Source organism: Sturnus vulgaris, chromosome 2, assembly GCF_052056855.1.
Source record: "Sturnus vulgaris isolate bStuVul1 chromosome 2, bStuVul1.hap1, whole genome shotgun sequence".
Lineage (NCBI taxonomy): Eukaryota > Metazoa > Chordata > Aves > Passeriformes > Sturnidae > Sturnus > Sturnus vulgaris.
In genome coordinates, this window is record NC_142244.1 from 101335152 (window position 1) to 101396099 (window position 60948).

The 60948-nt window shown below is 39.0% G+C and overlaps 2 protein-coding genes across 6 annotated transcripts; both read left to right on the forward strand.

Moving 5' to 3' along the window:
- The first annotated feature begins 4134 nt into the window (after positions 1 to 4134).
- EGFL6 (EGF like domain multiple 6) lies at positions 4135 to 36867 on the forward strand. Of its 2 annotated transcripts, XM_014875877.2 has the most exons (12): positions 4135 to 4202; positions 8072 to 8181; positions 10346 to 10438; positions 13234 to 13353; positions 14167 to 14286; positions 14970 to 15104; positions 16816 to 16938; positions 23563 to 23889; positions 31656 to 31736; positions 32858 to 32944; positions 34298 to 34563; positions 35769 to 36867. In XM_014875877.2, the coding sequence occupies exons 1-12, from the start codon at positions 4135 to 4137 to the stop codon at positions 35862 to 35864; spliced, it is 1626 nt and encodes a 541-aa protein (XP_014731363.2). In that variant the 3' UTR covers positions 35865 to 36867. The 2 variants fall into 2 exon arrangements, with proteins under 2 accessions (XP_014731363.2, XP_088016327.1); XM_088160201.1 differs by lacking the exons at positions 4135 to 4202; positions 31656 to 31736 and having other exon boundaries at positions 6210 to 8181.
- Positions 36868 to 45912: 9045 nt separating this feature from the next.
- TCEANC (transcription elongation factor A N-terminal and central domain containing) lies at positions 45913 to 58738 on the forward strand. Of its 4 annotated transcripts, none has more exons than XM_014875881.2 (2): positions 45913 to 46030; positions 57424 to 58738. In XM_014875881.2, exons 1-2 carry the CDS (start codon positions 45976 to 45978, stop codon positions 58503 to 58505), a joined length of 1137 nt encoding a protein of 378 aa, XP_014731367.2. In that variant the 5' UTR covers positions 45913 to 45975; the 3' UTR covers positions 58506 to 58738. The 4 variants fall into 4 exon arrangements, with proteins under 4 accessions (XP_014731367.2, XP_014731368.2, XP_014731366.2 ...); XM_014875882.2 differs by having other exon boundaries at positions 45957 to 46282; XM_014875880.2 differs by lacking the exon at positions 45913 to 46030 and adding an exon at positions 48178 to 48294.
- The last annotated feature ends 2210 nt before the right edge of the window (positions 58739 to 60948 follow it).

The following is a 60948-nucleotide window of genomic DNA, read 5'->3' on the forward strand; positions in this document are numbered from 1 at the left end:
ATAGTGTCAGCTAAAAAGTAAGTTGAGGTTACAACTAAATTTTCGTAGTAGCAAAGGTTTGTTAATCCTGGTGCTCTGCCTTTAACAATCTAGTCTGCCAACTTTTCCTCACGTGCATAGTCTCAGTGAAGCAATATTACTTAGTCTCATAAATCTCTGGATATCTGATAGTTTTCCTAAAGCCTCAGATCATAGTTAAATAACTGCAAGCATTTCAACTTTGAACCTGATTTTTTTTTCTCAAGATATCCTGAAGCAATACTCAGCAGACCAAAACAAAAAATAAGCTCAATTGATTTAATAATCATTATTCCGTTCAGGAATTCCAATTCAGAAATCCCATTCATGACTCCTTACTCTTTCAAAATAGTCAAAATAGTTAAAGCTGACAAAATGATTAATGAGAAAAAAAATGAATGTTTTGTTTTTATTTCTCTATTTATTCTGCTCCATGAAAAACCTACAAAATAACTTGATCTGAAACTACTTGGCAGCATAAATGGAACTTTGCAAAAACAAACGGAAAAAAGGGATATAACCATGATTGCTATTATAGCAATATTTCAGTTCTTAATACTCTGAGTTATTTTTTACTCTATCTATGCTTAATGTAAATATTTTAGCTGAAGTATTTGTATTTTAACTTCATCAGTCCTTTGTGATTACTAAATAGATATTGCATAATTCATATTTACAGCATAAGAAAAGTTAGAACTTTACATCAACACCTTCTCCAAATATTAAGACACAGAGAGAACCTGAACCATGACAGCAGAAGTGTAATCTGAGAATTCAGGACCAAACACCTTTGTGATGTGAAACCACGAAGATCCTCCTGTTGATTCCATAAATCAGCAGTGTGTGCTTCCCCACTAGGCTGAGATTCCTGCTTTGTTACTGAGCATGCCAGCACTGAGATGCTCGAGGGGAAAAAACGAGGACTGAACCTGGGATCCAAGTAAAACAGAAAACTACGGCCATTCTCCATACAGTAACCTCTAAAGGCAGCAGCAAATTAGCAAAAGCTGAAAGGTAGGTAACTATGGACTCATAATAAGTGCATGATAGGTCCAGACCCTACCTGGTGGAATCCCCAGTTTTTTCATTTTTTTGTCACCTGCCAACTGTTATATTTTGATAATTCAAATGAAAAGGACAAACTGTCAAAAGCTCCAAAGCACTGAATTACAAGATAGTCAATTAACATTTAACATTTAACATTTATATTTATATTTTTATATTATTTATATTTATATTTTATATTAATATGACAAAATAAAGGTATAGATTGCATGAATTTCATATTATTTTAAACATAGTATGGCTCAACAAACTATAAAATCATTGTGTTTTATTCTGTCAGAAAAAAACAAACCAAAAACTACTAAGAGGCACTATGTTATTGGGCTACCATATGGAAAGTGTTATATATAAGAGGATCACCAGTGACTGAATTATTTTTGTTATAGGCTAATGTAGTCAAGCAATGAAAGATTTGTGTGTTAGTATGTAGAGAAATAATATGAGGGGAAAAAATGTCTAAATCTTTTTGGCAGGAGAGCTGAAACTAAAGAAAATCACATCAAAAGCCAGGAAGCTGTACTTATAAAATTCCTCCCTGAAAACCACACAGTGATCTCCTGTTACATTCATTCATAGAGCTGCTGGAAATGGCAATCCCTGGTGCACACATGGATTGCGTAAGCATCAATTAAGATAGCCAGGTGGGGAAAAAGGGCTCCTATGGGGGGCATTATGTATTAGATATTTGGTGTTGGGTTCTTCACAGGGGACTTGCAGCACTTTTCAGAGTTCAAGGCTTAATTTGAAGATGTAATCCCTTCCTTTCCATGGGGACACTCAAAGCGTGGAAAAGAAAGTGGCAGATCTAGTTCTCTTCCATAGCCTCGTAGACCATCTTCCATTCCACCCTTCCATTCCTCTGAGTATTAGAGCTACTGCCTCAGAGGAAAAAAGCATATTAAATCATGATACAGCCAGAGTTGTGTCAGGGCCTGTACTTTGTGTACCTTCAGAATGCTCTGAATCTCAGAATCTCCTCCTCTGCATGGAAGATCCAGGGCCCATGAGTCTATGGAGCTGTTCCACAGTAACTTTCAGAGAGAAAATAGCAGGTGGCACAATTAGGAAAAACCTAAGCACAGTGTTCCAGGTATGTGCTGACAAGTGATAAATAGAGAGGACCAACTACTTCTTCATCTTTTCTTGCTGGTGATGCTCTTGTTGATGCAATCTGGCATGTCAGGCAAAAGACGAAATGAGGGGGGATGAGGAGGTCTCCCTCTCACATAGAAATTCAGAGCTGTTATGTCCATTCACCCCAAATGGGAAATGTCATTTTCAGTGGGCAAAGCAGTCTTATCATGGGTCTCACTTTGGCCCAGAGATGGCAAACTGATATACTAAGACCCAAAAACCAGGGGCAACATTTCATGAAACAATAACAAGAACTATGTTCAGTCTAGAAATAGGATTAATAATTGTCATCCCACTAATTCCACATTTTGCATTCTAGAGATCAAGAGAATATATGAACAACACCAGCCATGAGGTGTGCTTTGGGATCAGGATTGTATGAAGTACAAAAAGGTTTTCCTAAAAGCTGAGGGACATTCCTCTAAGACATGTTATATATGACCCTAGAAGCCACAGGCCCCTCTTATATCACCCTGGTATGAAAGAGCTCCTGTGAGAGCTCAGAGCAAGATTGGGAGGATAGTCCAGAAACTGCCCATTAGCTTTCACTTGGGAGATAGCCATGACTACAACCTCAATAAACATTTCCCTAATAAATCACAGGGAATGGGGGAGACCCAGGGCCAGTCCCATTCCAGCAGGTAATGTGAAATACTATGTAGGGACCACCAGGGAAGACAGACTTATCCACAAGTCACTCTGTAAAAAAAGAAAAAAAAAAGATTTTCGAGGAAATAATTATAGTTCATAACAGACTAAATGCATCACAGTTCAGAAAAATTTGTCTTGAACACCAATCAGTATTTTAGTGGCAAGCTCAGGCTCAAATGATACATTCATATATATTTGTTGGAATAAATGTTCATAATAAAAACCATGAGTCTTTAAATTCAGTTTTAAGTAATTAGTATGCTTTCTACATGGTGATTTAACTAAAAACAAAAGACTACTCCTCCCATACAGGAAGACAAGTCTAATGAAGGGAGTCGGAGAGTGTCAAGGTACTGCTGCATTGCAGAAAGACAGCAGCACAGCTGCAAACCAACAATGGCTTTTGTGTCCAGCATCCAGGACAAAAAAAGTCTTCACCATCCTGTGCAACACATAAACAGTATTGCATAAGATTGTTTCTTTAAAATATATTGAATTTTAATCAGACGTCCTTTGAATTCTGGGGCTAAATTTGCCATCATTTGGTACCTCTGACTTTGTACTGCTCCTCTCTACAAGGTGACTTAAATGTGCTTTGGAGGAACATCTGTACTTTCAGAAGTCTGAAGAAATCAGCAGTAGATGTCAATACCTTGGCAGACGTTTTATTCTAAAGAAGGTTTTTCCTAACATTCAAGTACTTAGCAGCTTGGAAAAAGTTTGTACGGGGATGGTTCTGCAAGGCAAAGCCCGCAAAGCTTTAGGTGCAAATGCAGTTTCCCGGTGACGGAAACCCATCGCAGCGCTGCCACGGGGGCCAGCGGGTGCCTGCGGCGGGACACGCCGGCTGTGGCTCGGGGTGAGCCACCAGGGCCGGGCTCAGGGTTCGTACCGCCCGCCGGAGCGACACGGCATTCCCGAGGAGAGCATCCCCGGGGCAGCCTGCCCGGCTCCGGCCGGTGTCCCCTGCCCAGCCCGGCTTCCCCTGCCCAGCCCGGTTTCCCCTGCCCAGCCCGGCTTCCCCTGCCCAGCCCGGCTTCCCCTGCCCAGCCCCGGTCTCCCCTGCCGGCCCCGGCTGCAGGCGCGGGGAGCGCGGCTGGAGGCGGCTCCGCCCCGCCCCGTCCCGCCCCGCCCGGTTATACGGTCCCGTCCGCGCCCGCCGCGCTCCGGCGCTGCCGCCGCGGGACGGCCGGAGGGACAGCCCGAGGGACAGCCCGAGGGACAGACACACAGCGCCGGGGCCGCCTGCCCGCCCGTGCCCGGGCGATGGTGCCGGCGCCCGGGATCGCCCTGCTCGCCGCGCTGCTCGCCGCCGGGCCGGCCGCCGCGGGCAGGTGAGCGGGGTCGGGGCGGGGGGCGGCCGGGGCGGCCCGGGCTCCGCAGCCCCGCTGGTGCAGGGCTGGTGCCGCTGCTCCCCGGCGGGCTTGGGGCGCTCCCCGCCGTGCGCGGGGTGAACGCGGGTCCCGCCCGTGCCCGGGGCTCGCCCGTGCCCGGGGCTGTGGTGCTGAACGGCGCCCGCCAGGTTCGTGCGCTCCAGCGGGCGTGTGAGCCCTCCCCTGGGTACTCACACCGGAGCTGCGGACTCGTGCTCTGGGGAAAGCGGCAGCTTGAGTGGCGGTCCCAATGGGGCAACAGCTGCACCGTCTGTGGAAAGGTGTGAGCACCTCCAGATCTGGGTCTGCCAGCATAAACGGCCCTTCACCAGCAGCCAGTCATCACAGATGTTGGGTTCTATGGAGACAGGTATGCTTTGGAAACTGAAGGAGATTTTGAGAGAGGATCAATAAAAGCACTTATTCCAGAGCAAGCCATTCCAGTGTTCCCTCTCCCAGTTCTCCAGAAGCAGAAGTGCTACAGCAAGGCAATAGCTCATAAAGGGAGAATTCGCAGCAAATATTCAAGATGTTTTGTGGTTTATTTCTTTCATTTTAGATCTATGAATGGAAGCATTTTTGTCATCAAGGGTCAGTGTGCTGTTCCAGCACCTGGGAGGCTGTTGAGTGGTCAGTTCCTCAGGAGCTGGAAGTTCATGAACTCCAGACCTGCTCTTATGTCTCAGAGAAAGCAGATTTTTTATTCTGTACCATTTCACACCATGGTCGAGGGCAGGGGAAAAGGACTGTCCTCCAGGAAGAAGGGGTTCAACAAAACATGGTGGAGGGAGCCTGTCCGGTCTATTATTGGGATATTTTCTTGTGAAATGTTTCTCCTACCTTCTGTCATTAGTATTGTTTCTGTTACTGTTCATTTCCTTATCTCATTGCTGTTTCCAGTAAATTGTTCTTACCTCAACCTGCGATCTTTCCCTATTGTGCCTCCAATTCTCATCTCCATCCTGCTGCAAGGCGAGGGGTGAGGGGAAATTAGAGGAGTAAGAGAGGGTGGCATGTAGTTTTGGAGAGTGTTGGTGGGGGCAATGATTTGGGGAATATCGTTCCTAAACCAAAACAGCAAAACAGATTACAGAAGCAGTGAAACTTAGCCCCACTTAGTTTAAAATGGTGCTAATGGGTCATAGCAATCTTGTGACAGCTGATGCAGCCAGCTCTTTATTTCAGCCACCTCAACTCAGGCGGTCCTGGGCTGTTGTGGTTACTATTCATCCTCACTTCTTTGCTAAATGTCACACAGTGCTGTCAGCAATACCACAGCCACATAAAATTAATTGCTCCTCTCCTCCCTGGGCACCCTGGACTGCTAAGTAGCCACTTGTTACCTTTAGCACCAGCGCTGCCTCTCCGAGGACTGAGTTCTTCAGACACCACTGACCTGCACAGTGTGCCTTCTCTTGCCTTTCTTTTTCAGTCAAATATTTGGCTGCAGGTTCTTTAAGGTAGGAATTTTTTACACACTAAGCAGACTGTGGTATGTCCAGCCATCTCACTCAGGTGCTTTAGGTAGTCCTCTGAAATCCTACAGGAATATCAGACAAGGAGGGATCACAAGTGCTCTGTGCCTCCAGTCTGCATTACTTCTGCCCCTGTATCCAAGAGGGTTCATGTGACATTCTCCCAGAAAGGGTCTCCCTGCCTGAAAAAATCTCCCCTTTCTAAATTTCTTTTTAAAAAATGCTGAACTCTTGATAGAAATAGCTAAGCTGATGGGTGTTGATTCTTCATGGGTGAGAGGGACTAACTTGACAAAACTGGTTTAATTCCCAGATTTTGGGATCTAGTTGATCTTTCCCTCTGCCAGAGGTAAGTTTTATCTTGATGCTTGTTGTGGAAGTCAGAACGAGCCTTTTGACCTTGTGCAGGGCAATATCTATAGAGTTCAGCTATGTTAATTTAATTTGCAGCCTTATGGAACATTTCCCAGTTTTAAGGAAAGTTTGTTCTGAAATCATGAGAGATATTGTATACTCTATGATGACATTATTTATTTATTTATTATTTTGAAGTAAATTATTAAATAAAACATTACTGAATCAATTTTTCCTGTGAAAATGAGCACCTTTTGGAAAGGAATGAGATCCTTCTTCCTCCAGGCATTTTAACCTTCCAGAGGAGTCATAGCACTGTCCAGATGCTTTCAAAGGGATTTTCTGGGATGCAAGCAGAATGTACATTTACTATCCAGGTGAATTCATGACCACTTTCTAGTCTGCAAGCAGAACATATGTTCTTTAACTTGTATACTTGCAAGTGATGTAAGCCAGCAGCATGTGGATAACAAAATGGAAAAAGGTTATTTTTTTTACTATAGATGCAGAGGCAGGATGCTGATTTGGATTTGTCACAGACACACACAGAGGAGTTCTAGCTTTCAACACACTTTTTCACCCATCTGAAGATGTTCATGTACAAGTACATCTACTCCTGTAAACTGCAGCACTGGGTTGATGGCAAAGGTTGGGTGGCTTCAGAACAATTTATTCCAGCACTGAAGCTTTTTTACTTGCCAGGTGACATGAAGACCATCTCTGTTTCAAGTATCTCAGATACATGAGCTTATGCATTTCCTCTGAACTCCCTTCTAGTTCCAATGGTGCAGCTACTAAAGCAAACTCTGGAGTAACATCTTGTGTCTTTGAAGTGTATGCATTTATTTGTTCTACTAGTTTGCCTCAGTGGCGTTTGCAGGAACTGTTTTGATGTGAGTGCAACTGTTACAGATCAATGCAGGAGGATACATGCAAAACACTCCTGTAATGTGATAAAATATTACAGGTTTTGTGCCTCAGACTAAAAAATGCAAAAGTTCATGCCTGATGACTTTTTTCCTTTTTTCCACCATTTTTTTTCCCACCATGAGATTTTTTTTGCAGTGTGTTGTCCCCTCTGTACCCCAAATCACTTACTACAAAGCTCTCACTGAAAAGGAATTTTCTGGGTCAAAACCAACACTTAAGACTCTTTGAAGAAAATGCATTTTAAATTATGACTGGGATAAAGCAATGGAGACAGAGGATTTTTGGGTAAAGGAAAGAATTTCATAAAGGGGACAAGCATGTGGTGGTGGACAACTTAAGGAACAGCAAACAGAAGGAGAACTAAAGCCACAGCACTCAGAAGCACAAAGGAGGTCTAGAAGATTTACACAGTTGTGGATTTCCATCAGATGTATAATTTTGGCAACTAATATGGCAGGTTTTCCAATTCTTGCATCTGCACAATGACTTTGAACCCCCTGGGCTTATTGGCAGGTGAAATTAACATTAATTTATATGGTCAGGAGTCTCATGCGACCAGAATGCTTTGGACTGTCTGCTCTTATGCAGTCACTTTGTGTGTATGCAGTGGCTATGATCCTGCAAGTCACTAGCTTTTGTGAGGCTGACTAATGTTCTCAACATGCTTTTCTGTAGAATCAGTCTTTCATCATCTGAGGCTGTCAGTTATGGCATCATATATCCAATCCAGTTGTTCATGTGACACAAACTGAGGCAGCCCTGTTGACTTCACTGATAGTAAGATGAGTCATTCTAGCAAGGGAGCTGGCTGTATTTTTTGCCTTTGCCGTGTTTCTCATTAGAAAGGGTTTACCTTGCACAGTTAATTTATTGCAGGTGAAACATTCCCATCATCCCAGTTTCTCTGATCAAATGCAAGCTTGCATTCCTGTCTAGGAGCACTGCTCTAGGTTTGATGAAATGAAAATGCCTGACAGTGGATAAAACATAGAGAATTGTACCAAGGGGTATGCAGAGGAATGGACTAGAACATTTTCCTGCTGGAGCTGGTGTTTGTCCTTCCTTACACAGCTCGAGAGCTCAGGAGCAGCTGGGGGCTGTGAGCCAGCCTGGGGTGTGTCGCTACGGTTCCAGGTTGGATTGCTGTCCTGGCTGGAGAAAGAACAAGGGCCGCTGTGAAGGTAAAGTGAACTTCCTGTTTGTTTCCTCTCTGTTGCCGCATACTCGCTACTAATAAGGAGGTTTCTCACATGTCTGCCACAAGTTACAGAAGGAAAACTTCTGAGGAGTGAAATTTCCTAACTCTGTGAGAGAGTGGGAAAAAAAATGCTTGAGAGACCATCTCCTCAAAAAAAGCAGAGCTTGGGTAAATAACACCAAACCATAACTTGCACGTTCAGAAATTCTTAGATCCAGAAGGCACCATCTGTTCAAACCTCCTGCACAGTCCTGGTCAGTGGCTATACTGCTACAGCTGTTGAGTATGTGCCATAAATGCAGTGTTTTCTAATGCTATATAAGGACTCCTAACATGATTGTATATCTGTTGGTATTGTTTATCTTCAGATTACACAGCCTCTGAGAACCAGAAAGTTTTCACTTTCAAAAAATATAAATAAAACCCAAGCAATAAGTGCCCCTGACTTGAGCTTGGGTAGCCAGCCAGCTTTCTGGTCTGTGGATTGTTTGCATAATGAAGAGACAATGACTCTTAAGACACTTCTAATTTGTAAGAGATCTACATATCCCAAGCAGAATGCAGTGTAGAATCTCTCTCTCCGATTGCACTTGGGCAAAATGAAACGAAATCATAAAATATATGTTTTAGAAATCTTTTTCAGATGTTGCACCTGTAGAGTTTGGCCTTTTATATCTAATGAATTTGTATAGAGGCTTAAGATTATTCATTGCTAAAAATCCATATACTAAAAGGGAAAGATGCTAAAATGTCTCTGTTGTGTATATGTTATATGCCATTTTAAGAAAGGAAAAAAGGATTATTGTAGTATTTCTTGCATTGCTTAATTGCACTGTAGTTTTGATGCAAATTAATACCTGGAGGGATAACTGGCAAATGTAACTTTTGATCAGCCAGTGGAGTAGGTTGTCTTGTTTTAAACCAATAGGTTTTAATAAAATTTGAAGATTTGTTCTTTGGCAAATCACTTTAAGCCACCTGTAATGTAATTCTGCATTGTAAATCCAGATGTGGTGTTTTCCTCTGCTTCAGTGCTAACACTGCAGGCTGGTCTTTTGCAGTCTTGCATCTCCTCAGTTACGGAAGAGAAATTTGTCCATCCCATGGGAGAACATCCCAAACAGGGATGCTTTGGGTCCCGGGGGAACAAGCTGGTCTTGCAGTGCATTCAGGGCTGGAAGAAGTGTTGAAAAATGCCTCAATCTGCAGAGGTAGTACCTTCAGTGCATCTGAATGTATCTGTTAATGCATGAAAAATACTTGAATTCAGAAAAATTAATTTTAATATTAATTTTACTATATAGAAACTAAACTTTCCTATAGGTTGGAGATCAGCTTAACTACATAAGGAAATTCACATCCTGGTGCACAGTCTCTCACTGTTTCTTCAGAGGTAGTCCTGATATAAATGCATATTTGGTTTGCTCTTCCTGAATAACCCCCATGCTGATAATTAGATTTAAGGAGTCTTAAGCTTTATAAAAGTCAGCATTTGATTTCCGATTGATGATCCAGAGGACTTAGAGTTGCTTTTCAATGTGTCCAGGTTAAATGTAGCCCTCTCAAATCATTGTAAACCTGATGCAATTAGACTCACTGGGATGTGTGGTAAGGACAGTTGCCTAATGACAGATGTGCTCTGGACGTTCCACCATGGGACAGACAAGTTCCTCAGCTGTAAGTGAGGAGATCCAAGACTGTAAACTGCTATAGGATTATGTGTCTCCTTTGGCTCTAGGGAGAGTGCTGTTGCCTCTTTCCTACTCAAACGCCAAGCATAGCCTTTCAAACTGTTGGCCAGCTGCTTCTCACATAGGCTTCCTAAAAAAAGGAAAAAGGCAAGAGCACAAAACTAAATGTAAGTTGTAAGTATTGCAGTTAAAAAAGAAAAAAAAAAAAAAGGAGAGACCTTTTGTCTTTACAAACCTAGAAAAAAATAACAAATTCTTGTAATTCATGTTAATGCCACTATTCTCAAGCCCAAATAAAGTGCTAATCAGTAGTTACTGTGCTCAGACTAGAGGGAGAGGTGTGGAGGATGCTGAATTTGTGCAAAACCTTTTAGGCAACTAAGCAGGGCAAAAGTTCTCAAATAAAAGTTCTAACTTTTTATTTTTCTCTCTCCTTTCTCTGCTTGACTCCACCAGCTACCTGTGGACAGGGTTGCAAGTATGGCGAGTGCATGGGACCAAATAAATGCAAATGTTTCCCTGGGTTTACAGGAAAAACCTGTAATCAAGGTTTGTGCACATCCTCCAGAAAGGAGACTGTTGGTTTTCTGTTTCCTTATCTTGTACTATGGTTTTTTGTCATCTTCCAAAGCAGTAAACCAGGATGTTTTCTTGTTTATGCATAAGAACTTTAGAATTTAAGACTTTTGCAACTCCAGCATCGCAGGCATGCTCTAAGCCTCCTTCAGCAGACAAAAGCTTGAACCTATATTTTATATCTCCTATAGAGTGATGACAAGGGCAAACTGTTATGTTTCTAGTCAGAGGATTAAGGCATGGAGAGATTATATAGGAAGGTATCAGAAGACATGGAAGTCAATTCCAGAATACATGTTATTTTCTTATTAACTAGCAGCCCATGTTTCTTTCTAAACTAACCTTCTAGTCAGAAAGACATGCAATTGTATGGTAGACATGTAATTTATCAATTTGCCTGGGTTGTTTGTATATGCTGATGGTATTTCTAAGAACCACCATTGGGAGTTCTGAGAATTGCATTTTCAGAAACTTTATATGCACCATTTCCCCCCATAAACTTGGAATTCAACATGGAAGTGTTTCAGTTAACACATTGGTAAGAACTCAGCTTTTTTTTTTCTGTGGCAAAATATGAGACCCCTGTCTTGGATCAGATGAAAGGAGCAGGTCGTTGTGCATGGAGAGGCAGATGAGTGAACTGTAGGTGCTATAATGGAAACATGACATAAAGGCCACACAAATTACTGTCTGTCCTTTCTACCTTCCCAAGCTCCTGCAGACTTTGCTTGAAAATATTGCACTGACATGCTAAACACACATTTTTATAGTTAAAACAGCCCAATTATTACACAGTATGTTTCAAACAATATGCCCTAAAGATGTGCTATTAAGTATTTTAGAAAAATCCACCTTTTGCTCTTTCTCACAGGGATAGAAGTTAAATTCTCAGTATCACTAGAGAGGAAAGGGAAACAGCAGCTGTGGTTATATGTAACAGATATATATAAATACCACTTACAACTTCAGCCTCTAAACACACAAGTTTATTCTCAAAAATTATTTGACAGCTTAAATGTTACTAAAAGGCAACAGAGAAGCCCTCAGCTTTTAGGTGTTTTCCATGCAGTAACTCTGTGTGCATCTGACATGCTCTCCATAGACAATCTGACCAGTTCTGTGCACTCAGAGACTGAGGCTTGGAGGAAGCACTGCACAGGTCTGCACATGCACATTCCCTGTTAGCTCCTGGGCTTTTCTACCTTCTGAAGCATGGCCAGGATTTTTTCAGTGAGGTGGTGGCTGGTACAGGCCAGAAGTGTCCAAGAGCTGTTTGTTTTAACAGTATAGGTTTTATAGGTTTGTTTTAGCTGTATAGGTGGTCATGTTCCATCACCCAGGAGTACTAATACCCACTTTTAATTTACTGGCAGATGTAGCCTTGGTCTGTCCTTACAGCAGAATGTCCTGCTGAGCAAGCTCAACATGAGCTAACTAAAATAACAGAGATAAGGGGACTGTATTAGTCTGCCACCGAGTCTGAGCTAAATTAGCCTTATCTCCATAGGTTATTTTTAGAACTATATATGTTATCTGTGCATTGTGAGAGATAGGTGCAGATAAGCACTTTTGAAAATGTATGGTCTAAGTGGAATAACTTTTGTTCTCCAGTTTGCTCTCTAGTTTCTTTGTTAAGAGAGTCTTACTTATTTAGTGGAGTCACAGTAGCACAAAAATCCGGTGTGATTTGCAAGCAGACAGGTTGTCCCTTTCCAAACAGACCCTGTGAGAATGCAACAACCCTCTCTCTTCCCTGGACTGAGCTGTAACAAACGCTTGTGCACTTCCACAAAGTTTATGCTTTGAATGGCTGGAGGTTTTATTCCTGTGGTCTGCAGGGTGTGACACAAGAACAGATGCTTCTCCCATTAGAAGTGTAGTTGCACAAGCTCAGTGTTTGCCTGGAGAGCTGCATCTTTACTGAAATTATATTATTCGTCATATGTGCTGTTAAACATGTGTTAAATGGGCTGCATATGCTGGTGCATTCTATAAATGAGTTCTATTTACTAGTCACTACAAGAGGCAGAAGTGTCAGGTCCTAGAAGTAAAAAGCCCAGATGTTGTCCCCTTGTCATAGGCCAAATATCGTCAGCACTGCTCACCCTATTACCACACAAATAAATGTTCTAGAATTCTCGTTTTCTCCCTGTGAAGGATAGATGTTAGTAATTTGAAATTGATTTAGTTTCCAAAAAGCTTTTAAATCCTGGATCTTGAGAAGGATTTAGGATCTTTTATTCTCAGGATTTTTATATTCTTTTAAAATAGTGTAATTTTTATCATATTTTGTATTTAATTTCTGCTACTGATAACCTTGGTGCCATTGTGTAGCTCAGAAAAATTAAAGTAAAAATCTTTGTTTCACTTTATCTTAAACCATTTTGCTGTTCTTAGTCTCCGTCTTTTTGCTTTTCTAATACAGAGGTCAATTGGAGGGCTAGAACTATAAAAAAATCCATTTAAAAAACTCCCAAAAAAAGATTAGCTCAAATTCTCTCCACCCCTCCACTTCTTCCTAACAAGCTGCCAGATGTGGCCAGAGTTTGCATTAATTTTTCAAGTGTAGAGGTCTGTGTATGTAGGTTTTACTAGCAGTCCTTCAGCCAGATGGTCTGCTAAACTCTCCTCTTGCAAGGGCCTGGCTTATTTTCCATCCAGACGATTTCACTCTGGGGAACTCCACACATTAAGCAACATTATCCACCTATATGCATGAATCTATGTATAAAAGCCCAGCACTCACTCAGTTCCAATGACTTCTGCAGATCTGAATGAATGTGGGCTGAAGCCACGTCCCTGTGAGCACAGATGTATGAACACACATGGCAGCTACAAGTGCTATTGTCTCAACGGGTACATGCTCATGCCAGATGGCACATGTGCAAGTAAGTATGGAACAGGCACACCAAAATCATCTAATCACATTTAATCCCAGCAGATTTTCTTCTTGTAATGAACAGATTTCGCTTATTCAGGGTAGGGTCTTTGCCCCTGCTCCCTGGTACTGTCACTGCTGAAAGAGGCTTCCTATTTGGTAGTTCCTGGGTAAAGTGAACTAGGTCATACTTATATTTTGGTCTTCAGAGGTTTTTTGGTCCTGATAGAAGTAAAAGTCTTTGATAGTGTTGCTTCAGATAGAACAGCTAGTAAAATCTCAGTGTATAGTCCTGCCAGTTCATCTGTTGAATAAGGATGACTGAATGTATTCAAGCAAAGCACCAATACAGATCACTTTTTACTGTGCTGAATTTCATGCCATTATTCCTTGATTTACTTTTCTGTGCTCCACAACTGATTTATTTTATCTGTGTTAATATGCTTTTGACAACTGATGAAAACTGTTCTTGCAAACATTTTCCGTAAGATCTAAGGCTCATCTAAACTTATGAAAATAGGTATTTCTACCTATCTCCTTTGTCTTTAAGTCAGCATGACATGGAAAGCATTCTGCTTCTTTAGCCAATCTGATTTTTTTAGACCTGGGAAAGCTTCTAGTTTTTGGTGACAGAGTTTTGTTTGTAGAAAATATCTCATGGGCTTCTGAAATTTTTATATGTTAATTTATAAACAGCTTTATTTATAATTAATTTACTTTTGTTGTTCTGATTAATTTCTGTGTTCATCCATATATAACTTAAAATTGTGTGATCCCAGCCTAGAATTTTTGGTCTTCTTGTTATTTTAAATACTATTTTCAGGTTCTAGGACATGTGCCATGGTGAATTGCCAATATGGATGTGAAGAAGTCAAAGGGCAGGTGCAGTGTCTCTGTCCATCAGGTGGCCTTCAGCTGGGACCAAATGGAAGGACATGCATTGGTATGGTTAGAGAACTCACTCTCAGCTTCTTTTCTGCAGGATCCCCGAAGCCATAAGATTCTGGGGAAAGGTTAGGAAGTAGTTAACCCTCCTCACTGGCTTAAATAATGTTTCTTGTTACTCTCAGTGTGATGTAAAGTTTTCATACTTTTTTAAAAATAATTTTTATTGAACTATTAGCCATGTAATTCTTTTGATAATTCTCATCCCCAGTTAATAATTCAGTGTTTTGACATTGGGAGTCATCAACAGATTCAGTTTCTCTGTATTGGTATGAGGCCATTAATTACAGTGCTTTGCCTGCAGGAAGCTGCCCTGCTGACATAATGTGTTATAGGATCTGGGCATTTTGTTTGGATAGGGCTTTCTTTTATTTTGATGACCCACAATACAAACCTCTCAGTTTTTTTCCACAAGCCTCAACATTAGCTGTGAGTTTCCTGTAATGAAGAAAGCATTGCTTATAATACTTGGTGCTGTGCTCTTCCATAAAGTTAATTCCCATTTTACTGCTTTACTCATAAGAACACGTGTGAAAGCCATCACCAAATGTGAAATTATAAGACTTTTGTATTAAGTTTATTTGTGATAGCCAAGACAAAATAATTCCCATGCAAATCCCAGTGAGGTTTTCCCATTTTACCTGCTCATGGATCTGACCAGCATCCCTTCTCCTGCTGTAGACATTGATGAATGCTCCACTGGCAGAGCTGTCTGCTCCTACAACCGCAGATGTGTCAACACGTTTGGAAGCTTCTACTGCAAGTGCCAGCTGGGCTATGAACTAAAATACACCAGTGGCCACTACAACTGTGTAGGTAAGAGCTAGCCCAGGGACATTCCTTCTTCATTCTTTTTATTCCCACAGCACATTTCCCTGTTGTTGCCTCCAGCATGTTGCCCTGTCCTGGGGATGCTGTCTCAGAAGTGGTTAAAAGATGTCACACTAAGAATATTCTTGATGGGACTTTGAATTTTCCTCTGTTTTTTTTTCTGTAGCCTTAGGAAAAACTGAATCAGTGGTACTTACCATTTAAATTGCCTCCTTGTGCCAAGTCAAGATGTGCAAGAGTTTGTTGTAAGTTGGCAACTCTTGACTAAAAAAAAAGCTTCCAGTAAAGGTTTAATTAAAGAACCATTTTTTGTTGTCTTGGCTTCAAACTGTGATGAATAAGCAGTCTCACGATATATTTTTTCTTTTTTTCATGTCATTATTGAGGAATGTGAAGTAAGTGCCTTCATGACTGAAAAAACAGTTATTTGGATGGTTTGTACAGAACTTGGGGAAAAAAAAGTATGAAAATAGTAGGTTTCAATTACTTTTCAGGTTTCTGTTGCATGACAAAGTTTCTCCCTAAAAAACAAGTACAGGCAAAAAGTTATCTTGACATGCTCAGGTGTTAAAACAAATGTCAAAAACATGCTTAACTCCTGTTCCAATCCATTAGCTGAATGCTGGAAGAACAGCAAAGTGTAAATTACTGCAGCAGGTGCTGCAGGAATATTGTTGAAGCTGTTGATCACAAAAGGGCCTGGAAGGGTTGGAACAACTACACATTCATGAAAGACAGAATGAATGAGATTTGTTTACATTTAATTTATATTGGAAGTGAGGGGTGGGAGGAAGAGCATAAGATTGGGAGACTTAAGTTTGCATTTCATGTCTGCAAACCTTGAGAGACTTCAAGTTGAAAAAATATTTTATTTTCTCCTACATTATGTGTGCATGGGGGAAAAAACGGAAAGGTCTCAGTAGTCAGGATTTTATTTGCAAACTTAATCTCACTTTCAGACACACCAGACTTTTAAGTCAATCTTCTTGCTACTTGTTTGTTTGCTGACTTACATTATGAGCTGCTAAAAATGATGCAATCTGGATAAAATGTGAGTGGTACAAACATTTGTGTGCCAACATGACCCCCTCATGTGGGATAAATCAGAAACATCTTTGTAACAGAGCAAAATCAAATATTCTTGGTGCCTGTACATTTTGCTGTGAGTTGAATGTAGTATTTTCTACTGAATTTTGCTTATTATACCTTTTTTCATGCAGCATCATATATATGCTGGGATGTGAGAGGTAGCTTAAAGATCTTGACATCTTGGCATGCTCAGGGTTACTTTCCATTGCATTCTTTCTATAGTGAATGAAAGAACGAGAATGTTTTGGTGAGCTCTTTTTCAACTGATGTCACACATTCTCTTGGTGCCCTGTGCATTTTGTTAATGGAAGAGTGTGTACAACCTATAGTTTGAATCCTGTTCTCAATCAGGAAATCCCTGCATGCACCTTGTCTTTACTGGGATGCTCTACGTTTTCCATGGATGCATGCACCAGCATCTGTGCATTTGGAGCTGACACCAAGCAGTCTCTGCTAGTGTGAATTCTGCTGCCTCTGATGGTCACTGCACTGTCTTGGTCTCACATTAGTGCTCACATATCTGGAAAGAGATGGGTGGCACAAACAGGCTGTCAGGAGCCCTGGGTTTCAACACAGTTTTCATTGAAGCGTTTATATCTTCCCCCAGATGTAAATGAATGTGTGACAAATACACACAGGTGCAACCTCCATGCAGAGTGTCTCAACACCCCGGGATCCTTCCAGTGCAAATGTAAACAGGGCTACCGAGGAAGTGGATTTGACTGTGCTGGTGAGTACCACTGGATGTGAGGAATAGTGCTGTATTGTTTTTCTCCAATAATTGATCATTAAAAGTCATGCTGAACAGTGCTGCAATACCAACCAAACAAGATCTCTCCACAAAATAATATATTAACTACTCAATGACTACTGAATATATTAACTACTTAATGACTCATAACATAGTTAATACAAGTATTACTTGTTCAAATTAATTTTGCCTCTAAGTCTCCAAGTCTCATAATATCTCCTGGAATTGCAAGTAAAGCAGAGAAGTGAATTTGAAGAAACAGAAAATAGTTTTAAAAATCTACTGTGATTTCTCCATGATTTCTCAAGGTTAGCCCCTCGGAGGGATGTACAGTCCCTCCCAGAAGAGTTTCAGGCTAACTTAGCAAAAAATGAGAAAAGGGAGGAAAGGTGTGACTTCTGTTAAACTGTTTTCACTTAAAATTTTGCCTTTGTTTGTCTATTGAATATGGAAGACCTCCTATAAAGATGTCATTCCCCACTAGAACTGAATATGACCCTCAAGAAGAAAGAAAGGCTGTTCTTGCCTTTATATTTAAAATGAACCTTTTAATTTATACCTTTATTAGTCCTGGCAGATGTTTCTCCTGCAACATCATTAAAGATGTTTTCCTCAAGAGGACACTTGACTTCTGCTCAAACATTTTAAAAGCTTTTGCCTGTAGCAGATGAAGTCTACATAATATATAAATCTTTCCAAGTAATCCTTGATCAGATATGTCTTATGATTATACTTCATGGTCACAGATGTTCTCTGAGTCCCTATATTATCCATGTTCCTACTCTCATTATGGTAGCAATTGAAAGTTAAAATACACATTTATAAATTAGTATTTCCACAGAATATTTTGAGTTGTAAGGGACCTGCTAGTCCAACTCCTGGCCTTGCACAGGAGAGCACCATTTTGTTAAGTTTCAGCTTCCCGTAAAAAAATGTTGACTTTTAACAAGGCAAAATACACAAAAATCTGACTGTTATTGAAAGGTTTGATATGGACACAGATTACCACAGCAGAGCTGTTTAGAACATTCTTCTGCTCAAATTCAATGTTATGAGCCAGGTTCCTTGCTAGACCACATCTCTTGTAGTATGTCACTGCAGCTCACTGAAATAAAGGATGCATTTGACTGGATATCAAAGCAAACTGACATGACACATCTTGGTATGGTTTTGTTAAAACATAATGTACCACAGGTGAAATGTTAAACAAATACATCTCTGAGAAAAATAGTCTGGTTTGGTTTTGTTTGTTTTGGGTTTTTTTAAATTTATTTGCCTTTTTCTTTTTAATGAGAAGGTAAAAATTTCCAGGGAAATTTTCTTTTTGACTAATTCTGTGTATAAAATATTCTTTCATCAAGCAAAAACAATTAAACAATAATGATTGCTTAAATATAAATAACAAATATTTTCACTTGTAGAGAGAAATTTTTTGATGTCTAGCCCTGTATAAAAATCAGTTCTGAAGTCAGATGATCCCTGTCTTCTCACAGGTGTTTCTTTTACATAGTTTGTCCTCTGCCTACCTCCTCCTGTTGTACTTCCAATTACTGAAGTCCCTTTGTTGTTTAGCAGAGGAAGGATCCATGCCATTCATAAACTTAATAGAGCACACTAAATAGAAAAGAGATTTATTACAAGAGAGGATAGAGGAATAACATAAAGTAATAAGAGCAATCAGAGCTCACAGGCAGGTCAAAAAGTGAGGGTTCAACTGGAAAGATGTAAACAACAACAGAGGGAGATTAAAATACAATCAGTGGTAGGTGAGCCCTGAAATGTAGAGATGCTAAATAAAGACTGGTTTCTCTGGTGGTAATTTGTCCACATATACATTTTCTTTTAAAGGAAAGTGGAAGAGATTCTTTTAGCTCTGAATGTTTCAATAGTTGACTTTTACTGCAATCCTGAAGAACATCTGAGCAGTGTCAGATGGGGACAGGACGTGTCTTGCTCTTGGGGAAGATGTTTTTTTCGAACAGTGACACAAACAATTGGATATACCAGCCAACAGTGCAACACTAAATGTTCTCTGTGTCATATGGCAATTGTGGAAAAGCCTTGCCTTTACCAAGGCCAAAAGAAACTTTGCTATTGGGTTTAATGGGATGAGGACACCAATGGGAATTAATTATTCCCACAGAGCTGGAATCCTGTTTTCACAGGGAAACATTAGTTCTTAATAGCAATTGTTTCTAGTATAAAAAACCCTGGTTACCATGGAAGCAGTATTTACTTTTTTTTTTTTAATGAAAGCTATTTTAATATATACCTTAATTTTTGGAGTATGAAAAGAGAGCAATTAAGCACGTTGTTTACAATGAAATTCCTGTGGCTACATCTCATGCCATCAAATAATAAGTGACAAAATATCTATTTCACCTTTGCAAAGAAGGTGGTGAAAATTCTTTCATTCAATTTGTATGTCAGTACACTAACTTGGAGCAGCTGCTGAAACATCAGGCTGCAAACACTGCTGCTGGTGTGGATATGACCTGTGATTATTAGGGCACCCTTTTGCCATTTAACACTCCTATATGTGTGAAACATTGGAGACCATTTCTGAACTGTCTGTAGCACACGTGTTGTTTGAGAATCCATAGAGATGAATTGATTTGAGTGATCCCTAAAAGGGTCCTAGTCCTTTCCACATCTGGCCTCTATCTTGCTGCAATCTGTTGCTGTTCTCAGGTTCATGTGTTTCCTGATTTCCTATTGTGCATTGAAAACCCACATTTCCCCTGCCACATGCTTCTATGTGTATTTCAGCTTTTATTTTATTTAAGAATAGAATCTTACAAGATTACATAAGCAATTAGGATTCCTAGGGGAAGAAAAAGAACCTATTTTTGATTCACTTTTTTTTTTGGTCCTACAAAATAACGGGAAAAAGGATTCTATCTTTAAGTCTACAGGTATCACACGAAGGAGCTCAACAATGACACTCTTGTTATTGCCCAGCTAGAGGCAGAGGTTATTCTTCTTCATTATGCTTTGCTGGGTATCTAAGTGTCAATAAAAATTCATGCCAGCTCTCTCTCTGCCTCTTGTATTACTCATTCATTTTTTGCTGATAGGGTAACCTTTAGACCTTATATATATTATTTTGCTTCCTTATTAACTTGCCAATCCTGAGAAAGGTTTGGTTTGACATAATAAAAGTTTCAAAGCTTCAAAAATGACTGTGGTCATATCGCTGGTGATATTCTTAAAATTTAATTCAGTATGGACTCAAATACTGCTATCATTCTTCAATGAGTAACACTTGGGCTTTTGTCACCACACATTTCCTACTAGATGCCTTGCTGGCTGGTGTAGTCATGTATTAAGCACAGTCCAGCATGATAAACTAGCCCTGATTTCTCAAAGTGTCCTTCCCTAAATAAAACAGTAAAAATTTTAGAAATTAAATAGGGTAGAAACAAATATTGGTAGATGATGTTCTATGGTGCTTAGAAGAAAATAATAGCCCAGAATCTGTCTTTTAACCTATCTATGAAAGCTTTCAGACTCTTTTAAGAATATCTAAAAGAGGTTGATAACTTTTAGAATGATTTCTGGAAGTATGTCATGCTGATCTAATCTTTACTCACACCTACAGACTCCACCTACACGTGGTAGATTGTTGTCTGTCTCCCACAACACTTCACCAACTCTTGTATAGAGAAGCTATAAAGGGAGCTGCAAAAGGATTTGTAAGCCAATCTCCTAGGCTTGTCTCTCACCAGGTTTTTAAATACTCTGTGAGGTGTGAAGGTGGAAGCAGGGGGGTGCCTGCTGGAGTGCAGAGCAAGCTGTCTCCTACTGCATCCCCTGCATGGTCAGGGCAGCACCAGCTGCAGCACAGGGTGTGTGGAAGGAAAACAGACCCTTGTCTGTCCCTCTCCTGTATCATCCCCTGAGTTATTCCCTTTACACAATGCAGCACAGAGTCCATGGGCTGGCATATGCTTTTTATGTATCTTTTTCAGCTCAGCTTTTACAACTTGGTCATTAGATATCCTACACCAATCTGTTTCTGTGGGTTTAGAATTTTGTATAGCAAATTATGACAGATAAGTTTTACTTTTAGCCCTCAGTCACCATTTGCCTTTGTTTTCCTACTTCTCACCTTAATTCTCTCTAATTCAAAGAAAGAAAATACATTTGAAACTGGGATGTTTTCATATTAGGGCAATAAACAGAAGCTGCATGAGCAGGAGGCATTAATCTGCATGCTTCCTGATCAAAGGTACATAAGGAAGAGCTGGGGTGGAATGCTCTACATTTCTTTGCACTTTCCAAAATTTTCTGCAGTCACATGGATAGATAAGTGCACAAATGTTTGTCACCAACATGTCTGCATTTATCTACATATCTTGAGGCAAAGGGGCCTGAAAAATCACTCTCAGGTGTAGCACCCCAGAGCACCAGAGAAGGTCAGCTGCTCATTCAGGCAAGTCCAAAGGTCATGGATTCAAAAGAACAGACTGAGTTCAAGGTGATGTATCATTACATTGCATTAGTTTTCCTGCACATTATGGCTAGACATAAAAAGCCTTAAATCTACACCTCTGGCTACTCTAAAGATGAATGCAGATTGGAAGGAGACTAATGCTGTGTCCTAAAATATGCTTGGTGTCTAGAATTTCTGTCTCCACAAGCACGGAGATTTTCATAGTGCAGCAGCAAATTGGAGTCTGCAAGCACATGGGAATTTATACCTTTTCATCCCCTTTTGTCACTGCTGTCAGTTGATTTTCCACACTGCTAAATTTTGCCCATACAAGGAAATTGGTTTTCTGACACTACAGAGGTTATTATTTTGAACTGTAAGAATTTTCCATTTCATGAGGAAACTTCAAAGCAGAAACTATAAGCAGATGTAAGGTTTGCTGAGCAGTCAGTCCTGTGGCCTTTAAAATCCCCATAACCTTTCTATTACAAGTGTGAAGTTTCTTGTTACTGATAGTCAAGAGGAAATTTGTATGGAATTAAGCTTTCCTGTTAATTTTTATGCTGAATTCTGAGTTTAGACCCAGGGAACCTTACATCCTTCATGACATCCTCCTCCAGAGGATACTTAGTGGAATATTAGTAAAGAGTTTATTTGCAAGTATTTGACAAGCAGGCGTGTAAGTTTTATCCAAAAGAAAGGAAGAACAAATCCTCAAATTTGACTTTCATTTTATTGGCCTCTCTTTACTCCAACAGCAATCTCAAAAACACCTAAATGCTACAGTGAGTATACCAGAGAGAGTCTGATTCTGTTCCTGACATACTAAATAGCATGTATCTGCATTTGCCATAAAAAAAAGTGACAAATTCACAGTGATAAGACTGTATTTTCCAGAAGTGAATATAAATTCAGGGAACTTTCCTCTTTTCCTACTAGACTGAAGCTCTATTTTATATACTGGTGTTTTTTCTTCTGCTGTGTCTCCATAAAAAGAAGCACAGAGAAAATAGTACTACCCAAGGTTCCAAGACCAATCCATCTGTCTCAAAGTACTACTATAAAATTTTCATTAATACAAAGTGAGGAGCAAAATAGAAATATATTCTTGCCCTGATAATATAATCATTAGACAGCAGAAGCAGAGGGAAATTAAAATAGCTGTCTTCTACCATTATTTTTAATCCTAAAAGACTGTAGATACTGCAGCATCAATACTGATTGAGAATCAAAGACGGGAAGTTGTATATGAGGCTATTCTGATCCACTGATGAAAATAGCCTCACTTTATGAAAGAGTTTTTTTATAGCACACTGGAACTGCTCAGCTTTCATTGTTTCCTAGGTAGTTCACATAAAGGACTCAACAGTAGTTTATGACACGGTTGTGCACAATATTTGATAGTAGTATCCAAAAGGATAATTCCAAAATAATTAAAATAACACCACTTTATCCAAAACTATAAGATACATAATTTAACAATCAAAAGGAATCATAAAATGGTAAATTCTCAGGAAATGTTACATTTATATCTAGTCCATTCTTAGGATTGCAAGATGGTAACAATTTGGCATTCTTGGGTGCTTCTCTGAATTTTGGTGTTTACCCCTTACAATTAAATTAGAGCTAAAAGAAATAAGATGGAGGAGCTTGATGTATGTCTTCTCAGTATATGCTCCATTTCAGTATATCCTTCCATTTCCTGCTATGGAAGGAAAGTTAGACCAGAGAAGTTAACGAAAGATACCCGAAATAAATACTCATTATTATTAGGCTGCAGTTGTTGTGGAGGGGATCCCAGCTCCATGGACAATTTTAGTCCAAAAATTGAAGAAGGATTTTTGGCATTTTGCCTGAGCTCCAGTGTAAAAATAATTTAAGTAGGGGGCTGTATGGCATTTGTTACTCCTGTGTTACACAGGAGTCCAAAGAGATCATTAGAGAGGATTGCTTTGGTCTTTTCACTGTTAGACAGAGCTGAGCACAAAGCACTGAACATGTGCATGTGTGCTCGGTTCTGTGCAGAACTGAACTTAGATCTTGTAGTAGAGAATTCAATTCTATGTGTCTCTAGACCTTGTAAAGGACACCGTGGTCTCATTTAAAAAACATTGTCATTGCTGGATGATTCCTTAGATGAATATTTTCTGTTTTCTTCTTGGTTCTAGTTATCCCTGAAAAGTCAGTGAAGGAAATTGCAAGAAGCCCTGGAACAGCTAAGGACACAATTAAAAAGCTTCTTGCACATAAAAGCAGTGTGAAAAAGCACAAAACAATCAAGAATGCAATCCCAGAAGCAGCTGTGACACCACCTTCTAAAACCCACTTGCAGCTGCTGGACAATGAAGGTGGAATTGATCTTGGTGGGAGCTACAGTGAAGAAGAGGAAGGAACTGCAGCTGCTGCAGAAGAGGAGGCAGAAGAGTCAGATGAAGAGGAGAAGGAAGATTTTGAAAATCAAATTGATGAGCGAAGCCTTAGAGGAGATGTCTTTTGTAAGTTTCTTTGTTTTTTAAAATGTCTGGCTTCAATGTAAATATGTATAAACACGAAAAATCATCACAAAACATTCCAGACACTTTATCAGAATTTACTTGTAGAAAATGAATCATAGAATCATAAGATGGTTAGGTTCTATTTAATGCTTTTGAAAATACATTTGAAGATTTTGAAAACACAGCAAGAAGTTGAACAGCATATTAGAACTTGATCATCTTTAAGGTCCCTTCCAACCCAAGTGATTCTATTATTATAACTGGCTTTTAGTACAATTGTCTCGGTCAAACATTCTTCAAAGTAGTTTCAAAAATAATTACCATGAAAAACAGACACTCTCAATTGTTCATTCATTATATTTTCTCTTTACAAAGTATAGAAAAATAATAAATACTATCCCACAGCAATTAAAAATATAATAATAGTGAAAAAAATGAAGTTAACATTCAGTTTATTGCTATTTAACCTGGAAAGAGAGTTAAGTATATATTTTTAAAGGAAAGATAATTTTAAAGTCCTCTGGAAAAAATGGTCTGTAAAATTGTAATTCTGTAAGGCAGTCAAGAAAAAATATAATTATTCACTTAATACATTGGAGGATACAAGCTTCTGGGTCGAAGGCATGCTCCTAAAGTTGCTCCTTTTTTTGTTTTCAGTGGTAATCGGCCTGTTTCAGTTTAAGTTAAGGATGTAGACTAATATTGCTTCCTCAAATTATGCTAGGGAGCTGATAAACAGAACAAAGTCAGGTCTTTGCTCACCAGTCTCCTCCCTTCCTGCAAATATTAACGGGGAGTGCTAATGGCATGTTTCAATTTTGCTGACAATACCAAAATGGGGAGAATGACCCATTCATTGCTGTTAAAGGGCTCTGGCCAGGCTGTGGAAGTAGACTGACTGGAGCAATATGAAGTTTAAAAAAAAACATGGAAAGGGAGAGAAAAGCCTTGTACTACATTATAGATTTGGGATGACTGCTTAGGAAGATGCTTTGCAATAGAAGGCAAGTTTTGCACTTCCCATTACAAAACAAGTGGGAATTGGACATACTGACATGAATCTAGCAGTGCTCTGCCAGGGAGAACATGTGGAGAGGCTGAGATACCTTTTTTCAGCTTTGGAACAGGAGGGCTAAGAAGAGATCTTATCAATGTCTTCAGCTATTTAATGGGATGTTACAGGGAAGGAATGGACAGGCTTTTCTTGAAAATATACAGCAATAGGACAGGAAGTGATGAATACAAGTTGGAACAAAAAAAATTCTCATTAGATACAATGAAAAGACTGTTTCACCATGAAGGTGGACAAAATTTGGGACGGGTATGCAGAGAGTTTGTGAAGTGCCTATCCTTGCAGATATTCATTATATGACTGAACTGGGCATTGAGGAATACCCTGATCAGGAAGTCAGACGAGGTAACCTAAAAAAGGCTCTTACAACCTACATGATTCTGTGATTCATTCTGTGTTTTCAAACAAGCATTTCAAAGTAGTTTAGAAAACAATGAGTGTAGACCAGCATCCTGGAAGATGCTTGGATTTCTCTCTGGTACTATAAGCACATAAAGTCACAATTCAGGAATCAGTAATTTTTCTAAAAAACCAAAACATCTGCTACCTAGCTGCATGCAAAAAGAGACTTCTGTTTGTCAGCTTTTAACCAGATAAAATGGTGACAAATTTCTGACTAATGGTGCCATGCCTCCCGAGTGGAGGATTCTGTACTCAGGATATCATTCTCCCTCTGGCCAGCCACACCTAAGCCCCAGACTATGTCTTTACTCAGCCTTTCAATCCTGACTAGCACATGCAACTTCCTCTAAAGAAGTGTCCTTTCCATCTTCTGAGGATCCCTTCATAAATTACTTACCTAAGAGAGGTAGCAGGTGCAGGAGCTGATGCTGAATTGGGGTAGAAGTTTTCCCTATATGGCAAACTACCCTTGGGGTTCAGCCTTGCCAGGCTGGTACTGCCAAATACATTTGAGACTCTCAGAGCAAAGGATTAAGTGACTTGCCTCTGTTCTCACAAGAAGCAATAAAACAGAGGTCTTCTGGTGGCCCTACTTTTACATCTAGAGAACTGTGTTTCCCACACGTTTCTGCCAAAATACTACCCTGAAGAAGGACATAACTCTTCTCAGTCATGCTAATTTACAGAAACTGGAGAAAGTGAGCAGAACATGGTTGCAATATTTATGTTGATGTTTGTTAAGATTGGGTTCTCAGGTACTCAGGCTTCTTCATGAAGGTAAGCTAATGGGGAGCTTGTGTGTGCCAAGAGGGTGGTGTGAATTGACCAGATATGTTGGGCTGAATGTGATAACATTGGGAAAGACTCAAAAAGATTCACTAATTACCAGCAAAATGCTTGTGGAACCTGAAGGGAGCTTGACCCTTGGCAAGAGTGTGTTCCCCTGCAGTTGCAATTTCTGTTGGGTTAAAAGCTTCTATTTCTTAACAGAATTGAGAGAATATTGCTGATCTATCTCTTTTAGGAGCATAGTGCTGATAGGTTCCATTATTATTTATGGTAACTAATAAATTAAATATTTATAAATAATACTCTTATTAGTTATAGATATATTTATTCCAAAATTTGTGCCATAAAGGACTATGGCCTTTTTTGATTCCTCAATTTTGAGGCAAGGCAGCCTGTTAAAAAAAAAAACAAAACAACAACAACAACAACAAAAAAAACCCTCCAAAAAACCAAAACCCGAGTCAGTCCTTCTATACCTTCTGCTTTTCTGGGATGGATGGATGCATGGATGCATGGATGCATGGATGGAACTCAGACATCTCAACAGGTGTCTTTTTCAGCCTGCTTGGATAGGTCAGGAAGGATTGCCAGGAATACTGCCCCTAGGTAGGGCCACCCTGTGTTTTGGATAAAAGGGCAAAGGGCTCTGCTCTCCCTGCTGGGTGAGACAAAGGGAACTTGGTCTCCTGTGCTGGGCTGCATGACCTGATGGAATTGTGAAGGGGGGACAATGCAACCTTCCAGTTGAGAACTCAGTGCTACACTACTTGGAATGCACTAATTTTCCAGATTTCAATTTGAGTGAGGGCACACAGGGAAAATCCTTTGTCCATAGGAAAATCCAAATAATATACTGTTGTTATGATGATTGGTGAGATTCTTTTTCAAGTACCTTCCCTACCAAACCAGGGCATTTGAACACCATATACCTGAGTTAGAGAGGCAGAGCTAGTTGTTTCTACAAGAATTACCACTACAGATGACAGCAGTAACAATGAATATTACTTGAAAATATTAAAGCATTGTGGTTCATCTGTATTTTGCCTATACTCCCTTTGTTCCAGTGACATCTGGCCAGAATTTTCCCTTATAGAGCTAAGAAATTAATATGCTGAATTTGTTAGAGAGATTTTATTTTGCTAGGGATTCTTGCAGAAAGTTGGTGTGCTGCTTCATGCAGAGATAGCAGCTTGCCCAAGATGTAGTTTCATTAAGTTTGTGAACTCTGTATTATCTGTGGCTTTCTTGTTTGATATCAGCTGTGATTCAAGGACTTGAAGCATTGTGCCATTTTCATTTTCATTTCAGGATACATTGCTTAACTGTGTTCTTTTTCCTTTTAAATTTCCATGTGCTGCACTTGATCCTTGTTATCATAAAACTTCAGTCATGATTCAGACACTTAATTGCTTGAACATTTGGCTTTAAAAACACTTTCAATTTTAATGATATTGAGTGATCCTTCAGAGAACATCATTAGTTCAAATATACAGCTCATAAATTTGTACATTTTTTCCTTTTTTTGCTCATGTCTATTCAGCAGATTCCTTTACTACAACTATTAAATTCCTCCATATAATCCCCTGAAGTATTCACATAGCATCTGCCTTTGGTGTTATTAATATTGGTATTGTTTGTCTTCTGGGAAGAGTAGTTAATTAGAAAAAATAGAAAAGTCTCTTTAAATTGATATGTTATTTAAATTGATGTATTATTTATCATAGCAGTTTTACTACATAATAAATACATAGGGACTCATAGAAAAATATTGTAGGAAAAAAGGGAAAAATTATATAAAGATGAAAATTATTAAAATAGGCCCAACTACCAAAATACTGGACCTTCATGAGAATTACTATTTACCAATTTTTTTTAAAACAACCACACAATGGTTAAAGACAGCAAAGTGAAGCCCACAACATACAAGAAATGTCAAAATTAAGGTAATCAATGAAAATGTTTTTTTCTTATATTTTTGTATCTTATGACACAGTCTGAAATTACTTCAAATTACTATTTTCCGTGGGATTTTTGCCTTGTCCAATGTGAAGAAAAGACCTGTCCTTTTGTGAAAGGTGCAGTTTAATAAATAGGAATATTAATTTATTTATTAATAGACTATTGATATGGTTATTCATCATTAATTATACATTCATTATTATTAAATATTTTCATAAAAATGAGAGTAAGCCATACTATTGGAAAGCTCTTTATTACATGAGAAGTGCCCTTTCTGTATATGGGAGAAGACACAGAGCTAGACCAAAGTACTTGTAGAGATGCTACATTCAAGCTCCACTGAAATAATGAAGCACAACCTTAATTCTGACAGTTTCTAACATTTTAGTAGTTTTTGGCTACCACTGGTAGTTCAGAATGGTATTGATAACTGCACCTAAATTTTATATTCTATACTTCATCAGTTTATGAAATTCACATCGTGCTTAAAACTCCTGTAGTATAATGTAGCCAGCCACGTTATTACACAGAGACACTTTCTCTGGTAGCATCAAGGATGATAAAGAGGGATTAGCATTTGGCAATACTAAAAGTGGACTGTTCCCCTTATGGCTTCGGAGCTCTGGATGCTGAACAAGAGAACTCCCTCAGTTTATCAAGGTACTTGCTCTCAATCTTACTATTTTCTGATAATTACACCACTCTGAGCTATTAAGGCTCAGATCACAGCTCAGTTCATAGCTATACATGTCAGACTTCTGGCAAATGTAATTCTTTCAAAGCAAGATGTGGTACCAGAGAAATGGGATATTCCTGTGAGTCCAACCTAGCTGTATACCATATATATGGGAAGCTTGTCCTAGAATTTACTACATCTTATATTCTGCTTGACTTTTTACAGTTTTACAGAAAGACCCACTCTGTTTTTCTGTTTTTGTTTTTTTTTTTTAATGGGCTTGATGACATCAGTGGTTAAGAATGTGTGGCACCATGACATGAAGGGGTTTGTATGTAGAGATTCCATATTAGCTGTTGCTGCAGATAAGTAGATGGGAGGGCATCTGCAGTACAGAGAGAAGGATGGACTCTGCTGTGCCTAGAGTGTGATTTTGTTGGTGAGAGTTTTTTCTTAGGGAACATGAGATGAGACCTGCCTTTCTACAAGACTACTTGACAGCAGAAGAGCTAAAAAGAATAATTCTGACTCCTGCCTATTACTTATGAAGGAGTAAACTTTGGATCATGGCTATGTGTGAGGATGGTCTGATGTAAAATATAGGCACTTTTTAAGCAGTAAGAGTTCTTCAAATCCTTTCTGTAAGCTGAAGCTTGCAGTTTCTTATAATATGCAGCTGATATCTTTCAATGAGTGCAAAACCTGATTGTAATGCCTGACTGAAAACAAAAATAGATTTGGAAAACAAACTGGACTCTTTTTCTGTCCATGACAGTTCTTTGCGTGATAGCACATGGCTACACCTGCACGTATCTCTCTCAAGTGAATTCAAGCGTAATTCAATAACTTAACAAATAAATCATTCTGGCAGCTGTTGTTTTCTGTTAAATCACTTCACTCTTTCCAGAACTGATCATATTTTAATAGCTGTCTTCATTTTGGCAAGGGTTTTCACAGCCTGAGCCTCTTGCACCAAGTACAAGGCCAAGTTTATGGCTTGAGAGTAAACTTAACACCTAATCTGGATGTGACTATTCCTAAATGTATATATGTAAACAAAAATTAATTTGGAGAAATATGTATATTAATCCTTGCCTTAAGTGTGAATATTATCCAGGTGATCTAAGCAATGCTCTGGGTTAGGGGAAAGCTACAAGGAGAACAAGAGAGGACATGCTCCTGGCAATTCATCAGAAAGCTCATAAGATTCCATGAGTCTTCTTAATTCAGCACTTGTGGAAGTGCCTCCAAGGCCTCTTTGTTAGTGTGTGTTTCCACTGGTGTACACAGAGCAATTTTTGATGGTTTTGATGGAGAAGAAAGGTTAAGTGGATGGCAGAACTAGGAGGCTCTAGATTACAGTGGCTTCTAGGTATAGTCTTAAAACTGAGTATATGAGCATGTTGGAGTATTTAAATGGAAAGCCCTAGCTCAGTCAAACTCATGGGAAAAAACCTCCCCTCTGAACAAATGTGCATCCATGTGAAAGTAATGACTTTTAAAATATTTGGCATTTGCATGTATGATACAATGCTGAGTAGGGAAAATTAATTTCCATAGCTCCTATCATCTGGCATTTTTGAGGAAGTCTGAGCTTTTCTTAGCACAGCTGCCCTTGGGGTGTGGCTAAAAAGTGAACTTCAGTTGTTTCAGGCTTTCCACTAATACATTCTCTAAGCAGTGATCCAAAGGCTTCTCCCTCACTCCTCTAAAATGGCACTTCTAAGCTCCTCCTGTTTTCAAAGGTGGTCATGAATATATCACAGGTATCATCTGCTTATGTGTTTGCAAAGGGTGTGAAAGTGAAAGCAGATCTTTCCCTTATCTCATGTGTGATTAGTTACTTACACAGGGTATGCATAAAGAAGTTGAGACTTATTATTATTTTTTTAGTGAGTGCACTTATCTGTTAATCACTTAAAATAATACAAAACAAACTTAATCATAGAATTTTAAAAGACTTATAGTAATTTAAAGATTACTTAGTATAAACAAGAATATGTAATCTTCTATCTCACCAGACAGAAGAGGATTTCTCTTGGTCTCTGAGAAATAATGCTTCTATTAATCTTTAATAATAAAGAGCAACCACCTCTTTCAGGCCAGTATCTCAGAGAACGCCCCCAGCATCCATTGGTGCTGCTTTACCAACTCTTCCAGTTCGGCACAAGACACATCAACCAATTTTTACAAAATAACTTGCTCAGGGTGGTTATCAAGACATCAGTGTGTGCTTACCAGCTGTAACAGGGAGGGTGAGGAAGGAGAAGGGCAGTTGCTGGAGCCTTTCTTCCCAGCAGATATCAGAGGTGATCAGGAATGCAGGAAAACGTGCACCCTAGCTGAGAGTGTGACTTCAGAAAAATAAGTGTGACTTCCTGGGCTTCTGTTACAGCAGCACCAGCTATCACTGCCCTGAATACAGACCTGGGGGCCCTTGATGCCCTAATGTTTATGGCTTTTACAAAGTCTCTGACATTATCCATTTTTTGAGGCTACTATTGGCAAACTGCTGCCAAGTCTCTGTCTCTGCTGTCTGGTAGAGTTCAGTTTAATTTTATCATTATAGCAAGAAAGCAGATCAGCCCACTGAAGAAAGAACAACATTTTATGACCTTTTGAGTCTGTAATTCAATGGAGCTGTAGCTCCAGTGCTTATAGGTTAGAAGGCTCAGTGCTGTGGAAAACAGCAGTTTAAGCAAATTTTTAAAATTCAGAGTATCTAACTCCAGTTAGGAATATGAGTTTGGTGGTGGAGTGGAAAATACATATATTGACTTACTTAAATTATGTCAATTGGTATAAAGGAATAAAGTTCCATTTTCTGTTCCTGTGATGACTCAGTACTTGACAAGCTGTTTTCCCTAGTTCCCAAGGTAAAAGAAGCAGCTGCCTTTGGCCCTCACCTGGCACAGAGGAAAATTCCAGTGTCGAGACCAGAACAAGAAGGTGGCTTATTTTTATCATACAGTATTTGTTTTCCTGTGTATTGTATCTTTTTGTAACAACCTGTGTTAGCCAAGTCAGAACCAGTTTAAAAGCCTTTAGCATAAACCAAAGATTTTGTGAACACCTTAGAGACAGTATCTGGCCAAACTATGCTACCAGTTCCAATGTGTCCTTTTCCAAGCATACTTTTACTGTTTATAACCCATGCATAGAAAGTTTCCCCGACATTGGAACTTGACTTGCAATTGAATTTCACTTGAATAATTTCATAGTCATGATAAAATAAAGTAGCTCCTATTGTCTATAAAATGAAAACATGTTGCATAGTACACAATAATCTTAAACAAAATAGACAGATGTGCTGGTTGACAACATTCATTACAATTTAGAAAGCAGTAATCTCAGAAATAATGGATTTATACAACAAAGTTCTCTAAATGCCAGGTACTTCATGTCTCTGTCTCATAAAATACATTAAAATAACAAGAAGGATGCTTCTTTCTGAGGAAATTCAGATGGCTGACGTATTATTCTTAATCTGATCTGTCATGCTTGCATTGCACAGTGTTCCTTTGTGTGTCTCATGCACAGTCATGAAGGTCGTGGTGTGCTCTGGCTAACACCCTTTCCAGTGTGCTCTAAAGGTCAACTCATCTGGGCTATTCCCAGCTCCGTGTAGTTGGAGTATCAGGTGCTGGTGTAAGGGATTCTTCTCATGGGATGCCAATTTCTCTCAATGGATAGAACTGGAACTTGAGCTCATTGCAAATGGAGAATGGAGAGCTCTAAAGCTGGCAGATCTCAAACAATTCCTGATGCCAGAGTTCAACATTAACAGCTCCACCTATACTTGGGGATTTGCAGGGACTCAATATACAGAAGTCACAGCATATAACTCATGTGCAGATGCAAGTAAAAAGTCACTGACCTAAAGAAAGAATTATTACATAAATTTTAATATTTTGCTTTTTTTGCAGTTTCATCTAGGTCAACACTATCTGAATTCGGATTATAATTTTAGAATTATCTGTACATTCATAACTGTATGAATAAAGAGCAAAATGTTTTAACAGTACTTAGGATATAGTGCTCCTATGATCTCTGCCAATTTTTTTTTTCAGTTGATTGCAGCTTCAGTCGAGGGGTATGTGACTGGAAACAAGATGCTGATGATGACTTTGACTGGAATCCTGCTGATCGAGATAGAGGTATTTAATTATGTGCCATCTAGATAGACTTTGATTTGATGGTTTACCCCCTCCAAAAAAAGGGATGGGGGATGAAACAGAATCCAGGATTTTTCTTTTCTATCAGTGGGCTATCTTTATAAAAGAAGAAAGGAGGCAGAGGATGCTGGAAGTGGATATTGTTTATTTGAAATGTCCAATAGCAAATAGTAATTGGCAACATATTTCAAAACAAATAAATCAAAATGTAAGAAAAATTATTTGAGCACAACTGTTCAGAATTGCAAACTACAAGGCAATGGAAACCTTATCAGCCATGTGTTGTGTCTCTCCAAGATTGGTAGGACATTTTATCACACATCTGTCATTTAGATGGATGTGGCAATGTAGTCACCCACATGGCTTAAATATCACTGGGATAACTGCTTAGAAATCTCAAACTCTGCAAGACAAACTCAGAATAAGCCAAGGGCAAAAGACCTATTCAAGAACAACCAATACATGAACAGGTACCAATGGGAGTCTGCTAAAACCTGAGAAGGAGCTCCATGAGAGCAATGTGGGATTGCTGAGTGAGTGTATATAAAAAGGGGGAGCTGGATGAGTTCGTTTGGAAGGATCTCTCTTTTCCTGTGACACAGAAATGTTGCAGAAGTTGCTGCAGTAGTGACCAGTGGATCCTACAGATCCTGCAGGCTGCTTACACCAGTTGCCACATGCACATTCTCTCACTTTTCTCTCAGGGTCTTTCCATGTTAGTCTTTCTTCACTAATCCTTCCTCTCCTGCTCCATATAATTCCCTAAATCCCTTCGCTGTGCTGGCACTTCCAGGAAGACCTTACCCTGGCCTTATCCTGTCTCCCTGAACTTACATCTGCTGATTATGACTTCATTTATGGCCCCAGATGTTTTATTCCTTTAAGACTTTGTGTGTGTCAGTCACTTCACTGGTCTTCCAGGACCTGGGAGATAAGCAATCACTTCCCTTGTGAATTTGTCATCAATGCAGAGGACAGTGGAGAGAATACTGAGCTAGCTCAAGTACTGAAATAATCCGTCCACAGAGGCACAGCAGCATGTTTCAGACTGTTGCATTTGAAAAACAGATGGTTTTGCCTTTGAAAGATAGTGCAAGAAAGAACGTCTGTAATTGCCAGTGAAGTATGAACTCATCTCTGTAAACTGATCTGACTTCCAACAGTACAAGTTTATTCCTTGCTAAATGCACTCCCTGCTGCTTTTCTCCAGTGATTTTAAATTATTCAAGTAAACTAGCTTCAGATTCCCCTTATTTTCTTAGCAAACGTATTCAAATTACTAATAAATAACACAAGTGCATTAAAGATGATTTTTTTAAATTTTCTTTTTACAAGGTGATGGCTACTACATGGCAGTTCCAGCTTTTGTGGGGCACAAGAACGATATGGGGCGTCTAAAACTTCTCCTCACTGACCTTAAACCAAAGAGCAGCTACTGCTTGATTTTCAGCTATCGGCTTGCTGGGGAGAAAGTGGGAAAGCTTCGAGTGTTCCTGGCAAACAAAAAAACTGCTCCTGTCTGGGAAGAGAACAAAGGAAAAGATGAAAAGTGGAGAACTGGAAGAATAGAGATATTTCAGGGGGCTGAAACAACCAACAGTGTAAGTATAAAACCATTTATAAGCCAACTACCATAACCAACATGCCAATTTAATTTCCTAATCATCAAGTTCCACCAACTGTTTTATAGGCTTCAGCAATCAAAAGGTTTATCTGAAATGGGAAACAGAAACCATATTTTAGGGGGCATAAAAGTTATCACCTGAGTGTAATTTCAGAACTGAATCACACCAATTGGTTAGAACACTGATGCCAGTAATTCTGTCATTTTGTAAAAATACTGCATCACATCATGAATTAAAACAAGTAATCAAAATCTGTCCTTAATATCTCATGCAGCAGAAGTATACATACATGCCTGGAAAAATGAAAATGTTTCATTTCATAGAAGAGGATGCTCTCAAACCACACTGAACTAGATCATTGGAGCACAAGGAGACATCATGTATAATCAAAGAGGGGCCATCACTTTAGTAGCATGGAATACCCACTGGGAAACTGCACTGATGTATGCCTGAAAACTGCCTCAATCAGGACTTCAGCCAGTTTCTCCTCGAAAATCTGGGGCCTGATTTCCATTTGTGTGATGGAACATTTTCAGTGCTGTGTAAAGGCTTCTACTGTATAATTGAATACAGTGCACATAAAGGAAATGCAAGCCCTTTTCAAGGTCCTTTGCACAGTTGGAATGATGTAGAAAAGTCCTTAAATAAATGAGAATCAGACTATAAAATAAAAACCCCTAAATGAGAATCAGACTATAAAATAAAAAGTCCAGACATCCTATTAAAAAAAAAATCATCCTCTTTGTATATAGTATACATACTATACTCAATACATATCAGTGTGTGTAAATATATATAGAATATACACACAAAACCCGAGGATCCAAATAGATCAGAAATGAAGAGTTGTAATGTCTTCAATAAATGAAATGCATGAGCATCACGTGCTGTGATAAAACTACATTATTATAAGAGGATTTAACTCAATTTGCTTTTTTTTTTAACAATAAAAGTAAGTAATCTTATTAAAGTAATCCACCTGGTATTGTAAATCTGTGCAGAGGATTTTAAATCTAGTTCAAATAATACACAAAAGCTTTAAAAATGGCAAAGATTTAAGTCTTTAGGTCCTATGTTGTATTAAAATATTCTCCATTTATAGCATTATAACTAATTAAGAGTTGCTAAATGGCTGGATAAACTACATTTTCACCCTTAATACATATTTTTTCTTATGACAGGTCACTTTTGAATCAGAACGTGGGAAGGGTAAAACTGGAGAAATTGGAGTGGACAATGTTATCCTAATTTCTGGTCCATGCCCAGAAGATACCTGATAATGGACATTTGAGTATATCAGATTTAATCCTATTTTTCACATTTGCCTTATTAGTAGTGTATTTTTGTAGTCATTTCTTCATAAAAAAAGCCAAAACAAACCTTTAAAATTGTGCCTTGAATCTAATGTAACAATGCAAACAGAAAAACTGCAAGGTGCAGATCATGTTTTTTTATGAGTTCTTCTAATTTTAATACATGTGTTGAGTGTAATACTACTGTATTTTATAATTCAAGGTCAGGGTTTCTAAAGTATAATTTGTCTAGCTTTTTTTACAAATTCTACATGCTTTTATTTCTTAAAAATCTTCTTGAGGCTCTTCATTAGTCTTCTATTTAATTTCTTCTACTCTATAAGAACATGAAGCAGTGTTTAAGAGAATGTTACTACTTCTGGTGACATAATTAACTTCTTAGTGTGTATATTGTTCCAAAAATGAGTATCCATCACCCTGTGTGCAGTAAGGCAATCACACACAGAGCCAAGGTGTTTTTTTATTTAAATACTTGTGCAAAGATGGGTGCTAGGTAAATCCACAAAGCCAGCACACCAAGCAGAAATGATACCACTATTTACATGTTGTTAATCTTGATAGATTCCACTTACCTAGTATATATTCAGTGTTTACTGCCCTACTATTGCTGAGCTGGCTTATCTTGGGCAGCCTGGTGGCCTTCAGTGTTTATTATTGTATTATTACTGAACTGTGCTGAGCTGGCTTTGTTAATATCTTTTTATCTTCAATGTCCTGCAGTAGCACACCCTTCCTGACAAATTTTGTCACCCCTCTGGGTCTGTGATCTTTGAAGCATGTCAAAATCTAAACTTTAATAAAGTAATTCTATTGACAAATAATTTATCTTAGACATGAGATAGTCAATCTATTGAACAAGTAGGAAGAAAGTGAATACCTTCATTTCCTTTTTGATGGAGCTAAGTAAGTTTTAAGTGGATTCACATCTTTGAGGAATACTTTCATTACCAATAAAATATGTAAAATACTTTTATTGTCATTAGTGTCTTTGAGTCACACAAATCAGTGTTAAGAATTGATCCCTTTACAATTTTGTAAGCATTTAATGTTCACCATTAACAGTTGATGTTAGCAACTGGCACAGAAAAACAAGTGCAAAAAGAATGACCCATTATTAATGTTTAAGAAGCTTCACATTATGTACTGACCTTCAGGAACAAAAGGCTCCTGCTGGATTGCAGGCCTACTTTACCCCATTAGAGGTGAGAAAGAATGATTTTCATTGTCCAGGAGACAGTATGACCTAGTGGCCACAAAATAAGGCTCCTCTTACACAATTGAAAAAAAATAATCTTTGTTGTGAGTTCCTTCATGACCCTTCAAACATCAACAAAAGGGGTGGGGATTATCCACCATCCCCAGGAGCAGGAAGGTGAGCAGAACTTCCATCCACTGAGCAGAGCAGAGGCTTCCACCCACTGCCATGCTTGCCCATGCTCACAAGTGCATTTCAATGTACACATACATGTTTGAGAAGGGACCACAATCCAGGTTACATATTTTCTGAAAGGAAGTCAAATGACAATTCTGTGAAATATAAGAATGTTATTTTTGTCTTGTGATCTGTGCAGAATGTACCTAATGGTCTGGATTCTAAAAGAACAGAGAAGCCAGTGGAAAAGCCCTGGTTCTGGCAATGTTCAGTTAAATACGTGTGCATGCATTTTCCTCTTGGTTAGTTCTGTGTATCCCCTTCTAGGCTGGCTGCTCACTGTTCATTATTAGTGACTCTCTTGTTTTAGTTTTTGTATGAAGCAGAGTACATCCAAAATGACCGAATAGAATTTTGTTCTCTAACACTGAAGAATTTTGACGAATTCAGCCTGTATGAACCTAAGCTTTTGAACAAAAACACTACACTAGTTCAAACACCTTGAATTGCACCCATGAAGCAAGTCGGGGATGCTTGAGAGATTTCTTGCTGAAACACAGTATTTTTGTGCTGTGCACAGAGCTGAGGAAAGGGTAGGCAAAAGTGAAATATCTGGAAAGTTTACAATGGCTATGTATGAGGCTTTTTTTTGTTAGAACTGGTTCATGTTATGAAACAAATACTCTGGGAAGTGTACACGGACTTCAGCCTTGACATGGGAATCTGTCTCCTGATGTCTTTGGAGTTCTGAGGAAATTGCAGAAAAAGGACTTGGGAAAAGCAAACTATGTTAAGGGCAAAGACTCTAGTAGCTTCAAAATGTGGGTAAAGATCCTTCAGTATCAAATATGATGCTGACTGTGATTGATCTCAGGATGCCTGAATAACCTCACAGTGAGGCAGAAAAGTGAGACAAGTATTTTTCTGGATTCACTCCTCATTGTCTGACTCTGAAGTTGAACTATTCTTACTGAAGATCAAAAAAATGAAACTTCAATTTTACTGAAGGAAAATTCTGTGTCTAGATTCAAACAGCAATAATTTATGCAGCACCTTTAAATACTAAGAAGCCTAAGAATCATTACAACCTTGAGCACTGCAGTATTTGAAGTGCAAATGACGTATACATGTGGAGCAGAGTCCACCTTAAAAATGTGCATCTGGGCATTTCTTGCATGGGCAGTTACTGGGCATAGATAGATACATACTGCCTGTGGAAGGCATAATATCTAAAGGGTATTCACTAAATACACAAACAACAGAGAGTAAACACAACAAATATGGAGCTAATATTTGTTTATTGTTGGTTGAATTGCAGCCCACCATGAATCATCACTGGGACCAATACTTTAGTGGTAGAATTCCATCCAAAAATCAAGTCAAAAAGATTTTGTATTTCATGGAATGAGTAAGAAAGTGATTTTCACAGATCAGTACCAACTAACTGCAATAGCTGCTATAAGGCTTTCTGTAGTAGATGCATCAGTGTCCCATTTGTTTGTAATGGATTATCATACACAAGATAGCTTGCATCATAGCAGATCATAATTCTAGCATAATAAGATCTGAACAGAAAAACTTAAACCTTTTTTTGTTGTGAATAAATTCAAAGATAGCTTCTGCAGAAGCAACAAAATAAATCCATTCTGTATGGAAAATCATATAAACCACATCAGTGCATCAGCAAATTAACTGGTATTGTTTGCAACATTCATTCTGAAGATGGAACTGCTAAGGGCAAAACCTATATGTTTCTCCTTCAGATCATTTAAAGGACATATTATGCCTATAGTCATTAATGCCTCTAAGTGTTCCTGACAGTTTTTCATTACTGTGAAATCTATTATCAGCATTTTTATTTTAGACAGCAAGGAAACTGCACTGGGAGTGCAAGTTTAAGTTATGCTTTAGTCAAGTGGCTTGAACTTTGATAACATCATTTGTAACTCTTAAGTCTGATAACTCACACTTTAGATACTACTCTGCCTGCAAGTTAATGGAAAAAAAAAGAGCTTCTAGCTAATTGCCCAAATCTATACTGCATCCTTCAAAAGCTACTCAACAGATGCAATCACTTAATCTTCAATGTTGTAACAAAAGGTTTGAATCACTTTTCTTTAGCTGCCAAAAGAAATAACAGAGGCATTTCATTTTGACCATGGTGAATACATGGAAATGCTGAGGCATGTTCCCAAAAGATGGTTATCTTTTAACCTGCAGTTGAAAGGAACTTGAAACATTTTCCAGCTATTAGATGTTATTTTATACATTAAAAACTGATTCCCAAATGCAATTTTTCAGGATCAAAAAGATCAACATAATGAAGAGAGGTTTTCAGTGATTGCTGCTCATATTTTCTTCATAATTCCTATATTGTTAATGACAGATTCATACAACTGTATGTACTGGAGGTATTGTAACTCATGACAATATATTAATGAAAAGGTAAATAGCAATGAAGCATAAGTAATTTACTTGGTCATTCATATGTGCAACTGTTACATTAAAGCTCATCACAGTGAAAGATCTTTAATAGAAAAGAATTTCTAATTTTAACAGTTATTAACCTCTCAAATACTTGACCTTAAAGTTTGATTTCAACAAAACTAGACATACCGTCTCTCAGACCCTCCCCAGTTCGGGAAGGGTACATTACACAGCTGTTGAGAGAACTGATTATTAATTTTTTATTTGAGCAATACTAAGCTGGGGAATCTTCAGCCTTCTGTGATTCAGTGGTTTTTTTTTTTTAATAGCCTGATACTCTGAAAGCCCCTAAATTTCTCAATATTTCTGTAATGCCTTATATAAATTTCTGTTTCAGATATACTCCTGAGCAGACACTTCTCTTTCAACAGATTTGAGAAATCATTTTAAAAGTGATCCTTTTAGGTCCTCAGATAAAAGCTAACTTCAATCACACATTTAGAAGGTTTTATTAATTAATCTAAAATGAAAGGGAAATATTTCAAAGCTAAACATTATGCAAAATAATACAATATATGATAAACAATTAGTGTATTTAATTCTGATAGAAATAAGGTCTGAGTCAAAGGAAACAGCATGTCCCTAGACATGCCTTAAAACAGCATTTAATTCTTTTTTTCATATGCTTCCTTTTATTTCCATGAAAAGATGGTTCTTCTCCAACAAGTAGGATGGTTTGCAGAAGCACTAAATAGCTCCTCAGGTATGTTCCGATAGGGCCCAAGCCCCAGCTCTCCCTCAAATGATTCCCATGAAGAGCTTGGGAGTCAAAATGCTCCAAGAATCACTCCCAGGAGGCAGTTCACATGCATAACTGCCAGTTTTTTGTTGGGTAGAGGAGCTGACATGTTTAATTTTCTGCAGCTTGTTCCTTAGAAAGACAGTAGCAAAGTTAGCAGCTCATTCAGGCACTTGAAATCTTTTGTACAGGGCTTAACTTTGATGCCCAAAATCTGTTTGCTGAACTGGACACCTCTGGGATGCAGTCAATAAATCTGACTTTGGAGGATAAAGCAATCAACCAGACTCTGGCTTTGATTTCAGGTTGATAGCAGTTTAGTGTTAAACCCCTGGAGTTTGATTCACTGCAGATTATTACAGTTACTTTAATCTTTGTGTTTTGACTCACTGCAGTATTATATTTTTCTTGCTATATTTGATATCTTAATTAATGGTATTTTTGTGTACTGCACAAGGATTTGTCTTCCCACTTGAAAAACGACTCAATTTACTATTATACAATACCATAATAAAACAGAAGTCACAAATATGATAAAATGGTACAAAATAATGATAAAAACTTTTAGAAATACATGCCATAAAGTAATTAAAAATACATATTTCAAAATCACCCTCAAATAAACTATCCTCTCCTCCAGCATTAATTTTATTCTTAACTAAGTAATGCTAACAGCTGACTTTAAAAGTCCTAGAACAGATACTGTACTCAAGAAAGCCACATGTTCACTTATAGTGAGTTAATCATTAGCAGCACCTTCCTGCCCAGGATGTAAATATATGGGAGTTCTAATTTTCTTTGTCTTCTTTGAAATTGCCAGGATTTTAAAATAGTCATCCTTTGTAGAGGCAAGGGGGCACCTGCAGACTGGCCCAAGTATGTGCACTATTGAAAATACATGTGAAGGTGTGAATAGCAAGATAATAATATTTGCTTTTATGGTTCAAGAAAGTTAAACTAAAAGGTGGCTGCAAAGAATTTTGTAATACTAAGTGACTGGGCAGGCAAATGGGATATGAAAATTAATTGTGGGTCACCACAAGTAACGGAATAAGAATAAATAACCAATCTTCTTTATATCTATATAGTCAGTGGCTCCAAATTAGCTAATACCTCTAAGGAAAATGGTCTGAGAATGACTGCATTTTCTTCTGGGAACTCACTTGCACTGAGAAAGATCCAACATATTTTTCCCATGTTTCCTGTACTGGCATTGAAGTCCACCAAGTCGTGTAGTGGTGGAACACAGGATCACTTTGTAGTTGATCTACTTGCTGCTTCCTTCAGGAGGAGAGTTGATGGACTAAGATCATTGTCACTACAGTTTGAGAGTTTTCTTCAATATCCAATAACTATTTCAAGAGTACTATGTGTATATAAACAACCCCAAGGCTGCCACAACAAATTCATATTTGGCTCACCAACACCAGACTGCTTCACTGCTTATGCATAGCAGAAAAGGAGACATAGAGAGAGACAGCTGCTTATCTCAATTTCCCTCAAGTGAAGTATTCTTCAATGCTTAACTAAGCAAGTTACTCAGATGGCTTCATAACACTCCGCTGACTCTGGCAGAATTTCTTCATAATCCTCACAGCAATTCAATTTCAGGTCTTCCAGGTGGTATGATACCCCCACCATGTACTGGAACTCCTGCCAGGAGGAAGGGCCAGGAAACACATGGGAAATAGCTCTCATCAATGCTACCCAGTTAACTGTATGTGCATCATCCTCATAATCCTAAATTCAGCACATTCCAGTGTTACAGAAAATGCACAGGAATCTCAAAACCTGGAAATAAACAGCATGGGCAGCCATATCAGGAGAGCTGAGCAGCATCACTGCCAAGCTCAGTGCTGGAGGCTTTATCTCATCACACAGAAACAGCATCAGTTTGACGCCAGCCTAAGCAAATCCAGGGCCTCATCCTCCCTCTCAGAACTGGATCAGAGCCTAAAAATGTGAAAGTGACTCTTGAAATGAGCAGCCACCCAAGAAGTCACTCTTGTGTGAATCAACAAACTTCACATGCTGTGATTGAAAGTACTCTTATGAAATGAAATCTCAATCTAAAAGTATGGCCCAATTATTGGATTTTCAGAGTCTATGAATGGGACATTTATATAGTATTCCCTTCCACATATCATTAAGGATGGGATGGAAGGAGATGATTGTTCAAAACACTTTGCTCCCTATCTAATTTCATTTCATTATAATGTTTTGCTTCATATTATAGTGGGGTTTTTTTCCCCTTACTTGCTAGTAGAAAGGTAGGGAGCATTATTAAGACCAGAATCACATTTCTAATTTTGGCTTTCTTTCTGGGAACTCTAAAATCAATACATACTTATTGACAGGATAAACTTTAAACAAAGAAACCTTAAACTTAAGAAAGCTCTCCAGGAAAAATTGCAGTGCTGGATCATAAAACGAATGTCATCGGTCCTATTATAACATTAAGATAGGACACAATTTTAAAAATAAAAATATTAAGAAAATATTTTATTAATAAATCATATCCATGCACTTGGTTTTGGGGGTTTTTTGTGGCTTTTTGTTGTATTTTTTTTTTTTCTTTAAAAGGAACAATTGTTTTAGAAAAAAAAAACAAATTACAGAGGCTTATTTGAAGCATATACTATTCTCTACAGGAACTTTATGATGGAAAAACATTTTTCCAAATAGTTCTCTGGATACTCAATACTTTACCAGCTGGCAGAACATCTCCATCTGTTGAATAGAAGCCTATGTTTCTAGAAATGCAGATACTTTTCACAGCCAATACTAAAGTTTCAAGGAAGTTATAACTGTTAGAGTATCACTGATATTATCCTGAAAAACCATACAAAACCAAAGACATACACATATATCATTATACACCTATGCATATATGTATTAATTTAATGAGTGTATAATTTTAATCATATTTTTAGATGCCCAAACAGTCCTTTGAGTGAGAAAGCAGTCTCCAGGAGAGGCATCCTCAGTTCTGATCCCATCTCGAAGGAAGGCTAATCACAAGCAAAAAGCCATGCTCCTTTTTTGACTTTCTGCCAAGGGAGCTCTGTGCCTCTGTAGTAGGCAAGGCACTTTCTGCTGAGGACATGAGGAATCTGGTAGGTACTGTTCTCACAACCACACAGGTACAGAAAGATTAAAGAAAATTGGCATTTAAAGCCTTGGAGCCCCAAACTGACACAAAACTGCAAACTCCTCGATATAGCAATGAGAGCTGCTGCTGAATTCCTGACCTATGTAGGCTGCAGAAATACTTCAAATATGTAACACAGAACACTGGATGACATGCCACATTTGAACCTGGAAGGTTCTGATCTTGTTCTGCTGGCATGTTACTGTGCCATTTCTGGAGAGTCATGCTTCAAATTCTTGATCTCTTGTTTCATAAAACTCTTTAGCATAGGTTTTGTCCCACAGTTTTTTGCTGTGTGAGACACAAGGTAAAAAGGAAGCCTGATTTCAACTGTAACCTTCAGCTACTCAAGGCTAACCATTGTACACATGTTCAAACCCTGAAGAATTCATGAGTTTGGCACAAACACATGAGTGAAGAATTGAACAGCATTAGCAATGAGTGTGTAATGCAACCACTGCAGTCTAGCAAGGAAAGGTTTGAGATCACTCAGTGACAAGCACTGATAAACTGGTTCACTACAATAATTTAATAAATTGCCTATCTAGTTTTTTTACATTCTATACAACAATGCAAGGTTTTTTTTTTCCTTGTATGGTTAGTAATAGTGACATTCATTACATCAAAATAAGGAAAAATAGGTCTACAGTATATTACATTCTTGCCAAAACATCTTTGGCACCTTCAGGTTGGTAAAGTCAGATTACTGACAGCAGAGGACAACACAGACCTCATTAGTAAATAATACTAAAAACATGTATCAAAAAATCAGATCATACCAGCATTTTACTGTATAAACCCCAGCATCATCCATAAATTTGCTGTAGAGCCAAAATTCTACAAGTAGTAATCTCTTAAAAAATCATTTTGAACACCTATGTGAAATACATGTGAAAAAGAAAAGCACTCCAACAAAGGCAATGACAAATACCTTTACTCTGACTAAACTACACCTACTTTTAGATGTTTACTGCATAATCAGACATGTCCAACAGACTTCAACGTACCCAAAAGCCCTGTAACCCTGTGAAATCTGGTATTTATTTTCTTTAACTCTGTGTATACCAATATAGCATCCATTTAGCACCCAAAAGACTAGGTGGTTATACCAAAAGTAATGCAGCATCGTGTTGAAAACAAGAAGTTTTACAATTTCTTTTTTTTCGTTCTCTGTTAGCCTTAGATCTGATACTCATTTACTTTGTGTATCACACTGCCTTTCCAGGTTGTGTTTGCTCGAGAAGGACCATATCATGACTGAGGTTAAAGTTTAAAATCGCATGAATGCAAATTTTTTTCATTCATCTTAGGGCTCAGACGAGCATGGTGGGGCTCCCTGAGCCACACAGACAGATACCAAAGGAAGGCCATGCCCTGCACAGGGCAGCATCATGGTGTCCCTTCCACTGCACAGCACATCATGTGTCAGATCCATGCCCAAAACAGCCGGCAGCCTCAGTGGAAACTGTGCCCAGGCTTCAGGGTTCCAACATGCCCTCCCACCTGAGGCTGTAGGGAGAGCAAGTCATTGAGCAAGTTATTTCCACAGCTGCTGCCCTCTCGGGAGTGCCTTCACCCTGCAGGAGCCCACAGCGAATACACCTGCCACGGTCATCCGACAGCAGAACTACAGGTACAGCTAGCTTGGAAAAAACCTCCAAGATCATCAAGTCCAACTCCTGACTCAACACCACCGTGTTAACCAGACCATGGCACTGGGTACCACATCCAGCTTTTCCTTAAACATCTCCACAGACGCTGACTCCACCAACTGCTTGGGCAGTCCCTTCCAGCGTGTAATCACTCTTTTTGTGAAGAAAGTCTTCCTAATTTAAACTTCTCCTGGCACAGCTTCAAGCTATATCCTCTCATCCCGTCACTAGTTGCTTGGGAGAAGAGGCCAAGCCACAGCTGGTTACAATCTCCTGTCAGGTGGTTGTAGAGACTGATAAGGTCACCCTTAAGCTGCATCTTCTCCTGTCTGAATAACTCCCGCTCTCTCGGCCACTTGTCATAGGACGTGTTCTCCCAGCCATCCACCAGCTCCGCTGCCCTTCTCTAGACACGCTCCAGTACCTCAGTGCTCTCCCTGGAGTGAGGCGCTCAGGAATGGGCACAGTAGTGGTTATGGACTAAGGGGTGCCGAGTACAGGGGAAGAATCGCTTCTCTAGTCCTGGTGGCCACGCTATTTCTGGTACAGCGGGACGTGTCTCCTCTTTCCGGCACACCCCGCGCCCGCAGCGGGGCTGCCCAAGGCCGGTGTCCGCCCGCGCCCCGGCAGTGGCGGCGCCAGCGCGCAGCCGCCTGTGCCGCAGCCGCGCGGAGATGGCGGCGGAGCAGGGAGCGGGCGGGCCGCGCCATGCCGGGCCCCGCTGCCGAGGTGAGGGCCGGCTACCTGGGGCACGGGCAGTGCGGGAACAGCGCTGTGTGTTCCGCGGGGGGTAGCAGGAGTGCGGCTTCCCCGCCTCACTAGTGCTCCGGGAGCCGCCGCCTTTGCCTTGGCGCTGGCGGTGAGGTCGGGGAGAAGTCGCAGGAGGCACGAACTGCCCAGGCCTAGTTTGCCCTTGGGCGCGGTGCAAGCCCTGGCTGGCCCTCAGGACAGAGGGGAACGGGGAACAGAAGCGAGGGTTTGGTAGGTAGAGCCGTGCTTGCTTTTCCTCCTGTCCTGGCTGTGCGGGGCTGCTTGTTTCCCCCGAGCAGGACAGCAGTGGGTCAGAATTAAGCTAGACGGGTGCAGGAATGTGTAGCAAGAACGGATATGAGGAGCCAGGCGAGGTTTAGGTTGGACATGAGGAAGAATTTCTTCACCGACAGGGTGATTAGCTGCTGGAATGGACTGCCTGGGGAGTCACTGTGCCTGGAGGTGTTTGAGGATGTGGCTGACAGGTGGTGTTCAGTCACTGGTTGGACTCGGCGATCTCAGAGATCTTTTCCAACCTAATTAATTCTGTGATTTTTGTGAAGTTTAATGAAGAATTTGGAGAAAAACGCACAGAGTTAGCATGCCCGTGACATTCTAGATCACGCTTAAAGTGCGCTGGCCCACCCGCTTCCTGGGAAGCGAGCACAGGCAGACTTGCAGGCTGGTCTCCTCCAGGTTTCGTGGGCTGGTGACCGAGATGGAGGTTCCAGGGGTGATGCTCAGCCTCTGGGGCATGAGCCTGACCCCAAACCTTGGCCAGACAATCTGTCACCTGTGGCTGGCTTCGACGCCAAGCGAATGCCAGCTGCTTCCAGATACACACGGCTGGGCTGCTGCTCCCAGCTGCCGTAACTTCCCTCCCGATTTCTATCGAAAGTAGCTGTAATTCCACTCTCAGAAGAAGCTGACCTTGGAAGCTGCAGGATGGATATCTGTAATGGTGCTATTATAGGAATTCTTTATGTATTTGTTATATTGGTCTCCATGCAGCATTGACGTCTTGAAATAAGGCACATGGTGGCATAAATATAGAAAGGAGTTAGAGTTCACGCTTTTAAATGTAGTATTATTTTATAGTTAAATATATAAAAATGCATTTCATTTCAAGTGTATTTCACCTCTTGCTTGACCCAATACATCATGGGTCTTCGATCAAGACTCTAAAGTATTAAGGAATTACATACTTTCACTTTTAAGTGTTCATATTCTAGCATAAGGAATGTCAGCAGACACTAATAATCTTTTATAAATACCATTTGTTTAAATCGTGCTATTTATCCATTCAGGATGGATGACCTTTTCAGGAGCATATGTACTCTCCTGCATACAAAGGATTTCTTTTTAAAGGAAAAAAGTATTATAATTTTTCAGTGGAAAACCTGTAAAACAACAACAAAGTGATATATAATCTAAGTATGGCTCTGGCAATGGAATGACAAATAGAAATAGTATAGCACTAAGACTTAACTAAAAAAATGAATGTTAAAGCAATGAAAAGACAGTGTTCATCTGACAAATGATGAAGAGCTTGCAGAAGTTCATAAAGCATGTTTTTACTACTTACATGTTCCGTTTTTATATTAATTTGTCAGCACAATTTTCCATAAAGGCATATTGCAAATGAAACGTTTACCTTTGCTTGGTAGTGTGCTAGAATTGAATTCCTTGCTGACTGTATATGGATAAGAATAATCTTTGAAGCTATTTTGCCAAAGAAATGTGTTCAAGAAAAAGAATTGCTTATTTTTCTCCAAAATTATTAACCTTTTCTTTCTAAAGTGTTAAGTAAACAAATGTACTTTGGATGGATATGTCTTAAGTACATCTTTACTTACTGATTTAGGCTTCTGTCTTCAAGACAGTCTGTTTTGTTGGAATTTTGTGCCATTGCAGAGATCAGTGAAAGAAGGAAGTGTGATCCACCTCGGGAAAGCTTTGTTTAGATTGAGGTTGTCCAAGTTTCAAATAGGTACATCTCCAAGGGAGTATAAACTGTATTTATGGAGACTGAAAAATAGATGGACATGTAAGAAAGTTTGATGAGATCTCTCACTTGAAAGGCCAGTCTTAAACCTGCAGCTCACAACATGTTCTTCTTTTCTGTCGGTTTAAAAAGTGTTAATTCTACTTGGGTAAATGAACAAGAAATTTAAGACAAAATTACAAAATAGCGGAGGAAAGCTGTAAACCCAAGAACGATTATGAAAGGTAACACCTTTAAGGTAAACGGGAAAGAATTTTCAGTCTTTTGTAGTTATAATAGAATTTGTGGAAGTCTGATTTTTTTTTTTTTTTTTTTTTTTTTTTTTCCCCTTCAAGTACTGGTTGCTGGAGCCATGTTGTGCATTATACTGTAATCTTTCCTTTTCAGAAAGGTGTGAACTCCTAATCATTTTGTCTGCAGTGGAAAGATGGGAAGACTAGAGGCTTACAACTTTAAAAGAAATGCAGAACAGTTCCCATTTTTTTTTTACTTCTTAAGAGCATTATAGTGTATAAGCCAGTCTCAATGTTCTGGGCATTTTGACTTCCCAGTCTTTAGAGGACAATGTTATGAATGCTTCTTGTGCACAGTCGTTAAGTAGAGGGAGCAGAGCAGCTGAGTAATAAAATCCCAGTGGTGCTGAAAGAGCACCAGAACATCTAATGAACTGAAACTGTTAGCTGTATAAAGCAATGCAGTTAAAGTATGTTGAAGAAACTGGCTTCTACTTGGAAATGTCACAGCCTTCCTGAAATTTTTTGGCTTGTTTGCTGTCTGAAGTGGTTGGAAATCTGAATATGAGCATTTGCATCAATCCAGATGAACAGTTAGGAGACTAAACTACATTGCATAAAAGTAGTTATTTAATAAACAATGACACAAATCTGCTTAGATCGTATTTCTGTTGCCAGGTATGTTTCTTGAGTGAGGAAAAATGTTTATAGTATCCTCTTGCTGTGGAAAAATAGTGAAACATTGTTCACATTCTGTCAGATTTAACAACAATTTTTTTTGTTCTAAAATCTGTTACTGTTGGAAAAACATGAATGTTAGGAAATGAAGCAGTAACTTCACAAAGTGCAAAAAAACTTTCACACAGTGAAGTTTTGGTTCAGTACTGAGGCAGGTGATGTTAAAGGATAGATATTAGCATTTTCTACTTGGCTCAGCTAAAGTTTTGCTCTTCATGATAGAGACATGTTGGGAAAATGCCAGATGTACTTCTAACAAGCTGGGATTTTTGTGCAGATGATAAGCTGTACTCTTCAGCTTGCAGGAGACTGTTAATATATAGTCACAAAAATTATTGTATGGTTTGTGGAAGAACTGCATGTGGCTGCACCAAAAGCCTGATTCTCATGATAAACTTTACTTTAGAAGCTCAGCTTAATTAGTGCAAAATACACATCACAATCTGTGTCTCTACCATAGCTAGGTAGCATTAAGTCATGTCTAAGTCATCTGCTGAAGTTACATTCAACACAATTCTTTTCCTGTGTATTGTCACTTGAGGCCAAAATGGGAGTTCATGTTTAGAAAATGTGCCCTGTGTGTCAAAAACCTGACTTTTGACCTGCTTGAAGCCCAGCTAGTACCTCATACTGACAAGTAGTGGAAGGTGGCTGGGAGAAAACCAATTCCTCTGCCAGCTTTGATAAGGCTTTGTCATGAAAATTTGATAAACCAGAGAGCTCCATGGAACATTTCTGTGACCTTGTGCCCAAACTAGGAAATGGATATTAGAATAAAGTTAGTTAATATTGAAAAATAATCTGGTTGTACCTTTGAGAAACCACACAAGTGTTTCTTTATGTGAAATGGTGTAAATTTTAAAGCAGATAAACACCCACTTTATTTATACATAATTACCAGTAAAACTGTTGATGACAAATCTCTCAGAATTATATATACATTTTATTATTTCCTCTGAATCAAAATATATTAGAATGTATTGTGAGTCTGTATATCTGTCCAGTTGTGGAAGAGATTACCTAATACCTCCACTTGACAATTGCAATCTGTAACTTGTTGAAAATTTTTTTTTAACTCCTTAAAATTATTAACAAGGTTAATAATATAAATAAAAAAATATTTCATATCAGTGGCATAATGCATTACCTGTAACATTTTCAGTGTCTCAAGTAATTAACTACTTCTTTCAGTAGAAAAATCCACATGGTTCAGGAAGACAGGATATAGGAAAAGCTAAAATATCTTCTGGTGTGAATCAGTTTAACTGTAAGTTAAATTATTAAAAGGAGCCATTAGCAAGGTAATGTCTCTGTTGGGGTGTGCATCCTCTCTGACAGCAGTGAAGCATCCTAGAACTCCAAACAGCTGTAGCTATTCCATTTGTAAAGTATTTGCTCATTTAGTTTTTACCATGGAGCAAGTCAGGGTTTAATTCCTCTGGTGTAGCTGTAATATATTGAACATTTTCGTGAGCTCTGGGTAACATGCTGATGTCAAATGAAGCCAGTGGCCAAGCAGTCTGATAAGGACAGCAGCTTTTCCTATATCTCATTAAATCCATTCATGTTTGATCTTATTTGAAAAATGTGCTGACAGCTCTGCATTGAGGTTGATCCCTGAGGCTTGAGAATTTCATTATGTGCTGTATTGATTGTTTTATCTTTTTTTAAGAATATAAGAATTAAATTTTAATTAAAAATGGGGGGTCTAGAAGATGCAACTCCAAATAAGGATTAAAAATTGCCTTGTAAAAGAGGATACTCTTCACATGAATGTGATACACTTTCCCATCTCTCCTATTCAAACTTGCTAATTTGAGAAGAAAGCTGTGGCAGAACTATTTCACTAAAAGAAACACAAGGTCGAGACAATATAGCTCCATATTAGTTAAGAGTGTTGTAGTTCAGGCAGCCACAGATTTAAAGATGCAGGACCAAGCTACTTCTCCATATTAGTACTGTGTACTCCAGTGCTTCTGAATCTGTGAGTGAGAGGTGACTCTTGGTCAGTGAGGTGTCAGTGGTCATGGAAAGCTGGAAATTATACTGCTGTATTGCCTCAGTTCTCTTTATATTCACTTAGCTTTATTCATGTTGCTATTCTTTGAAGATGAACTTGTGTTTAGTCCTGATTTTTTTAGGTGTGGGGGGCAGTCCTGTGGAGAGGCAGGAAGAGCTCTGATTTTTTTGCCAAGATGAAATAAAAGCTCCAGTAAATAGTTTATTGGTGCTGTTGCTGTTGTCTGCTCTCCCAGTGTAGATTGGATGAAGACATTTTTTTGGGGTTGGAGGCTGGCTATGAGAAATCTCTGATTTCTGCTTAGGCTCTTGAATTTAAACTAGCATTTGATAATTTTCATTTATATGGGATTTAGGTTGTCCAAAGTAAGCTGGTGTTTCTAGGACTATGCTGTGCATCATCTCTGCTATATCATTAACATTTTTTAACACAATGTTTGCAGAACATTTATTCTGCTGTGTCGTGGTTTAAGCCCAGCCAGCAGCCAAGTCCCACAGAGCTTCTCACTGATGGCCCCACCAGCGGGGAGAGAATCAGAAGGATAAAAACCTGAAAACTCATGGGTCGAGATAAGCACAGTTGAATAGGAAGAGTAAAATCTGCACACATAAGCCAAGTAAAACCAGGAATTCATTCACTGCTTCCCATGGGCAGGCAGGTGTCCAGACATCTCCAGGAGAGCAGGGCCGCAAGACAAACACCATCGCTCCAAATGTCCCTGCCTTCCTTCTTCTTTCCCCCACTTTATATATTGAGCATGATGTCAGATGGTCTGGAATATTCCATTGGTCACTTAGGGTCACCTGTCCCAGCTGTATCTCCTCCCAGTCTCCCTTGCATCCCCAACTTCCTCACCATCATGGCAGTAGGAAAGGCAGACAGGGCCTGGGCTTTGTGTAAGCCCTGCTCAGCAATGGTAGAAACATCTCCATATTACCAGCCTGTGTTCAGCACAAATCTAGAGCACAGCCTCATACCAGCCACTGTGAAGGAAATTAATTCTACCCCAACTGAAACCAGCACACGCTGTTAGGAATATTTGGCTTCTGATCCTTGTCTGGGCTGTGGTCTGGATTTTTTTCCAATTACATGGAATTTCTTGGAGAAAAGCTCACCTACAATGGAGGTTGGGATGAGGGAGAAGAGGACAGGTATTCACCCTTCCAAGACATTCATACACACTTGCTTGGATGTATTCTGAGTTTGTCTTGGTTTTTCAGGATTAAGATAAAATGGACTATGGCTTTGTACAGGGTAAGGTGTAAAGCAAAGACAAAGCATTTATCCCAAATGCTTTTGGAGAGGGCAGTGTTTTTCCTGGGGACTGAATTTGCACCTAACAGCAAGTGTCTCAGGCTGGTTTTCTCTTACTTACTTTTTATTATTTTTATTAAACATTTTTCTGTTTAAGAAATGTTCTGATTCCAATTGGCATTATTTCAGGATGGCCGTATTTTAAATCTGAGGTAGCCTGATGTTTGGAGTTTTTTTTGCAAGCGAACTGGCTTACAAGGTTTTAATCGATTGTCATCATTTATTCCTGTACAAACAAGTGACTCATTATACCATGCAGTCAGTGAGAGTTTGTAATGATTTGGCAAGAAAGTGCCTCATCAGCACAGCATTACAGAGTCTCATTGTAAATACGAGCCTTATAACCTTCAGTGTATGCTTGGAATTTAAACAGCTGTTTTCATGCATATTTGGAAAGTCATGGTGGTCAGGTGAAGTCCCTGGTGACTAGAAAAAGGGAAATGTCACTTGCAGTTTTAAAAAGGGGAGAAAGAACAATTCAGGGAACTACAGACTCATGAGGCTCACCTCTGTGCCTCGGAAGAGCCTCCTAGAAGATGTGCTAAGGGATATAAAAGATAGAAAGGTAATTCAAGGTAGCCAGCATAGCTTTACTAATGGCAAGTCATGCCTGACCAATCTGGTGGCATTCTATGCTGGAGTGACAGCAAGGATTGACAAGGCAAGACTGAGCAATGTGATCTATCTAGACTTCTGTAAGGCCTTTATTATGACATCTTTATCTCCAGATTGGAGAGATGTATTTGATGGATGGATTCGTTCATAATCAGTGGATAAGGAGTTTTCTGGATGGATACAGCCAGAGTGTTGTAGTTAGTGGCTCTATGTCCATGTAAAGGCTGGTGATGAATGGTGTCCCTCAGGACTCTCATGGGACAGGCACCCTTTAGTATCTTCCTCAGTGACATGGACTCAGTGGCACTGGTGCACCCCCAGCAAGTTTGCAGATGATACAACAGCAGGACAGGATGCCGTGCAGGGGGCCCTGGGCAAACTCGAGGAGTGGGCCCACGAGCACCTCATGAGATTCAACAAGTGCAAGGTGCTGCACCTGGGTGAGGGGCATCCCAGACATGAGCACAGACTGGGAGAAGTCACTGAGAGCAGCCCTGCAGAAAGGACTTGGGGGTTCCTGTGTGTGAAAAGCTGGACATGAAGCCAACACTGTGTGCTTCCAGCCCAGAAGATCCATGGCACCCTGGGCAGCATCAAAAGCAGCATAGCCAGTAAGCTGAGGAAGGGGATTCTTCCACTCTACTTTGCCCCTCTGAAGCCCCACCAGGAGTGCTGCATCCAGCTCTGGGGTCCTCAGCACCAGAAAAACATGGACTTGTTAGAGCAGGTCCAAAGGACCACAAAGATGGTCAGAGAGCTGGAGCACCTCTCCCATGAAGACAGGCTGAGAGAGCTGGAGTTGATCAGCCTGGAGAAGAGGAGGCTTTGGGAGTACCTTAAGGGAGTACCAGTACCTTAAGGTGCTTATAAAAAGGAGGGAGAGGGACTTTTTATATGGGCAGATAGTGCCAGACAAAATGTCAATGGGCTTAGATTGAAAGAGGGCATGTTTATATTAGATGTTGGGAAGAAGTTCTTTACACAGAGGGTGGTGAGGCGTTAGAGCAGGTTGCCCAGAGAAGTTGTGACTGCCCTATCCTTGGGAGTGTTCAAGGGCAGGCTGGATGGGACTCTGAGCAACCTGGTTTAGTAAATGCCCTCTGTGCCCATTTTAGGGAGTTGGAACTAGGTGTTCTGTAAGGTCCCTTCCATCCAGCCTGATTCTGTCATTGCTAAACTGAAATGCTCTGTACAGTTGGAGGAGGGTTGAGGATGTTTGTTTTCTACTGCACAAAATTGTGATGTCATCACTTGTTCATTCTTTTTCTTACAGCTCTACCTTAAGAAAAAACAATTCTTTTTCAGATTTCTTGTCTCTTAGAATTAGGATCACAGCAGAACAGTGCTGAATGAGTTAGATTCAGTTAATTTTATAAATATTTGCTCAGCAGCATTTGTCAAACTGCATTAAATCAGATAGAAAAGCAGTAAAATTCCGAATTTAAAAAAATCAAAAGGCAGTGTACAGACAGTAACTGGATAAGGGATGCACTCTTTCCCTCCTATCTGTATCCCAGCATCTATGGAGTGTGCACGGTTTGTTTACCAAAATTAGGCAAATATGTACCTTAAAAATGTGAAGTCTATGGTTCACAGAACAATTGTTTTATCTTTTTTCTTCACAGGCTGGCATTCCTCCTACACATTTCAAAAGATTCCATGGGTTTGCTATGCCACAGCTCCCTCAAGTGGTAGAATAATTTTCCATTTAGAATTGCAGCTTGATTTCTGTGACACATTTGCATTCATTCATAAGGTTTTGGGGCTTCTCCTAACTTACTGTTCTATCTGATTTATAACAAAAAACATCAGAGTTCGAAGAACAGGAGTCTAAGCAGGGAAGAACTCAGGCTTGCTGTACTTGGGTTCCCAGTGAAGTTTGGCTAGAAAATACACTGCACTATTACCACTGCATCAGTAATTTCAAGTTTCTCCCTACAGGAACGTGAAAAAACATGATTTCTACAGTTGTCTACTTAATCATGTTGTGCTTTGATTTGGAAAGCAGAAAAGGTGCTTGGCATTCAGACTTAATATGAAATGCAGTGCAGGTTCCCCAGTATTAATGAGCTTTGCTTCATCCTTTGAAAGAAACCATGGTAGTAAAATGAACTGTTAGATTACTTTATATGTTCCTTGTAAGTTTAGAAATTTCTGTTTAATTTCTGTGTAAAACAATGGAGTCTGTGTCAACCTTGGTGATAAATCTGGCGCTTACTTGATTTATAGAGCAGCAAACGTACAAACAACTTTTTATTCTTCTAACCACGCTTCCTTTTAATTTGGAAACCGAGATGAAATTTATGCTTGAGTAGTTAATATAATATTTCAGTAGTTAATGTAATATTTCAGAAGTATATATCGCTTTTCACCTTGAAGGATTTTAAAATTTTTTGCAAACTAGGTACACACAACAAAGCCAGGACCATTTCAAGAATATTTTTCATGTACAAACCTCTCTGATGTCACTGATTATTACCTTTATTTAGTGTTTTTTTTCTGCTGTTTCTTATGCTTCTCCCAACTACCAGTGAATATCTACCTCCATTAAAATATTTAATTACTTTTTCTGTTACTTTTACGTAACTTATTACATTTGAAGGGAGTCACTCCATCCTACCTATTTGCTATAATTTATACATTTTGAGAAAAGCATTTCCTTAGACGTGATTATTTTGACTCAAATATTAGTAGTCTATTAGGTGGTTTAATTCCCAAAATTATTTTTAAATAATTGTTTATAATTTGATGTCCATATTGTGATTTCAGTTTGTTTATTTAACTGCTGCCAAAACACTGACAAATTATCAGCAGAGGTTTGTGTATGATAATTTCTTTGTGTGTCCATAGTCCTGTATACTAAATATTGAGAGTTCATTATTTCATCTTGCATTTAGATAAGTTCTGTGATGTGTGAACATAATATATACATATATATATAGACACAAGATCTGAAGAAAATGAGGAGTATTTTGGAAGAAGGATACTGATTCTAAGACACAGGGCAATCATACTGGCTTAACATATAACTGTTACCAACTCTGCCCTGGATTGCATGGAAAACAGTAAATCGGCAGATAATAATTTTCTAATGTCAGTTTCTTGGTATTCTGGAGATAGAGAACTATTCTTGCTTTGTGAGGGTTTCCTACATGACAAAATTTTCTGTTCACAGCCTTTGTGTTCCTATAGCAGAACAGAGGAGTGGATACACTCACATACTCTTTTTAGTATGATGATGCAGAGGGCTCAACTTAAGTATGTAAAAACTGCATCCTGTTTCTCTGAGTTTGAAACTTCTTAAATAATTAATCCGTTTCTGTAATTGCCATTACTGAGGTTTTGCAGGCCTTCAAAATGTAAGACAAGAGTGTTTAAGTACACTTGAGAGAATGCTGCCCTTTTCTTTTCTGGAGCTCTGAGGTCCTACCTAAAGTTTGAACTTGTTTCTGTAATGCAAAAGACAAGTTAGCTGGTGATGGTGCAAATTACTCAGTGTATCTTGTGTCCATTCTCTACCCCTGCTCTCAGGAGTTTTCGTCATGGAAACTATGATGCTGCGAGAAACCAGCAGTTCCTTCCCATATGGACGTGTGTAGCTAGCCTTGTCTCTGTCAGGCAGATGAGTTTTTCTGGAGTAGAATCAGAATGGATGCAATTTCAGACAAAACACTGATTTCGTGCATAAACTTAGAAGACTTAACTGCAGAAAAGGAGAACATAGCAGTTAGAACACACTATTCATTTCTGCATTCTAAATTTAATTTTCTAAATTTAATTTAATGTTGGAAATATAAAAATTATTTTTGCATGCAAATTTGCAAAAACGCACTGAACATTTTTTGATCAAAGGGCTTGATGAAAAGGAATCAAAAGGAAATACTACTGAAACCATGAGATTCAGCGTTCTGAAGACCTCCTTTAATTTTCCTTTATGCATCAGAATATATGGGAGCATGCTTTAATAATGCTACAGCTGCAATAAAATAGAGATCTGTCTTTAACCTTTAAGAATTTTCAAAATTTGTAGATGTCAGTGTTTTGAAACTGTTTTGCAGGTGTCACTGTTTTTGAGCTGCCCCATCTTGATAATCCCTCGGTAATAGGATGCTAGAGCTAGCGAGAGAAAGGGCAGCAGTGGGACCTCAGGTAAAAGTCACGACTCTGACTTGCTTCTCTGATAGATATGAGGAGAAACTTTTGAAAGAAATGTAGCATCATCTCTTGCCTAGCAAGTGAAAAATTGAGGGTCGTGTAGGAGCCAGAATGGTGTTTTGGGCTTCTGTACACCATTTCAAGGAAATGGTGGGAAACCCAGTGATATATACAAATAAAAATAGTGTAAAGTAGCATAAAATGAAAAGAAGACCTTGTGTTAATATACAGAAGATGAATTAATGTTATAACTGCCATAAAGGTGATGATCTTTTTTTTTTTTTGTTTCCAGATTTAAAAATGTCTGATCTGAAAAATATTGTGCACAGAACCCATTGTATTGAAAAATTGCTGTCTGAGAACAATTTGCAAGATATTGAGGATCATCTTAAACAACTTGAAGATGTTGATATGACTATGGAATATCTTCAGGGGACAGAAGTTACCAAGGCTGTATATAGAGTACTCAAGAGCTGCCCTTCAGGAGAATTGAAAAAGAAAGCAAAGCAGTTATTGTCAAGGTGGAAAGCACTTTACAAGAATAACTGTGCTCAGTCAATGCAAGTTAAAAAGTCAGTTTCTGTGTATGTAGAAGAAATTGAGCATCTCAGTGTAGTTCCTAAAGAGCAGTCTCTGTCTCAAGGACCATGTGAGCAGGAGGCATTAGATGGTACTAGTTCGAACATTTTGGTCCCCTCACAAACTGTTAAAAATGTATGTAACAATGCAGAAGGCAGTATGAATCAGCATTCTTCTTTTGAGGAACAACACACTGTTCATGAAGATTCTAAATCTGTTGTTAGCAAAGCAAGTCTGCAGCAGGATCTGATAGCTCTGAGGTGTAAATGTGTGGATCTTCTTTATAAAGCTTTGACTGATTCTGCCAAAGACGAAGAAGAAACTGTTAAATGGCTAGAGTTAGCTAAAGAAATTGAAGAACATATTTTTGCTCTTTATCCTAAAAATGATAAAAAGTACAAAAATTGTGTCAGAAGTAAAATCTCTAATCTTAAGAACCCTAAAAGTTGCCACTTAAAATACAACCTTTTTTCAGGAACTTTGAGCCCAAAGGCTTTTGCTGAGATGACAGTGATGGAAATGGCCAGTGATGAACTGAAAGAGCTCAGGGCTCTGTACACAAAATCATCAGTTCAGGAACATCAGCTTCCGCAGGTTATTAATGGCACACAGACAAACAAAATAAAGTGCAGACGCTGTGAAAAATTTGATTGCACTGTCACTATGATTGCCAGAGGAACTCTCTTTCTTCCAGCTTGGGTGCGAAACACAAATCCAGATGAACAAATGTTGACTTATGTTATTTGTAATGAATGTGGAGAACAGTGGTATCACAGCAGATGGATTTGTTTGTAATGCTACCCCTCTTTAATAAGGGACTTGGAAACATGTATAAGAATGTACCTCTGTGGAAACTCTGTAATTTGAAATTCTCTGTTGGTATTATGTGGGTGCTGCCATTAAAAACTGCAAAATCAGTTTTAAAAAAACTGCTAATGTATTTTTAAAGATTGTTTGAATGAATCTTATGTGTTTTTAAGTAATGTAAATATGTAAAGAAATAAAAGGATAAAGGGGAAAAATGGTTACACAGTATCTGAGTGGAATATTTGCTAGTAAATCCATTAAAATTATTCCAAGTGCTGAGTTTTTTCCTGAAGGGACTGGATACTTGGAAATTTTTTTTAACTTCAGGAGGAGTTATTTCACAGAACATAAGTTTCATTTACAGTAAACAGTTTCCACAACTCCAATGGAAATTGCAGTTTCCATTTGCAATGGAAATTGCAAAACAAATACTTGTGGCCATTGCATAATGTTCAGCATGGATTCACTCCTTAATTAAATCACTTTTTGCAAGCAAGTGTTAGATTATTAAATTGGTCTGAGTGGTAATTTCTAACAGGAAAAAAGAAAGTAGAACATTAAAGGGGGTAGAAAGCAGCTAGCAAATAAAAGCAAGAATGAGATTCTGCTTTGTTGTTTTTAGCTATTAGAAGGAAAACAGGACTTGTGACAGTCTATCAGTATGCAGACCAGATTTATAATGTAAGATGGTGAGTCCTGATACTGCAAAGAAATTAATGCAGGATCAGACAATGGATTATTTCAGAAAATGATGTAAATATGTTACTGGATCAATGTTTATTTAATAAAATTAGTAGTAGTTAATAACTTTCTTTAGTGTATATCCTCTTTGGAACTGGAACATTTGTCCTGAACTGAGAAAATTAATGTTTTTATATAGTGCACATTACCCTTAAAAAATGAATAGAAGGATTTGTTCCAGAGTCAATGGGATTCTCACTGATTGTTTACTAGAAGTACTAATTTAAAAAAAAATTCTTCTCACGAGAGAAAGAGACCCGTGTCTTTTACAAATGCACAACAGGCATTTAGCACTTCAAGGTAAAAATGTATCAGCAGAGCAGAGAAACCTGCTGAGTATTTGCTGGAGGAATTGAGGACAGTTCTGCACCCACCTGACTGTGACACAGCTGAGGCTGGTCAGCTCCTTTGGGCTGAACTGCATGACCTCTCAGAAAGGAGTTGGAGGCATGAGATGAGAAAATAGGTATTGGTGAGCTAAATGCCAGCCAGGACTAAAAGACAGGCCTTTATTTGTATATGGAGAAAATGACGTGTAACCTGATGTTGTAAAGAGACACTTAAACTATTCTACTGAAAAAAGAAGAAAAATCTTTCCATTCTATGAAGGGTTAACAATTACCTTTCAGCAGCATTACTTAGATTTTTATAATGTAAAAATACATGCTTTAGGGGAATTGCACTGATGTAAAATACACATTAAAGCTTTAGTGTTCAGCTGTGTAACGAAGGACTTATTGTCCTATCCTACTGTTCAGTACTTCCTTCCTAGCCCTTACTTGTCTGCTGGAATTGATGCTTACAAGTAGTCCTGCTTAAGTGGCAGTGCTTTTGTGTAAAGTATTATTGTTAGCTTTCAATGCAACTACAGGAAAGCAAACACTCCTGTGTCAGTGGATCACAGCCAGCGCAGGATTGTGTGCAGTCATTTTGAAGGTCGTGGTCCTGTTGAGGAGAGCTTTGTTGCCAGCATTGTGCTGTGTCAGAACACCATGTAGCAGAAGACTTTATTTTAGCTGTGTACAACTTATAAATAATTTCTGCCTGCAGTTGGTTTTGAAGCCATTCCAGTAATGTAGAGCTCATCCAAATTTTATCTTGGCAAAGGGAAGTATTACAAGGCATGGAGGGTGTTTCTGACAGAATATATTTCGAGGGTAAAATTTGCGTCTGTAACATTGACTACATTTGTGACATAATATGTAACATTTTATTTTGAACCGCCCATCACTAAATGTGTAACTCTGCAGGCTTACAATCTTTGACTGGCTAAGATTATATGCTTTGTCTCAAAATGTCTCTAAAAAGGCAAGTTCCAACTACGTAGTGTGTACAGCAGCAGGAGGGTGTAGATCACTGGAGCACAGGGAGTAGAGTCCAGAAACAAAAGAAAAGCTTTGAAAAGTGAGATTCTTTTAAATTGTTGAAGTCTTTTTTTTCAGTTCATTCTAGGTGAGAAAAAGATCTCTGAACTTTTTAAAGCAGAGACGATTAATTTGGGTATGATGTTTAGCATGTCTGTGCTGCTACTCCTACAAGGAGTGTGTCATTAGAGGTGATCCCCACAAACATAGAACAAATATATTCTGAACAAGGTTAAAGTCTGTATTTGTCTTCACGGGGTTTTCCAGAGATGCTGTACATTCAACTCATTGAAACCTGTGATCTAACAGCAGCAATAAGGTCTTAA

What these genes read in the sequence shown, in the direction of transcription:
- EGFL6 (XM_014875877.2), top strand. Translation starts at nt 4,135, where the DNA reads ATGGTGCCGGCGCCCGGGATCGCCCTGCTCGCCGCGCTGCTCGCCGCC. An exon ending in AAGTGGATTTGACTGTGCTG is followed by an intron (nt 16,939 to 23,562) that starts GTGAGTACCACT and finishes TCTTGGTTCTAG; the next exon opens with TTATCCCTGAAAAGTCAGTG. An exon ending in CCTTAGAGGAGATGTCTTTT is followed by an intron (nt 23,890 to 31,655) that starts GTAAGTTTCTTT and finishes TGTTTTCCCTAG; the next exon opens with TTCCCAAGGTAAAAGAAGCA.
- TCEANC (XM_014875881.2), top strand. Translation starts at nt 45,976, where the DNA reads ATGGCGGCGGAGCAGGGAGCGGGCGGGCCGCGCCATGCCGGGCCCCGC. An exon ending in TGCCGGGCCCCGCTGCCGAG is followed by an intron (nt 46,031 to 57,423) that starts GTGAGGGCCGGC and finishes TTTTGTTTCCAG; the next exon opens with ATTTAAAAATGTCTGATCTG.